This window comes from Pinus tabuliformis, chromosome 9 (assembly GCF_031772625.1).
Source record: "Pinus tabuliformis cultivar Carrire ecotype Pingquan chromosome 9, CPIR1, whole genome shotgun sequence".
NCBI lineage: Eukaryota > Viridiplantae > Streptophyta > Pinopsida > Pinales > Pinaceae > Pinus > Pinus tabuliformis.
This window is the reverse complement of record NC_142307.1, coordinates 970,476,564-970,548,652: the sequence shown is the minus strand read 5'-3', so window position 1 is coordinate 970,548,652 and position 72,089 is coordinate 970,476,564.

The following is a 72,089-nucleotide window of genomic DNA, read 5'->3' as shown; positions in this document are numbered from 1 at the left end:
CACTTGGGATGATTTCATCTCGTGTGATTTCTTCAGAGCTTCATGGAGAGTAACAGAGGTTAAGCATGAGGGTGAACCTTCTCATCGGTATGAGTGCCATGAGACTGCTAGTGTGCCGGTTTTCATCACATATCAGAAAGGCACCAGACGTTTGTTTGCAGCAGCAAAGTGAGTGTTATCTCTACTCGGGGTGGAAGGGGCATCGCTTCCTCCATTAGCATCACAGGAACAGTACAAAGGCAAGGAGCCAATGTAGGATGAGGGGCCTTCAGGTGAGCCATCAGGTGAACGAGAGACCGAATTCGTTCTCCTTCATGATGATGATACAGATACAGATCCGACAAGTGCACAGCTTAAAGAGATCATCCAGGAGCAACAAGCAGAGATTCAAGCCTTTTCCCTTGATTTGGAAAGAGCCAAATGGAACATGAAATATCTGAAGTAGAGGAACAAACAGCTGTAGGATCAACAAGCGATCATGGAGCTACAAAACATTTGTGAGCATCGCCAAGCTGCACAAAGGAGAAGAGTTGAGCTCACGTCATTGGAGCAAGAGATTAATGAGGATCGGGAGGCCAATCTCGAGAGAGTTAACATGAACTTAGAGAGGCTACTGGACAAGGCCAACAAGGAACATGCATTTCTGAGACACATGGCTTTCCACTACATGGCACGAAACAAAGTGTGCAAGGCCCGAATCAGGGATTTGAAGGCGAAATTGAGGAAGGAAATCAAGAAGAAAAAGAGGCAAAGGGAGCTCGATCGACTTCAGATATTGGCCAAAGCCTCTTTGGCCAAGAATAACATTTGATAAGGAAGCTCTAGCCCAAATTTCAAGAAATTTGGGGCATTTTTGTGCAAAAAACAGGGTTTTTCTCCCTGTGCGCCGATCCACCTGGAGCGCGCTTACAATAGGGACCTCCAAATGACAAATGGTTTGCATTTTTGGATTTTCCATGGAAAATCACGACTGTTGGTGCATGGCCCAGAAGTTTGGGCCAGTTTTGAGTCCTCAGGAGGTCAAAAACACCCAAAAAATGACCTCTCTGCCCCTATTTTGACACACAGGAAGCAGTCTTGGGAGATTGCATTTTTTGAGGGGAAAATGGGTACCAAATTCAGAAATTCCACCTGGGTTGGAGAGTAGACAGGTAGGGATTTTAAACAAGCACACTTGGGCTCAATTTGGACTTCGGAAAGTGCCTCAAAACCAGCTCCAAAGTAGCGCGACGCATAGAGTTTTTCGCGCAGCGCACAGAGACCCAAAGGCCAAAATCGCTCCCGCTTTGCGAAATTTCAATTCGCAATTTTCTCCAAGTTGGCCCGCTCCTTTAAAATACATTTTTCCCGACATTAAAGGTAAAGTTTAAAAAGCATTTTTGGCTTCTATCCAAGTGGCCAAATGAAGGCAAACAACCACCCACAAAATCTATGCTCATATTTGCTTTTTTCTAATTGGTCTTCATAGAAAATTGAATGTAAGTGCTGATGGTTGGCTCTTCATTGCCTGAGTTGATCGACCTTCCATGGCAAAGCTTATTTATTGTATTGAGAGTCATTTTGTAAAGGGTTGGAATTCCTGGGAAACTGTGGGAGATAAACCCAGTCACTCACTGTACATTTTGACAGAGAATTAATGAAAGATTGCAGCTCTGGCTCATGAGATTCCTGTGGTGTGAGTTTAGAAAATGTATCTTCTTTATGTTTCATATGTATTTTGTTATGTTTCGTATTTTTATTCATATTCATTTCCAATGAAAGCTTTCTGAGTAAAAAGGTAGAATTCAGTGTGCTGCTCTGCCTTGGGATAGTTTTCACGTTCTATGTTTTCTTCTGTTGAAAAGGATTCATGTATTTATGCCCTTTTCACACTCTTAAACAATCTCTCCACTTCGTGTTATTTCGAATCTAATTGCTAGACTTTCCACCTATCTTGCCTCATGAAATAATCTGCGTCTTTGAGTTAAATTCTCTGCTCATGCTCTTCCTTGGTCCCACACATCCCAGAAAACTCAGTCATTCTTCAAAATACCTCCATCATACTTGTTTACCTAACCTAAAATCAGTATCCATTTTTTGTGTCATCTCAAACCCTATTGTTTATTTTCTTGAGCGTGACCCGGAGAGAGCCCTCTCCTGTTCTGGTAGGGCTAGCTACCAGACTGAGCGTGATTTGTGGTTACCCTGAATTTTGCCTTCCTTCAGCCTAAGGCAGATTTAGGTGCTAACATAGTGGCGACTCCACTGGGGACGAAATTCTTTGTTTGTTAGCCTTCTCCGTTGCGTAAATGGCAGGCTTAACCTACAAACACCCCATACTTCTGATAATTCTAAGCTTCTGGATGATAAGTTTAGGATTTGATAGGCTGAGTAAGTTGTTCATGTCCTTCTGATTTTTTTGAAAATAGCACGCTGGCTTCGAGACGATATACCAGAGCCAACCCAGATCCGAATCCTCCTCATATCTACGAAAACCGCAATTTGATTCCAAGCCTCCTTCGTCAAGAGAGCTCTATAACTCCCGTGTTCAAATCCCATTCATATCCTGACATTCTTGAGTATCTTGAAGAGCTTGAGTTTGATGAGCGGTTTGAAATATCATTGTTCGAGACCAAATCCGAAAGGGTTGTTGACTATACTGTCCCCAATCCACAATTTCTTGTAGACCTAGAAACTGAAAGGGCTAACCGGTCAATTGATAATTATATTGTGACACAACTTCAAACTCAAATTGTTAATTCCCTACAAACTGCACACATTCATACAACACCTCCAAGACCAAATCCACCAAGAGTGATGGCTGCCCATTTTGCACCTCTTGTGCTACCTCAAGTTCTAGATGATATGCCCGCAGATTATCAAAGCAAAATCCCTTTGTTTGATGGTGCTCCTCATAGCATTACTGCTCAGCAACATGTGGACAGAATGGCAGATTTCTATGACCTTCATGAGATCGATGCAGAAAATGTAGCAATGAGACTCTTTGTATAGACATTTGCAAGTGAAGTTAGGAAATGGTTCAGAGGTTTGCTGGTTTCACGTATCGCTACCTTGGCCGAACTGCAAAGACAATTTTCAGACCACTGGGAAGTGAAAAAGAATCCTCTTCAAATTCTTGTTGAGTATGAGCAGATAAAACGAAACTTTGGTGAGTCGGTCCAAGACTACTGCATTAGATTCAATTCCGTTTATAATGAAATTCCTGATCATCTAAGGCCACCTGTGGGACTAGCCATGATGAAATTTCTGGATGGTTTTGATGCTGACATATCTTATCAACTAAGAGAGAGAGCCGGCCACAATGGAAGACATGCAGAAAATTGCGGTCAGCATGGAAGCAAATCTGTTGTCCAAGAGAGCTAGAGAAAAAGCAGAAAAGAAGGTCACAGTCAAGGAAGAGTCTTCCTCGATGGATCAATTACTCAAGAAGGTAGATCAGATGCTTAAAAGGGTGAAACTCGACAAACCTGAGCCTCAAGTTAGAAATCCTAACTTTCGTGGCCAACAGCAACCACAATATAGGATAAGATAGAGAGATCAGCGAGCCCAAGATCAAATAGCACAGCAGCCAGTACAAACACCTCTTCAGCAAAATTTTGTGAATGGACCGGACTCTAATGAGGAAGGGAAGGTAATAGGGGAAGAGAACCACTTCTTTACTCCTGATGATTTGCCTACTTACATTACTGAAGAGGAGTATGCGGAAAGTTCAGCTGCACACAAAGACACAGATTTCATTCTAGCAAGTGACGCAGTTTTAGAAGAAGAATCAAAGGAGTATCAAAGAGGCTATATGAATGCTCTGTCCGCTCAACAACGACAATATTCACTTAGAAATAGAGATGTGCAAGTTAACCCAATTCAGAAGAAGAAGGAAGTTTCGACATCAAAGAATGATTCTTCAGTTGCACAAAAGAAAGGCAAAGAGGCACTTGGACCTGACAGCAGCAATTCACCATCAACAGAAAAATCAAATCAGCAAATTGTATCGAGAGAAAAGGAAAGGAAAGAAGTCCTAGTCAAAGAGGTAGAAAAGACTTCCGCTTTTAGTTTAGAGAATGAAATTTCTAAATTGAAGGTATCCATTCCCTTGACTGAAATAATTAAGAACGGCAGTTATAGAGGGCAAGTTTTAAGATTTTGAATTGTGATCCAATGTCTGATATGGTGAATGTCGAAGATGATCAACCCGAAATGATTTTTGGACCAGCATTGAATGGTGAGTCTCCAGACAATGATGTGCCACATTTTTATATCAGTTTAAGATTGCATGATTTTGTGTTGCACAATGCCATGTTCGATTCTGGAGCTTCTCACAATCTCATGCCCAAGGCTATCATGGATAAGCTGGGTTTGGACATCACCCGGAAATATCATGATCTCTATTCATTTGATTTCAGCAGAGTAAGATGTATCAGGCTCATCAAAGACTTAGTTGTAAGTCTGGATCAAATCCCAGTGAAGAATGTTTTGATGGATATTGTGGTAGTGGATATTCCTCCCAGGTTCGGCATGCTTCTTTCTAGGTCTTAGGCAGCAAAATTGAAAGGGACACTACAACTAGATTTCTCCTATGCAACAATTCTGATGTTTGGCCATATGAGAAAACTGTATCGGGAACAAAAAATGAAATACATGATTACAAGCAAGGAGAAGCCCATTAATCATCCAATTAATTATGTACATACAGATCTAGAGTCTTTTGTTTTGTATTCAGATAGTTTTAATGATGTAGATAGTCAGTTAGTTGAAGCAGAAAGCATTCCAGAAATAGTAGAAAATTTCAGAGAAGTTTTGAAGAAAGAAGGACGAGAACAGCAAAACACCATTGAGAAATCAGGTGAAGATAATGGACAGCAAGCAGGAAAAACAGAGCCAACAGAATTTCGGCACTTGGAAGAAGAGGAAGAAGGTTTGTGTACCATGGATTTTGACGGTGCAATGGGAAATGATGGTGCTGGAATTGGTATTTGGGTACGCAGTCCTTTCTCCGCCTCGAACAAGGTGCCTAGTAATGTGCGTGTATGCTCTTACAAATTAGCTTTCGATTGTTCAAACAATGAGGCTGAGTATGAAGCTTTGATTGCTGGCCTAAAGATTCTAAGAAATCTGAATGCTAAGAGGATTGTAGTATATGGCAACTCCGAGTTGGTGATTAAGCAGGTCAGAAGCGAATATCAAGCAAAGCATCCTCGGATGCGGGCTTACCAGAATGCAATCCTAGACATCCTTAAATTATTTTCAGAATATACCTTGACATGTGTGCCTCGTGTTCAAAACAGCATTTTTGATGCTCTTGCTAAGGCAGCCAGTAGTTTGAATATTCCAATGAACTCCAATAATAAATTTGAAATCCATGTCAAGCATCGTCCGACTGTCCTCGAAAATCAGAGGTATTAGCAAGTCTTCCAAGATGATGAGGAGATTGATGATTTTCATCAAGACAAAGGTAAGGTCAAAGAGACCTCAATTGATGAAGAAAATGATGATGGCAAAGATGAGGTGCAGATCAATCAAATGGACGTATTACAGCTGAAGGATAACATCATCCCTAAAGGCTTGATACCTTTAGAAGAACTCTTTGATCAAGATGACGTAGCCCGCAAACCAACATTGCAACCAACAGAGAAGGGTGTTGAAGAGGTCAATATCAGAACAACTGCTAATCCTAAAATGGTAAAACTGTCTAAAGCATTGCCACAAAAGATGAAAGCCAAATATATCATTTTGTTGTCTTCATTTGCTGATGTGTTTTCTTGGGATTATTCTGACTTGAAGACATACAATACTAATATCATTCAGCACACTATACCCATTAAGCCTAATCAGAAACCTTTTAGATAGAAGTAGAGAAGGCTAAATCCAAAACTGTTGCCATCAATTGAAAAGGAGATAAACAGGTTGTACAAATTAGGAATCATCGTTCCCATCAGATTTTCGAATTAGATCTCCAATTTGGTGCCCGTGCGGAAGAAGACAGGTGAGATTCGCTTGTGCATCAATTTGTAGGAATCTCAATAAAGTTTCATTGAAAGATAACTATCCACTACCCAAAATGGATCATATACTTCAGTGAGTAGTTGGGGCATCACGTATGTCACTACTTGATGGTTATTCTATATATAACCAAATTTCAATCCATGAAGATGACCGAGACAAGACAACATTCACTACTCCATGGGGAACTTTTCATTACACTAAAATGCCTTTCGGTTTGAAGAACGCGGGTGCCACCTTTCAACGGGAAATGGACTTGGCTTTCGTAAATGAGAAGGATGTCTTTTTGGTTGTATACCTTGATGATCTGATGGTGTTTTCCAAATCTGATGAAGAACACATGTATCATCTAAAAACTATCTTTCAAAAGTGCAAAAAATATGGTCTATCGCTGAATCCGAAAAAGAGCTTGTTTGCCATGGAGGAGGGCAAACTACTTGGGCACATTATCTCAAAAGATGGCATTCGTATCGATCCTACACATCTACAAGCTGTTCAGAAAATCGATCTACCCTGGAATAAGAAGGAGATTCAGTCTTTCAATGGTAAAATGAATTTTTTACGTCACTTTGTACCTAATCTTGTTGAGCACCTAAGAGAGATCACAAACATGCTTAAGAAGGAAAGCCAAGTGAAGTGGACGGAAGAGGCTGTAAAATCTTTCAATTTAGTAAAATTGGCTCTTTCCTCAGCTCCAGTTTTAATCAGCCCGAAATATACTCAGGATTTTATATTGTTTTCATTCGCTTCGGAGCATACTATGGTCGCGGTGTTGATGCAGAAAAGAGATGATCACGAAAGACCAATTGCTTTCTTCAGCTAGACTATAAGAGATGCAGCCCTAAAGTACAACATCAATGAGAAGCAAGCCCTCGCACTTGTGAAAGCATTGAAAGATTTTCGGGTATACATTCTGCATTCTCATATTTCGGCTTATGTTCCTAACACTGTTGTCAAAGATGTTTTAGTGCAGACCGATCCGGAAGAAAGACGAGGCAAGTGGATCGCAGCTTTGTTGGAATATGATGTGGAGATAAAGCCACAAAGCTAGTTAAAGGACAGGGATTAGCAAAGTTAATGGCCGAATCAAACTTGCACGTCTTAGACATAAATCTAATTGCCGCTATGTCCGATGAGAATGAGGAAGGTTCATCAATTCAGGTATCTGAAATGTTTGCTCTTTCTTCGTGGTATTCAGACAGCATATATGTGCTTCAAAATTTGTCACCACCACCCGGCATGACTAGAAACAAAGCTAGAACTCTCAAATTAAAGGGTGCCAAGTTTTTCATTCTAAATTCTGCACTTTATTAGAAAGATCTCGGTGGTGTTCTTTTGAATTGTTTGGTGGAAGAAGAAGCAAAGCAGGTCATGGAGGATTTCCACGAAGGGGATTGTGGTGGTCACCTTTTTTGGAAAACAACCACAAATAAATTTCTGAGAGCGGGATACTATTGGCCAACATTGTTTGCTGATGTGTATAAGGTTGTCAAGAGCTGTCATAAATGCCAGATTTTTGAAGGCAGAAATTACAGACTTTGCCGCTTAAGCCCATTGAGGTGAGTGCCCCTTTTCAGCAATGGGGGTTGGATTTCATTGGTGAAATTCATCCCGCTTCTTCCGGTCAGCATCGATGGATTCTCACGGCAACAAATTACTTCACGAAATGGATTGAAGAAATTACCACTAGACAAGCTACAGATGCTGTAATTATTTCATTCCTTGAAAATAATATCTTGTCTCGCTTTGGTTGCCCGAATAAATTAATCATTGATAACGCAGCAGCTTTCAAATTGAAAAGGATGGTAGAGTTTTATGATAAATATCACATCATTTTGGGTCACTCAACTGCCTATCATCCGCAAGGCAATGGATTGGCGGAGTCCTCTAACAAATCTTTGGTCAACATCCTTAAGAAGCTGCTGGAAATCAAAAAGAAGAGTTGGCAGAAGAAGTTGGTCAATGCACTTTGGGAAAATCGGGTCAGTCAGAAGAAATCCATTGGTATGTCCCCCGTTGAGCTTGTGTATGGAGTTGATTCCTTGTTTCCTACCTCTCTCGCAGCCCCTGTAGTCAAAATTCTTCAGGAAGCCGGCAGTGAATATGATCCTATGCAGAGAAGATTGAATCAAATGATCCATTTACAGCAAACCAGAGAAGAAGTTTTCCAAAACACATCTAAGTTGCAGGAGAAAATTAAGAAAATTTATGACAGAAAAGCAAAGGCAAACAAATTTCAGCTAGATGATGTAGTACTGAGGTGGGATGCAAGGAATGAGGACAAGGGTAAGCACGATAAATTTGAGAATCTCGAGAAAGGTCCCTTCAAGATTGCAGCATATCGGGGTTAAAATGCCTTTCTTCTTAAGGAAATGAATGAGGAAGATTGTCCAGGAGGGCCGATCAATGGTCGGCTGCTCAAGCGGTACCACTTCTGAGTTGTTTCTATTGTTTCCATCATCACTGTAAATACCATTTTATTTGAGTTTTGGTTTGAGTTTGTCCAGTCAGTTTTTGAGTCATTTTAAGTCCAAATTTGAGTCAGTCTGAGTCAAGTTTCAGTCAATAAATGAGTCAAGAGTTGTATGTCATTTGTTAAAATGATGACTCCATAGCCCAATGGACAAAGGCACTGTCTGCTCTCCCAAAGATTTTTCGTTCTTGGCACCTCCAAGGAGCTACCATCCCCCATTGGAGCCAATGTTAGAGTCGGTCTTGTCAGTCCTCCATCAGAGATCAAAACTCTTTCTGCATTTCATTTTTAGGTGTCTCGCTCCATTCACTCAGCTACATTCCGCTAGGGGCATGCCATAACCTAAAGAAAGGGCCTATCATTCATTCCCCTCATGTCTTGTACCTGTTGGCTCAGGTATTTTCATCAATGTGTATTAAAATCCATGACAGTCAATGTTTGATCTTTTAGTGGACGAGAGTAATTTTAGTCATTAAGTCTAGGGATTAGTCATTAGGTCTCCAAAAAATGTCCAATAAAGCCAGCAAGGTCAGAGGGAGGCTCTTATGAAGTTGTGATTCAAATATTTTCATCGTCATATCGATAGATTACGACTGTTCTTCAAAACTCTATTTTGAAGAAAAGTCAACATTTTGTCATTTGTAAAAATTTTCAAAAGTTTCTCAGTGGATTTCTCCAAGCGCAGCCCTGGTCTCCTTAGCCAAATTCCATGTCAGCTACCCTTGCAAAAAATCACCAAAAAATTTCATCATTTTAGTCAAAGAAATAAAAAAGAAGTGTTAAAAGCAGAATTGTATTAATTGTGAAAAAGTGTCAAAGTGAAAACATTACAAAATGGGTTTTGGAAGAAGAAAAAATCAAATCCAACTCTTGCAACATATTTCTCCAAGTTATATAAATCATTTGGGTCAAGTTACATTCATAAATCTCATAGCAAAGTCGAGTTTGGAGGTTGAAGAGCAAACAACAGTTCGAAAAGGCCGTGGCTGTGTTAAGAATTGGAGCGTGGCACACAGGTGGAGGGGCATGACGCACTGGGGATTTCCACCCAGTGTTAAATTGAATGGGTGCGACGCACACAGAGAGCGTGGCGCATTGGGTTCTTTGCGTGGCGCATATACACAGAAGCTCGATTTTTCTCAGAACTTGCAACCAATCGCCTTCAATCCCTTGAACTTGCTAGGTGGGGTCAATATCTCAATGTTTCATCCATTTTTATGTTAGCATGATGATAGTAAATGGTGGCTTATGGTTGCACCAATACTCTTAAACCCTACCACTTAAAATCATCAAAGCAAATGTTGTTAGGGTTACAAAGTCATTGTGTTGGTGCCAAGGTTCTTCCTCCATTTCATTTTTCCTTCTTACCCTCATTCCCTTCTTCCCTATTCCATTTTTTCCATTTCTCCCTATCCTAAAATGCTACTAAAATCCTATTCCCTATCCCCTCCTCACATTTGTCAAAAGTAAAACCCCAAACCCTACTCCATATAAAAATCTCCTAAACTCCCTACTCCCTAAATAAAATTCCTCCTCATAGTCCCTAATCCCTTCATATTATTCCCTTTCCTAACAATCCCTTGTTGTATTTTCCTCTTGGTGACAGATTTTAACACATCAAAAGAGCAGTTCAAGCACAGTTCATACACAATAGTCATCTTGTCTTCAGGGTATTTGGTATAGCAATCATGGCATCTGAGCATTCATCGGACTATGAGGTGGAAACCCAAAGTGACTCTCCCTTGGAAGAACAGGCACCCTGGAAGCCTCATAAAAGTGGTAGACATGTGAGAGAGGAACCGACCACCCTTACAGAATTGCAGGCCTGTCCTCTTGCTATGTTATGTTTTCAGCATAAGTCATGCTATGAGTTCTGTCAAAAGGTGGAAAGTGTACAATTTCATCATGAGTTGGCTCATCCTTTTGTGCTGCACTTGCATGGAGATCAAGCTATCTTGGTGTTGAAGCCCCAAAAATCGGGTCGAAAACAAGGGGGATACCCGCCAGGTCCGGACCTTGGTTGGCAGCTCCTTGTCCATTTGGTATAGCAGGTCCAACTGGGGATAATGGGAGCAGTTTCCCAATCTATGGGTGTGTGTGTGTAGAATTGGATGTTGCTGATCTAACAGTTCCTATCTAAGCTATTCTAATTCAAACTTTAATATAATTCTATGCTATTGTAATCTAATAAAAACATCACATCTAATCTATGCTAACCCGGGATGTAATTCTTCTATTATGCGATCTAAAGAGATTTCAAATAACAACTGGTAATAAAGATCATTCAGTGATTATAAGAAAGGAAATCAATGAAGATGAACCACTTCGCATAAAAAGTTAGGCAAAACAGTTGTGAACAGCATATCGCATAATAAGCTATTCATACATTAAACATAAATAAATAGCTACCACCATACAAAAGTGCCAAATGATAACTCAAGCATTCATGCAATAACATATAAACAACTAAAAACTGTATATCACTTTAACATATAAGCAGAAATGGTCAAGAGATAAAAGTACCATTTATGACTGGTCCTACTCATAAGCTTCAAGCAACAATGATTTATCTCTCCTTGCTCTAACATCTACTAAGAGTACATAAGTGCAACATCAGTAGCAGATATCAAATGCAAACATCAACAAATCTTGATCTATTCATTCACCAAAACCTTCGCTGAGGGTGAAAAAGTGCATGTTCTGAGGACAATTCTTTGATAAATTTCTGGACCCTTCTCTAAATGCATGAGAAGGGTTTAAATACTACTAACTAAATAACTTAATTACACAGATTCAGGATATGGTTTAAATGACCACCCTTTTTCTAAGCAAAATTATTTCTAAAAATTAAATCTAATATCTAACTGTTTCTGCATTTGCTCCTTAATGTTGCGAGCATTCAATATTTGCCTGGGTAGAGTCGGCTGACTGTCTTCCGCTTTTGGTTAAGCTAAGCAAACAGAAATGGCAAGAGCTGGCAACATCTTTTCAGCAAAATAGAAGATATACTTGAGAATCATCTTTTGGCTATGTGGATTTACTGTGTATGCTCAGTAATAATCCAAATTCCACTTGGTTAACCCTCAGATTCCCTCTGCCTTTGCTTCCTTGCATTTTCTGGGCTTACGAGTGACTGAGCAATTAGGGACTTTTCTTTTTGAGCAATTTTCTCAGCGATGCGTGATTAGCGCTAGGCGCTAATCGCGCATCGGAAACTGCCTCTGTTCTTTGATCCGGGCCTTTCTGGTGCGTTTTTCGCCTTTAGCACCTTTTCCTTCACCGGGTATAAGCTTCAAAATTTTGTGAACATACTGCTTTCGTGAGCTTCTGACCTTGAGCATTAAATCGCCTGTTGATATCAGCATTGTTCAACTATTCATTCAACCATGGCTCTGACTGAAAGATCTGTAATGGATAGCTCAGCAGCGCTCTGGAATTTGCGGCTCTGTTGCATGCGGTATCCGTTCATGAGGGCATTTCTTCTCTATTTCTGAGTATTGGAGCTTTACCCTTTTCCTTAATTGCTTCCTGCACATTGCTTCATGTTGTTCCTGTTTTTCGTTCCTGCAATTCACACATGAGGAGAGAGTAATGATAATAAAAATTGACAAGAAAGCTCTGAGTTCTACGGATGTACAAAAACATGCCACCTTACGTGAACTAACTCTTCAAAAAACACAAAACTATCTTTCATTAACACTTGGAGTATCATTCATTAATTTCCATTAAAGCGCGTATCCAATTTTTGGTTTATGGACATCTTTTCTTGAATGCTGAGCCGGGGAAAATTTGCGATGGTCAATTTTTGCGATTCGCATCATAGTATCGTGTTATCGCATTTTCATCAAGATGTGTTATCGCAGGGTTGCTCGATCACGTTTATCGCGCGATCGCAAGATCGCAGATCGCAGTATCGCGTTATAGAATGATCGCAGATTGTTACAATCATTAAATGGTTGTGTGTGTTTTTTTCATGCGATATTGTGATATGTGATATCGCATATCGGCCATCGACGATTTTTTAAGGTTTTCGAATATGATCATTTCTTAATGCATGCGATGCGATGGAATTCGCGTCGCACTCTCGCAGTTTATCATTTTACTCACAAGGAAATGTCCTATTTTCTTCGCGCGATGCGATGTTTCCTTAAGGAGTAGAATACATAAGCCTTAATTGAATTTTTTGAATTTTTTACTAAGGGTCCCCACTTACCTAGTGTTATTGCTAATACTAAATAAGGAGGGGGGTTGTTGGTGGCCACAACAATTGGCGATTCACTTGGAAGAATCAGTTATCTTTGTTTTTCTATTGAATTTTCCAAATTTCCAAAACAGAAAAATTTTCAGAAAATTAAACTTTGTTATGGAAAGATAGAGTACATTATGCTTTAAACTGTCAATGATATTTTGTTTCAACCTCTTTCTATTCTAATTATTTGCTTCCTCAGGCCAGTCCTTGTATTTACATCAGCCATTACTTGGTCTTGTAAAGATAAAATAAAGTCTCCTCTGTAAAGCAATTTTAAATATGCTCATTTGTCGTAGGTAGAGCCTCTACTGCCAACAGACATTTATAGCCTCGACAGGGTTACCTGTTACCCAACAATGATCCTGTATCCTACTTATGGTGACCTACAACTTTTAAAGAAAAATCCATATCCACACTTATTGCTTTGATTTTCTTTTTATTCTTAAAGAACAATGTCTTGGTTTGGTAGCCAAATTATGACACAGTCACTCACTTGATTCATAACTTTGCTGAACAAGCTGGCTCGTGATGAGACCCCTTGTCTTTTGATTGCGAAAATCTTGAGTCATTGCCCTATTGTGGTGGACAATATTGGAAAAGTCAGCAAGTTATAATATCTGTGATCATGATAATCTGGCTCACGATGAGACCTCTTATTCTTCAAGATATAGTGTATCCTTGGATTATTCCTCTGAAAGCTGGGATTTCCTTAGCAGGGAGGAAGTCATTGTTTCCTTAAGATAGCTTTGGACGACAATAATAGAGTTTTTTGGAAACAGCTGTTCTACAGAGAATCTTTATTTTGTTATTGATACCTTTCATTGTACTGAGATAAAACAATTTCTTCACTAAAGGTTGCTTTCATCAAATTTTTTGAAGTTGAAACTAGTATCATATCTAGGCTAAAGTTTTTAACTGTATCTGTCAATAATAAAGATCAATTTTCCAAAATATTTGTTATTTATACAAGCGAAAAGTTCAAAATCTGAAAGAGAATTGGTGTCTTTTTCGTAAATACCTAATGTAACCACTTACAACTGGTTTTATTATGAAAAGAAAAACTATTCTACAAAAATAGAAGAATGATCTTCTATGGAAAATATTTCTTGAGAATTTGTCCATTAACGGGCAAAGGATCCCTCTTACCTGCTAAATCCTGTAACACAAATGTTGATGGACCTATGACTTCAACAATCTGAAAAGGACCAAGCCACATCCTTTGAAATTTTGAATGTTTTCCCTTTTCTTCATGAGCCTTGTCCCACTTTAAAACTAAATCTCCCATCAGAAAATCTTTTCTGGTCATTATGTTTGAATCAAAAGACGATTTTACTAGCGCTTGATGATGAGCATGCGTTTTCTTAGCTTGTTCTCATTGTTCTTCTAATTTAATTATTTCCATTTGTCTTAGCTGTAAGGAGGAAGTGGGTACTTCATCAATGTATTGTACTAAAGACAAAGAGGGAATGGCTAAGTGAGTCAGAAGAACCACTTCTTTCCCATAAACTAAATTAAAGGGAGAAGTGCCAATTGAAGCTTTTTGCGTTATCCTATCTGCCCATAAAGCATATATCAAAGCCTTGTGCCAATTCTTTTGATTCTGGTCAACTGTTCTTTTAATAATCCTAATTAGGTTTTTATTTGTTGACTAAGCTAACCCATTACCTTGTAGATAGTAATTGGCTAAATATTTAAGTTTGAATCCTCTTTTAAGTGCAAATTCAGTCATTGCATTTCCAGAAAAGTATGATGCATTATCAAACATTAAAGCGGATGGCAATCCAAACCTAGTGATTATAAATTGATCTATGAACTCAATAATATTTTCAGAATTATCCGTCTTGAGCGGAACTGCTTCTACCCATTTAGTAAAATAATCTATTGCCGTGAGAATGCATCTATGCTGCTTAGAAGAGTGAGGAACGATCTCACCTATTATGTCCAAGCCCCACTGACTGAAAGGTTGCTCGATGTTTACCAGTTGTAGTGGCAGGGACGGCTTCTTCTGTCTTCCAGCAGTAGTTTGGTAGACTTGACATCTTCTCACGTAACTGTGCGAGTCTTTGAAAAACGTGGGCCAGTAATATCCTGCACGTAAGATTTTATGTGCAGTAGCATCTCCAGCATAGTGTCCGCCTACTGGCCCATCGTGGAGTTCCTGCAAAACTTTTTCAGCTTCAACTTTCTCAAGACACCTAAGAAGAACAGAATCATAATTTTTTCTAAAAAGAATATCATTTATGAGCTGATATTGTTTAGCTTTCAACCTTAGGGCTCTTTTCTTAGTATGATCAAGGTGTGAAGGAGTTCTTAAGATAATAAATGACATCAGCATATAATGATTCTGCATCATTTAGGCTTACCTCACACATTTGTACCTCTTCAGATGGAATTTCAGAAATTTGTGATGCTCCGGCCAGCATTTTGCAGAAGCCTTGACCTCTTACAATGTTTGTTGGTTTGATCTCAAGGTCATATTCTTGTAAGGCAGTAACCTAATTGACCCTTTTCTCACCCACATCCTCCTGTACTAGAAAATTCCTTATTGCTAGGAATGGTACTATGATCTTAGTATGGGTTTTAAGTAAGAAAGGTCTGAAGTATTTGACCGCTTTGAAAAAAGCATAAGCTTGTTTCTCCACGTCTGAATAATTGAGTTCAGCACCCTGTAAATTTGAGCTAAAAAACGCAATTGGAGCTTCCGCTTTTTCTTGATTTGCTTGAGTTAGAATCGTAGCATATGACTTATCTGAGGCAAATGTGTATAAAATAAAAGGCTCTGAAAAATTCGGGGTTGCTAAATATGGAGCATTAATAATAGCTTGCTTGATCAGATTGAATGCTTCATGTTCATCTTGACCCCATTTAAAATTTGAATTCTTTTTAATCATGGTTTGCAAATGAGACACGATTTGTGAAAAATCTGGAACGAATCTCTTTACAAAATTGATTTGACCAAGGAAAGATTGCATGGCTTTTTTGTTATGAGGTAGGGATATTTCAGAAATTTCTTTGATTCTGTCGGGATCAATGTGAATACCGGATTTTGACACTATGAATCCTAGAAGTTTCCCTTCACTTAGTGCGAAAAAATATTTCTTTGGGTTAAGTGAAATTCCATACCTTAAACACCGTTGAAAGATTTGTTTCAGGTCTTTGAGATGGTCGCTTCGCTTCTTGGAGTACATTGTTATATCATCCAAATAAGTTACTACAGATTTATTGACTAAACCTTTGAATGTGATGTCCATGGCTCTCTGAAATGTGGCACCAACATTAATCAAACCAAATGGCATCTTCCGATATGTGTATGTGCCCCATTTAGTTCTGAATGTGGTTTTCAACTGATCATCAGGATGTACCAACACTTGATTGTATCCTGAAAATCCATCCAAGAAAGACATTAATTCTGAGTCTGCCACTGCCTGCAATATCTGCTCCATAGGTGGAAGAAGAAAATTGTCTTTTTGACAGGCTTTGTTAAGGTTCCGAAAGTCAATGCAAATCCTAATATCTCCGTTTTTCTTTCTAACGGGTACCATATTGGAGACCCATTTGGAATGTCTGACGGGAAATATTATCCTGGCTTTCAGTAACTTATTGAGCTCAGTTTTTATCTAATTTTCTAAATTGGGGTGGATCTTTCTCAGCTTTTTTTGGACAGGTTTTTCATTATCGATCATGGGAATAGTATGCTAGATGATAGAAGTGTCGTATGTTTTCAGCTCATCATAATTCCAGGAAAAAACATTTTTATATTGTCTCAAAAGACGAATATACGCTAGTTTCTCTTCAGGGGCTAGGCTGAGGCCTAGATTAATGTTTTGTGGTTTAGCATCAGTTCCTAGGTTTACTAATTCGTAGTTCAAGGTTGAACTGTAGAGTTTTGAATTGGTAGACCTCTTAAATCGATATATCAAATCGTATAAGTCTTCTAACTTGACCACCGACTTAGGTATAGCATTATTAGTGCTATTTTGTTGCAATTGTCGATCGTGCTGGTCTTCGTCAATTATTTGATTGGAGTAGGATCCTTCAGACGTGAGGAAATTTACGATGTCAGGATCGTCATTGAATACTCTCCAATTTGTGATATTGTCAGGAATGGACGATCTAAAGATTAATTCTATTGAGAATCTATCTGGACTAAAATCTTCGGAGGGAATAAGCTTAGAAGCTACGTTAGCCAAAAGGTCCGCACTTGCATTTTAGAGTCTGGGGATTGAAGAAATATTAAACGCTATGAAATGCTCAGTCAGATCTTGTACTAAAGATTGATAGTGTTTTAAATGACTTGATAAGCAATTTATAGTGTTACGTACCTGTTTAACCACAATCTCAGAGTCTCCAAAAACTTGAAGATACTTGACATCTAACCCGATTGCTTTGTACAGGCCTTGAACCAAAGCCTCGTATTCTGCTGTATTGTTTGTGCAATTGAATTCGAGTCTGCATGTGAGCATGATTTTATCTCCTTCTGGACTAATCAGAACGCATCCTGCTCCTGCTCCTTCGTTAGATCTAGAGCCATCAAAACATAATTTCCAAAACACAGATTTATTTACAGGTTTATCTAAAAAATTAATACATTTCGAACTATCAGTTTGAGAAAAAATTTCGACTTGGGACAAAATAGAGTGTTCTAAATAGGGTGACGCATGAGCATTGAAATTTCCGAGGAAAGAATCTACGAAGTAATTTCCAATGATGCTGTTGTTATACACTACTGGTTCATTTTCTCCCTCTAACTCCGTTACTATGTACTTCTGGTGTAGCTCTCATTCAACTTTTATTTGATTCGGTTTACCATTGTAGGGCAGCCACATGTGCGACCAATCGGTTGCGAAGTATCCATGGAGTTTTTTTGACCAATCCCTGCTAAGAATTAAGCCATAGAATTCTGGGATATCAACAACTAGAATGTCAATAACTTGACATACCTTCAGGTTGGATGACAATCTTATGGTTACTTGATTTAGTTCGCCTATCACTTCGACTTGAGATCGATCTAGCTGAACTATGCACACTGCGGATTTCTGTGGTTGAACATTTAACCTGGCACATATAGATTTGGGAAAATATTCGATGAAGCACCGAAATCTACCAAACAATTGTGCACATTTTTATTGAAGATTTCATAAGTAAGGAGAAACGGGGGAGTGTGAGATCTTGATCTTCCTCCAATCAAGGTGATGTCATTTGGATCAATCTTATTGATCGCGTTAGTTGGAGGTCTTCCCATGTTGTGGGAAGCTTGAGAAAGTATAGTAGTAGGCAAAGGTGCAACTGGCACGGCATGTAATTCTTTCATCATTATCTTTTGTTGATGTTTCAACTTGTTTAGTTTGTAAAGGGTGATATTAGCCCTAGTCTTCTTCATGTCATCAATAATATTGTACTCCATTTCATTCGACACTATCAGTGTTTTCGATGGAGTCGTTTCATCAGCTTGGCCTGGGCTAGTTTGGGTCGCTTTAGATGTCGTTTTCTTTGTTGCGACTTTATCCTTTGTTGCAAAGCTTGCACTCTTCGGCTTGGGGGTAGTTTGGGGAGGATCAAGCTGATTTTTGCTTCGTGTGCTAACTGGAAATACTTCTTGATCTTCTTCATGTGGGAGGATGAAATCCCACATTCCTTGTAATTCCACAAATTCTTCGTCATCGGTCTTCCCTTCAGTGGCAATTTCCTCTTCCTCTTCCTCGGATTCAGCATTTGAAATGGCATTGGGTGGCTTTGCATCCATTGAAGGACCTCTTTTAAAAGCTCTATAGGGCTTTTTCGAAGAAGTTTCTGCTACTTGCTTTTTTATGTCGACCATCTCATTGGACATGGTCTTTAGAACTTTCTATAATCCTTCCAAATCAAAAGGATCTTTTGCTTGTTTCTTCTTGGAGTCTTCCTTAAAGGTGACTTTTTTGGACTTACGTTCCTCTATCGCGGATCTCTTTTCATTCGTTTCTCTACTGCTATCGCCTCTTTCATGTTATCAGCTAAGGTTATTTTATTTGCCTTGTCCACGAAGATTGTTATGTTCGATGGTAGAGCAGTAATATACCATTCACATCGTACTTCTTCGTTGGGCTGGGAAGCAGTAGGAATTTTGTTGAAAATTTTGTTGAACCGTAAATTGAAATCCTTAATAGGCTCTCTAGCTTCGGCTTTAAGATTGGATAGGTCATTGATTAACGTTGTCGTTGATCTGTCATCACCAAACTTGGTTAGGAATTGGTCCTGGAAGATGTCCCAACTTGTGATGGATCCGGAGGGTAATGAAAAGTACCATGACCCAGCTGTCCCTTGCAGTGTATAGGGAAAAAACCAAACAACAACATCTTCATTAGTAACTCCATTGAGATTAATGGAAAGCATGAAGTTGTTTATGTGCTCTTATGCTAGCATGCCTGCCTCGGGATTGAATTTAGGCAGCCATTTCTCAGGATGGGCCGGTATTTGACTCAAGGGTGCAGACATTAAGACTGCCCTAGGGTTGTTCCATGGAGACTAGGCCATTGTTGAACTGCTAACAAAGGAAAGTGCAGAAGATGATCCCTGTGGCTGGGAGGATGAGGATACTACGATTGTAGATGATTGAAGAGGGGTTGTGGGGGTTCCAGTGGACGGATGGATGATGATCTGGAGTGGAGGTGTGGATGGTTGACTTCGCGGTGAAGTAGTTGAGATGGATGATGCAGACGAAAGAGCCTCACTGTCAGACTCTTGCGGTGATTTCCTTGCTCTTTTCCTGGTGGGAAGAGGTAATTCGGTTGGCTGGACACCAAACTTTTCACTCTTTAGCCTGGTCAGGGGATGAGCATGATTGTACTGCGAAGTCACGCTGCCTTGAGATTTATCAGGCCTCTGAGGAGATATGGAAAATCGCTGAAGTTTGTAAATCAGGGATTCGACTCAGGAAGTTCAATGATAGATTGGTCTGAAATATCCGGGTGTGTAGCAATGGTTGATACTCGAGCGACTTCTGACTCTGGATTTAAATGTAATGGGGAAGTCGGGGGAGATGATGAGGGAAATTTACTCTCAGAATGGTATTCAGATTTTGATTTACTTTCCATTCATAGTTTAGGTCCTCCTTCTAGCGCAAAATATGTTGAAGCCTCAAAAATCGGGTCGACAACAAGGGGGATACCCGCCCGGTCCGGACCTTGGTTGGAAGCTCCTTATCCGTTTGGTATAGTGAGTCCGACTAGGGATAATGGAACCAGTTTCCCAATCTATGGGTGTGTGTGTGTAGAATTGGATGTTGCTGATCTAAAAGTTCCTATCTAAGCTATTCTAATTCAAACTTTAATATAATTCTATGCTATTGTAATCTAATAAAAACAGCACATCTAATCTATGCTAACCCGGGATGTAATTCTTCTATTATGCGTTCTAAAGAGATTTCAAATAACAACTGGTAATAAAGATCATTCAGTGATTATAAGAAAGGAAATCAATGAAGATGAACCACTTCGCATAAAAAGTTAGGAAAAACAGTTGTGAACAGCATATCGCATAGTAAGCTATTCATACAATAAACATAAATAGATAGCTACCACCATAAAAAAGTGCCAAATGATAACTCAAGCATTCATGCAATAACATATAAACAACTAAAAACTGTATATCACTTTAACATATAAGCAGAAATGGTCAAGAGATAAATGTACCATTTATGATTGGTCCTACTCATAAGCTTCAAGCAACAATGATTTATCTCTCCTTGCTCTAACATCTACTAAGAGTACATAAGTGCAACATCAGTAGCAGATATCAAATGCAAACATCAACAAATCTTGATCCATTCATTCACCAAAACCTCCTCTGAGGGTGCAAAAGTGCATGTTTTGAGGACAAGTTTTTGATAAATTTCTGGACCCTTCTCTAAATGCATGAGAAGGGTTTAAATACTACTAACTAAATAACTTAATTAAACAGATTCAGGATACGGTTTAAATGACTGCCCTTTTTCTAAGAAAAATTATTTCTAAAAATTAAATCTAATATCTAACTATTTCTGCATTTGCTCCTTAATGTTGCGAGCATTCAATATTTGCCTGGGTAGAGTCGGCTGGCTGTCTTCCGCTTTTGGTTGAGCTAAGCAAATAGAAATGGCAAGAGCCAGCACCATCTTTTCAGCAAAATAGAAGATATACTTGAGAATCATCTTTTGGCTATGTGGATTTACTGTGTATGCTCAATAATAATCCAAATTCCACTTGGTTAACCCTCAGATTGCCTCTACCTTTGCTTCCTTGCGTTTTCTGGGCTTACGAGTGACTGAGCAGTTAGGGACTTTTCTTTTTGAGCAATTTTCTCAGCGATGCGCGATTAGCGCTAGGCGCTAATCGCGCATCGAAAACTGCCTCTGTTCTTTGATCCGGGCCTTTCTGGTGCGCTTTTCGCCTTTAGCACCTTTTCCTTCACCGGGTATAAGCTTCAAAATTTTGTAAACATACTGCTTTCGTGAGCTTCTGACCTTGAGCGTTAAATCACCTGTTGATATCAGCATTGTTCAACTATTCATTCAACCATGGCTCTAACTAAAAGATCTGTAATGGATAGCTCAGCAGCGCTCTGGAATTTGCGGCTCTGTTGCATGTGGTATCCGTTCATGAGGGCATTTCTTCTCTGTTTCTGAGTATTGGAGCTTTACCCTTTTCCTTAATTGCTTCCTACACATTGCTTCATGTTGTTCCTGTTTTTCGTTCCTGCAGTTCACACATGAGGAGAGAGTAATGATAATAAAAATTGACAAGAAAGCTCTGAGTTCTATGGATGTACAAAAACATGCCACCTGACGTGAACTAACTCTTCGAAAAACACAAAATTGTTTTTCATTAACACTTGGCGTATCATTCATTAATTTCCATTAAAGCGGGTATCCAATTTTTGGTTTATGGACAACTTTTCTTGAATGTTGAGCCGGGGAAAATTTGCGATGGACAATTTTTGCGATTCGCATCGCAGTATCGCATCATCACAGTATCGTGTTATCGCATTTTCATAAAGATGTGTTATCGCAGGGTTGCCCGATCACGTTTAAGATCGCAGTATTGCGTTATCGCAAGATCACAGATTGTTACAATCGTTAAATGGTTATGTGTTTTTTTTCATGCGATTTTGCGATATGCGATATCATATCGGTCATCGGTGATTTTTTAAGGTTTTCGAATATGAGCGTTTCTTAATGCATGCGATGCGATGGAATTCATGTCGCACTCTCGCAGTTTATCATTTTACTCACAAGGAAATGTCCTATTTTCTTCACGCGATGCGATGTTTTCTTAAGGAGTAGAATACATAAGCCTTAATTGAATTTTTTGAATTTTTTACTAAGGGTCCCCACTTACCTAGTGTTATTGCTAATACTAAATAAGGAGGGGGGTTGTTGGTGGTGACAACACTTGGCTGGTGTCACCTTCACACTTACACCAGAATCCGTCTCATTGCCAACCGGTATACCGAACATTGGTGAACCATGGCACAAGAAAAAGAAGATTGATCGACAGCATTATGAGCCATACATCAAAACCAGTTTCTTAAGGCATCTCAAGAGAGTGTTCCCATTCCAGTATCTGAAAGACGAATATGCTCCACTAATGAGATTGATTATGAAATATTTCAGCTGTGAGGGGAGATTCTCTTGTCTTTATGCTTATCACATCAGGTTTCTCATGCATTTCACCAGGGTATGGATGATGAACATTCTGTATTTCATTTGTCGGAACATAGAGAGGATGACCACCTTTATACAGCGCAAAACACCTCAGCAGCAACTTAACAGTGTCTATCATTTTGCTCTTATTAAGATTTTGGTGGTTCATCAGCTTGGATTGCAGGGCATCACTTGGGATGATTTCATCTCGCGTGATTTCTTCAGAGCTTCATGGAGAGTAATAGAGGTTAAGCATGAGGGTGAACCTTCTCATCGGTATGAGCACCATGAGACTGCTAGTGTGCTGGTTTTCATCACATATCAGAAAGGCACCAGACTTTTGTTTGCAGCGGCAAAGTGAGTGTTATCTCCACCCGAGGTGGAAGGGTCCTCGCTTCCTCCATCAGCATCACAGGAATAGTACAAAGGCAAGGAGCCAATGCAGGATGAGGGGCCTTCAGGTGAGCCATCAGGTGAACGAGAGACCGAATTCGTTCTCCTTCATGATGACGATACATATACAGATCCGACAAGTGCACAGCTTAAAGAGATCATCCAGGAGCAGCAAGCAGAGATTCAAGCCTTGTCCCTTGATTTGGAAAGAGCCAAATGGAACATGAAATATCTAGAGCAGAGGAAAAAATAGCTGGAGGATCAGCAAGTGATCATGGAGCTACAAAACATTCATGAGCATCACCAAGCTGCACAAAGGAGAAGAGTTGAGCTCACGTCATTGGAGCAAGAGATTAATGAGGATCGGGAGGCCAATCTCGAGAGAGTTAACATGCACTAGAGAGGCTGCTGGACAAGGCTGACAAGGACCATTCACTATTGAGACACATGGCTTTCCACTACATGGCGCGAAACAAAGTGTGCAAGGCCCAAATTAGGAATTTGAAGGCGAAATTGAGGAAAGCAATCAAGAAGAAAAAGAGGCAAAGGGAGCTCGATCGACTTCAGATATTGGCTTAAGAATTTTTGGCCCAGCATAACACTTGATAAGGAAGCTCCAGCCCAAATTTCAAGAAATTTGGGGCATTTTTGGTGTTTTTGGAAATTTATGTGCAAAAAACAGGGTTTTTCTCCCTGTGCGCCGCGCCACCTGGCGCGCGCTTACAATAGGGAGCTCCAAATGACAAATGGTTTGCATTTTTGGATTTTCCATGGAAAATCACGAATGTTGGTGCATGGCCCAGAAGTTTGGGCCAGTTTTGAGTCCTCAGGAGGTCAAAAACACCCAAAAAATGACCTCTCTGCCCCTATTTTGACACACAGGAAGTAGTCTTGGGAGGTTGCAGTTTTGGAGGGGAAAATGGGTACCAAATTCAGAAATTCAACTTGGGTTGGAGAGTAGACAGGTAGGGATTTCCAAAAAGAACACTTGGGCTCAATTTGGACTTTGGAAAGTGCCTTAAAACTAGCTCCAAAGTAGCGCGATGCATATAGTTTTTGGTGCAGCGCACAGAGACCCCAAGGCCAAAATCGCTCCCACTTCGCGAAATTTCGATTCCAAATTTTCTCCAAGTGGGCCCACTCATTTACAATACATTTTTCCTGGCATTAAATGAAAAGTTTAAAAATAATTTTTGGCTTCTATCCAAGTGGCCAAATGAAGGCGAACAGCCACCCACAAAATCTATGCTCATATTTGCTCTTTTCTAATTGGTCTTCATAGAAAATTGAATGTAACTGCTGATGGTTGGCTCTTCATTGCCTGAGTTGATCGACCTTCCCATGGAAAAGCTTATTTATTGTATTGATAGTCATTTTGTAAAGGGTTGGAATTTCTGGGAAACTGTGGGAGATAAACCCAGTCACTCACTGTACATTTTGACAGAGAATTAATGAAAGATTGCAGCTCTGGTTCATGAGATTCCTGTGGCATGAGTTTAGAAAATGTATCTTCTTTATGTTTCATATGTATTTCGTTATGTTTTGTATTATCATTCATATTCATTTCCACTGAAAGCTTTCTGAGTAAAAAGGTAGAATTCAGTGTGCTACTCTGCCTTGGGATAGTTTTCACGTTATATGTTTTCTTCTGTTGAAAAGGATTCATGTATTTATGCCCTTTTCACACTCTTAAACAATCTCTCGACTTCATGTTATTTCGAATCTAATTGCTAGACTTTCCACCTGTCTTGCCTCACAAAATAATCTGCGTCTTTGAGTTAAATTCTCTGCTCATGCTGTTCCTTGGTCCCACACATCCCAGAAAACTCAGTCATTCTTCAAAATACCTCAATCATACTTTTTTACCTAGCCTAAAATCAGTGTCAATTTTTTGTGTCATCTCAGACCCTATTGTTTATTTTCCTAAGCATGACCCAAAGAGAGCCCTCTCCTGTTCTGGTAGGGCTAGCTACCAAACTGAGCGTGGTTTGTGGTTACCGTGAATTTTGCCTTCCTTCAGCCTAAGGTAGATTTAGGTGCTAACACAAGGAAGCTTACCACTCACAACTATAAAAATAGAAGTGTTGTTGCTCCTAGCCTTCCACAACCTATAAGGTTGACACCACAACAATTGGAAGAGAAAAAGAGAAAAAGGGCTTTGTTACAGTTGTGATAGCAAATACACTATAGGTCATAAGTGTGCTGAGAAGAAATTAATTTACGTAGATTGTGAAGAGGAGGAAGAAAAGGAACAAGAAACATCAAAATAAGAGGATATACACTAGGAACCAACCCCAAATAAAGAATAAATGAATCTGACCATATATTTTAAAGCATTAGTAGGAATTACCACTCCTCAAACTCTCAATTTAGAAGGACATATCAAGAAGAAAAAGGTAATAGTGTTGATTGATTCAAGTAGTACCCATAATTTTATTCATTATAAGATAGCCAAGGAAATGAATTTCTTACTATATCTAGCACTAGAGCATCAAGTGTTGGTTGCAAATGGGGGAACCATAAATTTATCTGGAAAATTCCATAATATCAAGCTATCCATGGGAGAATATGTATTGAATAGTCCAATGTTTTCCATTCCAATGGGTGGTGCTAATGTTGTACTAGGAGTCCAATGGTTATAATATTTGGGTACGATAGCTTTTAATTTTCAAGAACTTTTCTTGATTTTTTTTTGGGAAGGAAAGGAAGTTGAATTAAGGGGTATTGCAGGGAAACTAGGAAAGATAATTAGCTCTAATGGCATGAAAAATATTCTAAAGAAAGAAAAACGTGGCGTAATTACACAATTATGTTCACTAGAGGTTCAAACATCAAAATCATCTATTTCTCCAAATCTCCAAAAAGTTGTGTACAATCATTCCAAGTTATTTGAGACTCCCAAAGGCCTCCCACCTATTCATGATCATGATCATGCTATTCATTTGATTCCAAGAAGTGTTCCTCCAAACATCAGGCCTTACAGATATTTCTATGCCTAAAAGAGTGAAATTGAACATATGGTTATAGAAATGCTAGAGGTTGGTATAATTTAACCTAGTCAAAGTTCTTTCTCTGCTCCGGTATCATTGGTGCATAAGAAGGATCATGGTTAGTTTTCCTGTATTATAGGGAGCTCGACAAGCTCACTATTAAAGATAAATTTCCCATTCCTATCATTGATGAATTATTGGATGAATTACATGGAGCAATTTACTTCACGAAGTTGGATATTCATTCAAGTTGTCATCCACCATCCATCACATCATCTTTAAGAGAAAATTCTAAGGTTCAAGCAGTGGAAGATCACATCAATCATCAACAACAAGTTCTCCAACTCTTAAAGGATAACCTCACTTTGGCATAGAATAGAATGAAACAATAGGAAGATCAACATCACAGCGAAAGAAGTTTTGATGTAGGTGACTGGGTATTTTTACGACTACAACCATACAAACAATTTCCCCTCAAGCAATCTAAGAAGGATAATGAATTATCACCAAAGTATTATGGTCCTTACAAGGTGTTGAAAAAGATTGGTACTATGTCATACAAATTGGAGTTTCTTGCATCTTCCTGAGTGAACCCAGTTTTCCATGTTTCATGTTTAAATAAGGTTATAGGTGACAAGCCCCCAGTTCAAACAATATTTCCAGAACTTGACGAGGAAGGAAAAATCATATTGAAACCTAAATTAGTCACGGAAACAAGATTTTGATAGCTACAAAATAGATAAATTTCAAAGTATATCATCAAGTGGAAGAACTTACCCATTGAAGATTCCACATGGGAGGATGATAATTTTATACGAAAGCATATATAACTACTTAAGCATTGATGGCAACACTTTTTTGAAGGAGAGGAGCATGTTAGGTCCCTATAATACTAGTGTATTCTCTCATTGTTATTATCAATGTATCCCCCTTATTGTTATTTTTGTCCCCATGTAGTCCCCATATTGTTATTATTGTGCCCCATAGAAGCCCACTATTGTTATTGTTGTGCCCTTACATTACTATTGTTATGTCAGCTCTGATTATATTGTGGCCCTTTAGACTCCTATATATAGAAAGGATGTTTTGTCATTTGAATCATCCAAGAGTTGTTCATTTGTGTAATTTAAAGGAGGTTTCCACCTTGAAGAGGCTAATTTTGAAGTCCTTGATCTATCTCTTCCTCTATTTAGTGAGATGGTTGCATAAAAGTTTGAGCTCCCAGGTGCAAAATGGAGCTGGTGGGATCCTAGGGATGAGAGACCTCTAACCGATAAGGCGTATGGAGATCTAGGATCTCCCCTAGTCAGAGTATGCCCCAGTTAGCATCCTGCCCACTTTTGTAGTTCCCTGCTCTAGTTGACTGACAGTGATATGACATTAACATTTATTTAGCCCTAAGGCCCGCACTTTATTCTTTGAGAACCTTAGGTTGAGGATCCAAACACATGACTCTATTATTAGTGGTTGCAATATTAGTGGTTGTGATGCTTGTGTATGTTCTCCATTGATATTATGATGATGATAGAACTAATGGTTATGCATGTTCTCTATTGATATTATGATATCTGTAGCATAAATGGTTATGTTTGTTCTCTATTGGTATTGTGATGATTGTAGCATTAATGGTTATGCATGTTCTCTATTGATATTATGATAACTGTAGCATAAATGGTTATGTTTGTTCTCTATTAAATGATGATAATAGCAATAAAGGATATTAATGCTCTCTATTGATATCATGATGATGATAGCTTTGATGGATAGGTATGTTTTCTATTGATGTTACGAGGATGATAGCTTTGATGGATATGTATGTTCCATTGATGTTATGATGATGATAGCCATGATGGATGTGTCCTCTATGTTAGCTACTTACATTAGTTCTGGTTCACAATGAACAATGATGTGAATGACTAGGTGATGTTGATGATGCTATTACGGAATGACTAACAATGAGAAACTTTGTTACTGATGATTATTGAGTATGATAGGAAACCACCAGAGGCACTTGCATATGATGAGTTGATGACACCTGGTTTGATGAAAATTAATATTTTGTCTTTGAAATTCTAAGTCAATTTTGAAACCTGCTATATATATATATATATATATATATATATATATATATTCTAATGATATGTTAGTGGTTTCTGACACAGATTAGTTTCTTGGCTGAATGACTCACATATGGGTGATGGGGTTGTACAATTGGATGGAATTGCATGGGATCGGTGGGACAGTGTCCCTGATCGCATCTGCTAGCACTCCCACCGTGACTTTGGCTAGAAATGTTGAAACACCTTCGCCTTGAAGACCACGATGTCGTGAGGGCAGGTCCCAAATTTGGGTCGCTCATGAGGATTTCACTAGGGGGTGCGCAACAAGGCGGATTCCTTGATCCCCAACACCATGAGTCTCACTATGGTAGGCAACATAAGAGAAGATAGTGGTCTGCATCGTTGCACCTATACTTCCCCTCATAGCCATTATATGCATATAGGGAAAGTGGCATGGCACCCTTAGAACTTCAAGGGAATTTCTTGAAGGGCATGACCAACTTGGAACCCTTGGAATCACAAATAAACTGTTAGGCGTGGCACCATTGGAACTTCAAGGGAAGTTCTTGAAGAGCACGACCAACTTGGCACCCTTGGAATCATTAAAAAAAATTAATTGATAAATATAATCAATATATGAAAACCATGTAAATTCACATCAAGCGGTAATTGATGTAAGAACCAAGGTAATTAAATCAAGAATAAAATTTGGGTAAGGGGATCATAGGAAGAAAAATATTTTACCTTAAAAACTCTACCCTTCCCATGTTGGAAAGTATTAGGTAGATATTGTAACTTAATTAGGTAAAAGGGGGAAAGAGGGACATAAATGTAAGTATAAATATTAATCCTAAAATAGTTAAAACCTAATTAAGAGAAGAGGGTGCTGAATTAAAATAATATTAATAAATTAAATTTTAGAGAAATTTAGAGAACCTTCATGTGGCAACAACCAACATAAGAATATCCATCTAAGAGGAAAATTGAGTTAAATTAGGGAGTAGATAGGGGATCAAATTTGTGACTTATCAGTTGAATTTAGTAATGAACACAATATAAGGAGTATAAAATGGGGATCAAGAGACAACTAGTAGAAGAAATAGGAAGTCTTGTTGGGGGGAGGAAAAATATGATCCTAAACTAAAATTTAAGTAAATAATTTGGGAGATTCTTAGTGAGAGAGTTACACATGGGTGGGCGAATAACCAAACTACGGGATTAAAAAAAATAATTAATTATGCATGAAATTCCAAGTGTCACCTATGAAGACTCCTATAAAGAAGGGGCAGGCCATGGGAGAAAGGACCTTTTCTTTTACCCTATTGTTGGATGGATGAGACTATGTTAGAGTAGTGACTACGAGCTATAGTGAGTTTGGTGAGGTAGAGGAATTTAGAGAGGGGACTCTTGAGCCAAAGAGTTCACTCCTTTACCAACTAATACAGTTCCTCCATTGTACAACCCCATTGCAGCTCGGGGGTCCGCGGGGAAGGAGAGTACCCAAGGAGTAGGCTAGGAGGTCAACCGATGAGTCACTGCATTCAGATTAATCACGTCAACATTCACACTTGGAGACGACTGACAACAAAGGAGTGCAAATAGCGGCAAGTCAAGATTGAATCTCATCTCCTGGTGAACAGTACCTATGTTATTATAATGTTCTTTTATATGACTTCATTATGGCTTTAGTTAATAACATGTTAAATAGATGATATGTTCAATGCAGTGAAATTCAGGGATGTTGTATATAAGTTCTTAATATTTTTGAGTTCCCAATGTTAGTTTCTTATGGTTGTATTCTTAGTTTTTTAAAATAAAATTAAAAAAGATAAAATCTATAGGGTTGGTCTCTACAACTTTGTGGGATAACCTCCCCATCTGGCCAATGGGATGAGGGACTTGGGATAGAGTGTGATCCCTACCCCTTGTAGTAGGTGGATCGCACCTAAGTTAGTGGATGCAGGTGTTCTACCATCTAACTCTCAAGGTTCAAGATGGGAAGGTCAGGGACAATAGGGTAGAGTGTGATCCTTACCTCTGGTAAGTTGATCTCACCTATTGTCAAGGACTTTAGGATAGAGTGTGATCCCTACGCATTGGGGTAGGTCTGATCTCACCCATTGTCTTTGGATATATGGTGGTATTTGGATGCTCCCCTATATGAGATGACTTTGGGGTGAGAGTGTCCCATAGGACCTTCCTCATTATAAGTGGATTATGGGTTGAGCTGGGCTCCCCAATGTGGTTCCAAGTTTAGCAGGGCTCCCTGATGTTGTTATGGATTGAGCTAGGCTCTTTGGTATTGATGTTGTTTTAGTTGGAACTCCCCAATGATGAGTGTCCTCGGTAGTAGCATTGGGATCCCCATTGGTAGTGATTCCGGGTGGTCATGGTGGATCCTTGATGGATAGAGGGTGGTAGCTTGGGCTCCCCTCTGATGTCAAAGTCTTCTTCTTTTAGATTCAAGAGTGTTCAATATATCATTAAAGATAAGAAAAGATAATTAAGGATAACTAGAGATAAGTAGAGATGAGTTGAGAAGAAAGAAAACAACATTTGTTGACGAGATATTTGTTATGGAACATATGTTACAATCATTAATTTCTCCCTAACTGAGAGGGAGTGTTAATTTGGCAGCTCATGGACAATCCTCCATTGGATAATCTTCCTTGTTAAGGAAAACCACTTCTATCCTTGGAATATTTTAATTTGGTTAAGGAAAAATATATTTTTAATACGGAAACCCACATGTGCTCAAAAGGATAGGTCGGACCAAAAGATAAATTGGACACCCATAGGTGGCTATAAATACAAGTCAAGTGACCCTCATTTGGACATCATCAATCATTATTCTTTATTTGGTTTGGCTCACACATGTATGAAGTTGGTTTGAGGGACATTGGTTCGCACAAGTTTGAAATTGTATGATCTGAGCTCACATGTGTGAATTAGGGTTTTTAGTTTCTAGTTGTAGGTTTGACACAGGAATTTTTTAGCTGAAATCACACGCACACAAGCCTATTGTGCAACCAAAAAGCTCCAGTTGCAAGCATGACTCTTCCTCTATGTGGTTGGGACCTAGGGTTTCATTTTGTCAGTTTATCGCAGATTTTGATAGTTGATTGTAGGCCTCTGAATCATGATTTTGTCTAGTATTATTGTTGGGTTCATCTCTAGGATATGGTTTGGTTATTCTTGTTGGATATTCTTATGAATGAAGAAATGGATTATTGTACTCTCTCTTTGCTGAACATTTTATGACAATCTAATAAGAAGAATAATTTGAAAGGGTTTTCCCCTTGTGGGGTTTTTCCCTGGTCTTTGACCAATCCTGGTGTCTCTATGTGTGAATGCTTTTATTCTATTGTTCCCTTATGTTCCATTTCTTTGTTGATTATATTGTTATTTCTACATAATTTCATATGGTGTAATGATGTTATAATGTTGTGGGGTGAATTAAATGTGTAAATAATGAAATGCAATTATCTAGAGCGAAGAAAAATATAGTCCTAAGAAAAATTAACAAAGAGTGTAATTTTGAAAGGACCTTCTATATGAGTTGATAATTCTTACGTAAGTATAAGCAATCTTGATATCATAACAAATCATTTATCCACCTAAAATTTTCTACTGCATTGTGGTCCTCCTATAGTTTTTGAATGATCTTTGCATATATTCTCATATTGCTTTCATTATATCATTTTTTCTTCCACCCAGTCAGACTGTTTAATGGAAATGGTGCATAGTAAACCATTTGTGTCTTTATCATTCCTTGAGTGTGCATATGCCACAATATTTAGTTTTCCCTTCTTTTAAAAAATTTCAAAGTAATAACCCAACATATTTGTAACCCATTTGTATTTCTCTTATGAAGATTATCTTTGCTCCAAGAAGTAATTCAGACTATCATGATATGTTTTTTACTTTGAAGTGTTTTCCTATTAGGTATGGAATCATTTCTTAACTAGATGTAATATGGCCAACATTTCCTTTTCAATGATGGGTCTGAATAAGTTCTTTCCTTTAAGTTCAATATTTTCAAAGGCAAGGGTCCTGGGCCTTCTTGCATCAAAATTGCACCAAATCCATAGCCTGAGGCATCACACTCCACAAATGAAGGTTTTGTGAAGTCAGATTTCAACAAGAAAAGAGTTGTACACACAAATCTTTAAGTTCTTCAAAATATTTTATTTCTTCTTTAGTCCAATAAAATGCTTCCTTCTTCAATAATTTTGTCAAAAATGCTACTAACTGACCATAATATTGACAAACTTGTGTTAATATCCCATTAATCCTAAGAATCCCCTGATTTTCTTCAAGGTATTTGGGATTTTCCATTCCCTCATAGCTTTGATTTTTTTAGGATCCACCTTGATACCCTCATGTGATACAATATGACCCAAATAATTCACTTTTTGAACCCCAAAGGAACACTTGGAAGGATTTTCATATGGTTGTTTCTCTTCCAATAATGTCAAGACATTATCACATGTAGTACATGCTCTTCCCAAGAATTGTTGTAGATTAGTATGTTATCAAAAAATACTAACATAAATTTTCTAAGGGTGGGTTTGAAAATAGAATTCATCAAGCTTTGAAATGTTGAAGGTGCATTTGTAAGTGTAAATGGCATAACCAAAAAGTCATAATGACCTTCATGTATTCTAAAAGATACTTTGGGAATGTATTCTTGCCTTATTCTGATTTGTTGATGTCTAGAAAGAAGATCCAACTTAGTAAAGAAAATTTCCCAATAGAGTTCATCTAGTAATTCATCAATGAAAATAATAGGAAAATTATCTTTGATGGTCATTTTTTTGAGTTGTCTATAATCTAGAGACATACGCCATGAACCATCCTTTTTTATAACCATCACCACTAGTGAGAGAAAGCACTCTTGCTAGGTTGAATATGCCCGCCTATAACATTTCTTGAACGATATGCTCAATCTCACACTTTTGTGGATGTGGATACTTGTAAGGATTAATGTTAGGTTGTACACTCCCAAGTTTCAAATGAATAGCATGGTCATGATATCAAGTAGGTGGAAGACCCTTAGGCATTTCTCCAAATACCTTAGAATGATTGTTGATAACTTTTTGGAAATCCACTAGAGCAAAGGGTATAGATTTTTTAACATATAATGAACACAAATGTGAAATTATACCTTGGTGTTGCCTTTTTAGAAAAACAAATATGCTAGCAGAGCTTATCCCTTTACTAGGTTTTCACTAGATACTTATAAGCTCAATTTCCTTTCCTTCTGAGAAAGCATCTTGTGAAAATATATTGAAAATTAAGGGTCATTGTTCCAAATTATTGTAACCATTGGACTAATACAACATCAACACCACTCATCAAAATTGAAATCATGGGACTAACCAAAAAATACTCTCCCATATTCAAATTAATATTGTGGCACTTCCATGAACAATTTATGGTACCTCCATCTGCAATCATTACTTGAAATTATAGTGTTGGATATATAGAGAAATTAAGAAGTTTTACCAATTTGTAATTGATGAAGTTATGGGTACTACCTAAATCAATCAATATTCTTAGCTTTTGCTTTTTTATTTATTCTTCTATTTTGAGGGATTATGGAGTACTGATGTTATACAATGCATGACATGAGATTATTGGAGTAGTCTCTTCTAGATCTAGATCTTATGAAGTTTCCATTTCTTGGTCTTCTTCATCTTCACAGTTTATGTACAATAAGTTCTTCTCATTGCATTTGTACCCCTTATTATACCTTTTGTCACAATTGAAACATATTCTCTTTTCTCTTCTTTCTTCCATTTGTTAAAGAGTCTACCGGGTCGATTTAGGAGAGGGAGAATGCTTTTCTCTATAATTATTAGTGACCAATTTTATAGTGGCCATATTTTTAATTTCAAATTTCCTTTCCAGACTAAAAGCATTCTCTAGAGATTTAGGTTTAAAGACACACACCTCATGTTGGATGCTTTCCTTTAAAGTTCCTATAAATAGGTCTAACAAATGATCCTCTGAAATATTCTTTACTCTGAGGATTAAATTTTGAAATTGATTAATTTTCTAATTAATTGAAGAATATACTACTCTTAGTATTAGCATGATGTGTTATCAATTCCTCTATAAAAATAGACCAAGATATCACATAATCATTTTTCCTTTCATAAAGCTATTAATACCATACATGTTGGTCTTGTTCTATAAACATGGATGCAATATTTACCTTTTTTAAGTATGCCACTTGATGTATATCAAAGTATTGCTCCATATGAAATATCCATGGTATGGAATGATAACCATCAAACTTTCTCATATTGATCTTTAGAATGTAGTAGCTCACTAGTGCTGACTTGAATCCATGATGATGTGGATATTAGATTGAAAATTCATGATTATGGTTCTACAATTCAATATTTTTTTTCTCCAATTGTGATAGCATACTCCCCCCATATGAGATTGAGCTTCAATGCCATGCTTCTCTTTATCTTCCTGGTTTCCTTGGATCTCCACATCCCTTTCAGGGAGATATTTTAATAAAATGTTTTGTAATTCTGTTATTTCTTCCTTGATGGATTGTTATATATCTTTCTTGAAAATTTGCATTTCTTCCTTATTTTCATTCATCTTCTTTTATATTCCTTCCTTATTTTCATTCATCTTATTTTCCATTTATCTTTTAAGATTTCCTTGAGAACCTAATAAATTTACCTTTCTCAACATACTACCATCAGTTTCATTAACTTTCTTCTCTAATTGAGATAACCTAAATTCTAAGTATTTGCTTTCTTCATGAGCCAAGGATGAGATTGTAGTAGGTTTAAATGGTGTATTAGCTTTCTTTGGAGACATGTTGGAAAATAATATTAGTACTCCCCTTTATCAAAATTTTCATTCATAAAAAAAACAATGGATATTCTAATCAACAGTTAGGTCACTTGTAAATTTTAAGCCCTTAAAACTTTAATTTGGAGAATATCAGAATGAATGAAGTTTTTCTTGATATATCTCTTAGATTTGAGTCCTTATGGATTTGAAACTTTGGTTTGTAATACTATAACATGTTTTCTTATGCAATTCAATAGGTGTGACCATAATTGGATGTGCTAAGGCAAAGTTATGGTAACTTTCCCAAAACTTGTTGTTTTTTGGCCTATTCTCATGAGAAAACTTGTATAATGTTCCACGTGTCCAATTATTTGAATATAATTATGAAACTTGTATTTGAGGTACTTATGTATGTCCCTTGTGATCCTTGAATATTTCACAGTTTGAAAGTCCCAAAAAAGAAGATATAACCAAAATGGGCCAAGTTGGTCTATTTAAAATTTATTTCAAGATTATTAACAAACCCTAAGTTCCATAGTATATAACTGTAAAATTATAGTGAACTAAATTCTTAAATTTGAACTTGATGTTTGTTGAGAATTATCCTCAATATGATTCAACTTTCACCCCCTAAAACCTCCCAAGAAAAAAGTTATTGTGAAAATGTCAAATTGACCTATTTGAAATTGACTTCAAGAGCATTCAAGAACCCTAACTTACTTACAACATATATCCAAAATTATAGTGAACCAATCTCTGTAATTTGAACTAGATGTTTGCCAATATTTATCCTCAATATCATTCAATTTTCATGGTTTGAAACCTCCCAAGAAAAAAATTATGGTGAAAAGTATGAACTAACTTATTGAGACTTATTTCAAAAGCATTCAGGAAGCCTAAATTCCCTAGAGCATATCTCCAAAAATATAGCTAACCAAGATTTGAAATTTGAACAAAATTTTAATTAGTATTTCTCCTCAATACTCTCCAAGTTTCTCCTTTTGAAAATTCCACACACACACACACACAAACATATACATATATATATATATATATATATATATATATATATATATATATATATATATATATATATATATATATATATATATATATATATATATATAGTAAAAATGCCACGATGACATGTTTGAAACAACAAAACCCTAGGATCATAAGCTTTGATACCAAATGTTATGAATCTTGCGTCTTAAAAATGATAAGAAACCAATAGCTATAGTATTATTTGAGGGGGAAACCTCTTTTTACAATGAATATAGTGTACAAGACAATATTTGATGATCCTAAGACTAGGCCACCTTAGTATATATATATAGGAGACTAAGGGTACAATTATAATCAAATGAGACAATGAGGGATTCTAGCCTATAGAACAATATAACAATAGAAATGCAATCACTCAATATATATGACTTAATAACGGGTTTTAGGTTTAACATGGAGCTTATATAGATCTTAACAATATTCCACTGGAAAAATTCATCGCAATATCTTATAATATTAAGAAATCTTAGACTATGCAAATTAATTTTCCTTAGTTCCTAGACTAATTAACTATTGGATTTACTCAAATTGATGAAACAACTGAAATGAGAATTGGCAAGAACATGCATATCAACACACCTTCCACACAAATGAACACTAGATTTATCATGGGAAACCTAATAAGGGAGAAAATCGAGCTAGAAGATGAGGCCTATCCTCTTCTCTCTTTGCTTCAATTATAAAAATGCATATATAAAGGAATGGGAACTCACAATGGAGCTATGTTTTGACGTTATGGCCTAAAAAACTACTACAAATCCTCTTCCTCCTCTATTATGCTCACAAAATACCATTCATGTATTTTTTTCATAGTTATGGAAAAATGTCAATGCAAAATAATGGAACCCCTTATCTCTTAGTAGCTTGACATATAATGTAGACCAATTTCCATCTAGGGGTAGGGTTTTGACTTCCTCAACCTTCAAGTGTCATTAGATTTTGGACCCTCTAGAATCTTCTCAAAATTCCAGATGTTTCTAGCCCCACATGTTTGAGTGATGGGGGGTTAACATAGAATCCACTCATACCATGGTGGTAAACAAGGTAGGTCAAATTGTAGGAGGCACAACTTTGGGAAACAAGCTCTAATTAAGATGATTTTCACTTTGTTGGAAATGTCTTGTTGTGTAGATCAACATCAACAATTTGTGCATAAATTTTGGACACTACAACAAAAAAAATGTTGTTTGATGCATCAAAACGACTCATGAAGGTTATGAACCCCAAATTTCCAAACTACGACTTGCCACTAAAATGGGCCCTGCATGCCAATTTCTCCCATTTTTACACCCATAAAGTACCAAGATAGATGAAAAATTTCAAGCCCTATATAAGCTCCATGTTAACCCTAAAACCCATTATTAATCCCTAGATATATATTTATTACATTCTATTATTATATTTCTATGTATATTAGAACCTTTCTTAGCTCCATTCTATTATAAGTGTACCCTTTGTCTCTTATATACATACTAGGGAGACCTAGTCTTTGGATCATTAAATCTTGATTTGTATCTTGTATTCATTGTAAATGAAAGCTTACCCTCAAATAGGTACGTAATTATTGGTCTCTTATAATTTCTAAGGTGTAAGGTTCATAACATTTGGTATCAGAGCATACAAACCTAGCATTTTGTTGCTTCAAATAGATCATCTTGGAATTTTCACTATAATTTTTTTTGGGGAGCTTTTAAATGGTGAAATTTGGGTTGTGTTGTAAAGAAATATTAGGGAACTTATAACTAACTTGAACTCAACCAAAAGAACCACAAGAAGGATGTGAAGAAGAAAAATACCATGGCCACATATTTAGCAATCAGGCAGAAAACAACTCAAACATGGATGAGAAAATGGTTTGAAAATTAGTGTAGAAGGGTGTGAATTTAAGTAGCCTTCAGTAACAGGAAGAGAAGGAGAGGAAAAAACTCTTCTTTATAAAGATAAAATTTAAGAAGACAAAAATTGATGTTTTGTTCGAATCAAGATCAAGGATGAATCTCATTGCAGTAGAGCTGGTAAACAAATTGGGATTGGAAGTTAATGATCATCTAATCCCATATCCATTGGGGATGGACAAATAAGGATCAGGGAATATTTTAACCCCCACTCCCTCCCCCAAATTTATATGTGTAATAAATAGGTGAATCCCCATTGCATGTAGAAAAATGTATAGGCAAATTTTTCAATAATATAAAATACATATTATAATTTTTTGGCGAATCTTTCATTAAATTATAAAATTTTGTTAAAATATTTGCAAATTTTTCACTGGGTTATAAAGGACTGCAAATTCTCGACTAATCTTCTAAAAAATTACAAAACATTGTAAAATATTGGAGATTCCTTGATAATGTATAGAAATATAAATAATAATAAGATAAATATTTATTTAAACTATAATATACTAATTTTCCATCTTTGGGAAAAGAAAAATCATGGGTAATGTTGCTCTAGGTTCTTATTATACACTATTGCAAATCGTTTTGCATGTTTTATCATGTTTTACCACAAAGGTCATATTAGATCTCAAGGGGAAACTAGTTGGAGAGGCACCCTACCACAAAGTTCTTATTACATCCCAAGGGGAAACTACTTGGAGAGGCACCCCCAAAGATGTGTGATGTTGAATTAAAGAAATTTAAATATAAATTAAGTATGAGAAGATACAAATCTAAATATAAATTTATTTAGTTAAAAAATTATTACTAACCAAATATATTTACTAACCAATTAACCATTTATTATTGACCAAATACATTTACTAACCAATTAACATAAATATTAGCATCGGTAAGTTTTCATAATATAAAATTGTGTTTATTAGTCGAGAGTTGGACTTATGTATATATATAAAGCAAATGAATGTTTCAAATTTGAATCTAAGCGTATGAAATGAGAAAAGTAAGTTAAGTATGAAAAGATACTAATATGTATATATATGTGTCTGTGTGTGTGTTAAAAAAAATATTACTAACCAAATATATTTACTAACCAATTAACCATTTATTAATAATCAAATATATTTACTAATTAATTAACATAACTAGTAGCATTAACATGTTTTCATAATATAAAACTATGTTTATTAGTTGAGAGTTGGACTTATGTATATATACAAAGCAAATGAATGTTTTAAGATTTGAATATGAGCGTATGCAGTAAGAAAAATAAATTAAGTATGAGAAGATACAAATCTAAATCTAAATATATTTAGTAAAAAAATTATTACTAACCAAATATATTTACTAATCAATTAACCATTTATTACTAACCAAATATATTTACTAATCTAAATATATGTACTAACCAATTAACATAACTATTAGCATTTACAATCTTTCATAATATAAAATTGTGTTTATTAGTTGTGAGTTGGACTTATGTATATATATATAAATAAATTAATGTTTCAAGATTTGAATCTGAGCATATGCAGTAAGAAAAATAAATTAAGTATGAGAAAATACAAATCTAAATCTAAATATATTTACTAAAATTTTTATTACTAACCAATTTACCATTTATTACTAACCAAATGGCAAATATATTTACTAATATAAATACATTGACTAACTAGTTAACATAATTATTAGCATTGGCAAGTTTTCATAATATAAAATTGTGTTTGTTAATCGAGAGTTGGACTTACCTATATATATAAAGCAAATTAATATTTCAATATTTGAATCTAAGTGTATGCAGTAAGAAAACTAAATTAAGTATGAGAAGGTACAAATCTAAATTTAAATATATTTAGTAAAAATCTTATTACTAACCAATTAACAATTTCTTATTTTTATTTTTTTTAACAAAGTCGGATATTGGATTTTATATTCAGAAAAAGGGGAGGGAGCAAGCTCCCATTACATGATTTTTTGGATCTAGCCAGACTGAGAGGGAGGGAAAGAAGAAGGCACCAACCTAATCAGTTATGGTCCTAATTTCATAAGTTCCAAGCTTTCCTACTACTGATTTCTTATAGATTCTTACAAACTGCTGCAGAAATACCTTAAATTTACATTTCATAGTGCTAGAGACTACTTAGTTACAAAACTTGAGTTGTTAAAGCTAATGTTGGGTACAAACTACAAAAAGATCCATAAAATACTAAACATTGGTTCATCCTATTTCTGATTTACATAGGGCTCTTCTTTTGGCTTGTTGTTGTTGCTTTTGTCCCCGGAGACTGAGTTTTCTCCAGTCTAATTGGTGAGGATTCCTTTCAGGAATGTTATGGAGTTCTCCAAATGTGTGCACTTGTTTTCCAAAGCTTCAATTTTTGCATTCTGGTTGGCAAATCTTCCCATTAAAAATGCATTTCTGACTTTGACTGGCGTTGAATTTCTTTTACTATTTCCCTCAACTGATCAATCATAAACTTGTTGGTTCTACAATAAGCACATTTCTCGTTCTTGGATGCTCAATCAAGGGAATCCATTTTCCTTTTTCTACGCTTGGAAGCCTTTGCAGAATTTTGACTGTAGTTATGAGGATAGAGAGGCTTGGATAGAGAGAAACTCAAATCTTATGGCCTAAACAAAGACAAGATCAACACAACAGGTCTTGGTAGAGAAGGACGAGGTTGTAAAGAACTGGGGCCTAACAAAAGGAGCTTCAACTTATATTGAAAGATAGAGGGGCATCGAGAAGCAAAGAGACCCGGTATAATGATCGTTGCTTGCCCTTGTCTTGCAGAAAGAGAAGAGGGGAAAGGAATACTCTCTGTGGGCATGTAGCAGGGAAATAGAGCAAAGGGAGGGCCGAAGAGACAGAGCGAAGGGAGACAATGTGAATAGAAGAAGTGTGAATGAAGGGAGGGGATAGAACTACGGGGGAGGGAGAAAATAAATAGAAGAACAAAAGGGAGGGAAGCAACATGTAGGAGAAGGACATGAGGAGGTCATGGGAAGAAGGAGAGGAGCGATCATACAGGATGATCAAAATTAGGCAAAGAGCAACAACAAGGAAGATTTGGAGGAGATTATGCTCCATTTCTGAAAAGAAAGGTGCAGAGATTAATCAAGGAAAATTTTAAGGATGGAAAATTTTCTTGAAGTTTAAAAACATTGGCGAATCTCACTACTCTCTAATATGCAAACTATAAAATGTTTATTGATATATTTCTAAAATTATTCAAATTTATAATGATTTTATATATAGTCTCTATATAATGTTGGTGATTTTTAAGGTAAAATAATTTTATATTCTAAAATTTGGGCGAATCGCCTTTTATAAAAATTGGAAATTGGCAAATCTGTTTTGTGGAAAAATCATGGAAAATTAGCCCACTAGGTGAACATTGGCCCCTAAATTTTTCCATGAGATTAATGAGAGACAATACAGATTATGAAGTGACTGTGATTGGATTGTCAGGGGGAACCAATGATTATGGAATTGGAAGAAAAAAATATTTTTCAATCCACACTTCTCTTGGGGATCATGCCACTACTTTATTTGCTTGATTGTCTGAATTTTTGTTGTTTTCCCTCAAGATATGCAAGAAGGTGATTTGTGCTAGATCTTTTAGTTGTTGACTGATCTTGGTTGTGATTCGGCCTAGTGTTGTGTTATTCGGTTTGGTCTTCTTGAACATTTCTTGGATGAGGATGGAGGAGTCTCCCAAAATAACTGGGTTCATTAGATTTTTTTTTTTTTTTTTGCTCCCAAAAGGAATCCATATGCCTTTGCCTTGTTATTTGAGACCGTGCTCAGTCCCCATTCAAAAGTGATAGTATTTTTCTTGCCTTAGTCTGACGAGAATAATGCCTCCTGCACCTACTTTTCCTGGATTAGACTTTGATGCACCATCAAATAAAAGACAAGGTATATTAAGAGCGTTCAACCATAGTATGAATTCTTCTTCCTTTAAGCAGATTTTCCAGCTCTTATAATCTTTTTCCTTTTGGTTATGCTTAGCAATTTTGGCCTGTTGTTTGCATAGTTGATCCATGCTTTTTCTTCTTTTTGTAGCTGGTTGAAGTCTATTTTTCTTGTTCCTTTGGATGATAGGAATTTTGTGGCTAGCCCCCATGTTTATGAGAGCACCTTTCCAAATTTTGCCTTAGAGTTCTAAAATATTTGATTGTTCCTTGCAAGCAATATTTTCCAGTAGAGGAAAGAGGGTAAGCTTGTTCAAAATATTTTAATGGTATTATTATTTTTGAGAGAGTAAGGGTACTCGTTTTTCCATGCTACATAGAATTCAGTGATGGACCGAGAGAGGTTGACAGCTAATTCCAAGGGGCATACAAGAAGATTCCAACATTCTTTTGTAAAATTGCATTCAAGGAAGAGGTGTTGGATGCTATCTTCTACCATGAGACACATAGGGCATCGAGAAGGCCCGAATAAACCTTTTTTCCTGAGATTTTTAGCTGTGAGGATTTTCCCTTTTAAAAGTGTCCATGTAACTTCTTCTTTTTTTGGAGACTTTCAGTTTTCCATATTGATTTCCATGGAGACCAGTCCTGGTGCCCTTGATGTTATTGAATTTTAATATATCTTGATTTCATTGAGTAATCTCCTCCATATGGGTCACATATGAAGGAGTCTCAAATTCCTTTATTGATTGGGGTTTCTCCTTTGAGGAGAGATATTAAAGAGTCCCACTGATGTTTGAGAGCTTGAGGTAAATCATGTTCCTTCCATTCTTTCCATGAGCTGCCATATTGATACCATTATGATATTGACTCCAATGTACATAAACCTTTTGAATTCATCCATCTTCTTATCCTTTTAACTTCTAGGTGGGTGGATAGAGGAGGCTTTCCCATTATACTATCGTTCCATATATTTATTTCTTGACCATCACCTGAAAGTATTGATGTATTATCCTTAATGAGATGTAGGACCTTTTTCATGAGTTTTCATATTTGGGTGCAAGGCCTAATTGGTGTTTTCCCTAAAAGAAATGAGAAGTCAGAGCAATTCAGATATTCATATATTTGGATTCCAGCACCTGCTTCCACTAGTAGTTGTCCCTAGTGATTAATATTCAAGCTATTTTTGTTCCTAAGGCCAATTTCATTAAACGCGGAAGTCTAATTGAGAGTCCTCCTTTCTCATAAGGGGATGTAACTTGTTCTCATTTTATGAGACTGAATTTTTTTGTCTCTGATTTACCTCCTTGCCAAAGGAAGCTTCTTATGATTAATTCAATTTGCTTATGTACACTTGCCGGGGCTAGAATTGTTGCAAATTGGTATAGGGGAAGAGTTGTCATGATTGACTTGATTAGTGTAACTCTACCAGCTAGATTAAGCCAGATCATTCCCCAAGTTTGTATTTTCTTTTTCATGGTTTCTATATATTTTTTCCACAATTATGCTCTCATATTTTCTTTTGACATTGGTAATCCCAAATATAGGAAGCAATTCCATTGTGCTTGGAGGGGGATCTCAAGGATTTGTGAAATTCTTTGGAGGGTGTTGGAGGGTGCATTCCATCCATATATTCTACTCTTTTTGTTATTGAGTTAACATCCTGATGCTTCCATAAAATTGTCGAGCACTTTTTTGAATCTTCGAGCCACTATACAAGAAGCTACTCCCATTAGAAGAGTGTCATCTGCAAAGAGGGAGTGATTTATACTTTTAATTCTAGAGCTTATTGAGAGGCGTGTTAGGGTATGATTTCTTTTGCAATGCTCAAGGTTTCTGCTCAGCGAGTCTTCCATTAATATATAGAGGAAGGGAGACAATGAGTAGCCTTGTCTCAATCCCCAAGAGATTTTAAAATACTCACTCAGCCTTCCATTGATGAGAGGGGTTATACACGGGCTGACAATGCATGCATTTATAATTTCTATAAGCTTGATAGAGAAGCCAAATTTATTAAGAACAACTAATAAGAAAGACAAGTTGACTCTGTTGAAAGCATTTTCCATGTCAAGTTTTAGAATGAAGCCCTGCTCTTTTCTTGCTAAACTAGATTGCAGTGCCTCTTGAACAATCATGATGTTATCCATGATCTATCTGTTAGGAAAAGAACCACCTTGGTTTTCTAAGATTAAGTTGGTTAGGAGAGGTTTTATGTGATTGGCTAAGATTTTGGTGATGATTATATAAGGTGAATTGCATAAAGAGATAGGCTGAAAGTGATTGAAAGTTGAGGGTCTTACTTCTTTTGGGATGAGGGCTAGGAAGGTTGGATTTTTGTAACCTCCCAGCTTCTTTTTCCGGAAGACATTTTTTATCATTCTTATTAGATCTTTTTTTATGATGGCCCAATAGAAGCGGTAGAAATCCATTGAAAAATCATCCGGTCCTCGAGCTTTATCAGGCTAGAGGCTCCACACACTTGCTTGAACCTCACTTTATTCAACCTCTTTCAAGAGTTCTGAGTTTGTTTCTTCATTTACCCTCTTAGGAATGTGCTTTGTGAAGCTCTCAAAATGTGGATTTTCTAGCTCAACTGTTAATAGATTTTTGAAATGGTTCTATGATTCTTTTTTGAGTACCTCTTGCCCTTTGATCTCTTGATCTCATTCACATTTTATTGTGTCAATATGATTTATGATTCTTCTCATATTTGTTGTGTTATGGAAGAATGCAGTGTTTTTATCCCAGGACTGAATCCAAAGATTTTTGGATTTAAGCCTCCATTCTTCTTCCTCTTTCCTATTGTTTCTATAGATTTCCCAGTGTATCTCTTTCTCCTTCAATTGATTCTCTTTTGTGTCTTCCCTGCCTTATGTATTTTCCTAAACTTATTTCCATTTCTTTCTGTAATTATTTCTTTATTTTCTATGGTTCCTTGTGATTATTTTTTGCCCAAATTTTTAGACCATTTTTAACACTTTTTAATTTTGTTTCCCACATGTAGTTTGGCAAGCCCGTGATCTTTTGAGTCTAAGTTGTTGCTATAATTTGATTAACTTCTTCTTTGTTGTTCCATAAAGGGTTATATCGAAATGGGAGGGTGCCCGAGTTTTCTATTGTCCCTAAGATGATGGACACTAGTTTATGATTAGAGGTTGTTGAAGGAATGATTTTTGAAGATACAGAATTGAATTCTGTTATGAAATTGTCTTGTATTAAAATTCGATCTAGTGTCTCTTTTATATTACTTTTACCAATCCTTTTAGTGTTCCAAGTATATTTCCCATTCTTTTGGGGAATGTCCATTAGATTGTGACATTTTATTATACTTTCAAGGGACTCTCGAGAAGAGTCTGCATGAAAAATACCTCTTGATTTCTCCTCAGCATTCAATACCAAGTTTAAATCACCTCCTACTATAATTCTTTTGTTTTGATCCTACTGTAGGTTTTCTTTGAGGGATCTCCAACATGACTCTTTATCTCTGTAGTGATTTGGTGCATACACATTGTAGAGGCAAATTTTCATATCAGGTAATTTATTTCTTAATTCTTTTTTAATCCAATGTTAGTTTATTTGTTGGTTCTACAATTCGCATTTTCCCTTCCTCCACATTTTACAGATTCCTCTCGATGCCCCAGTTGCTTGGAGTATTGATCCATCGTAGTTCCTTAGTTTTTGAATCATTTTTCCCATTTCCTGTTCATTAATTTTGGTCTCCTAGATCATGAATATATCAGGTTTTTCCATTGTTAGGAGGTCTTTTGCTACATTGAATTTCATAGGGTGTCCCAGGCCTCTACAATTCCAGGAGACCAAATTCATTACTTGCTTTGGCTTGGTGCAGAGGGACCTTTCCCTCGGTTAGGTTGATGGATTTTCTCCTTATTTGTTGTGATTTTTTCAAGGAAAGATTCCATTGGTTGTTGTGTTCCCATTGCCATTTCCTTCATTGTTGCTTCATCCTTGTTTTCCTTATTGTTTTTTCTTCCTTATCTTTTTTGGAGGTAAGAAGAGAGAATGGAATCTCTAAATTGGTTTCTTGTGAGGATTCTTTTAAAGGAGGGGGGGGGGGGGGGGGGGGGGTTTGAGAGGGAGGTTGGGGGAAGAGGATAGGGAAAAGAGAGGAAGGGAGGAGGGGCCAAGGGGGGGTGAAGAAGGATTAGCAAGATCTTGGGAAGCAAGAGGAGGATCGAGGGAAGAATCGAGAGGTCTAAATGGATTAGAGTCGAGGAGGGGGATAGATGAGAGGGATTATAGAATGGATGAATGACTTAAAGGGGAAATCGAAGGGAGAGGAGCTGACAAGGAGGGGGCTGGAGGGGAAAATGTTTTATTCATGATCTCCTATTTTTTACTGGTTCCCATTTTGTTTCTTGAGTTTCTACTTCTTCATGTTTTTTTTTAGAAATCTATTAGAAAAATGACCATACTCGTGACATACCTTGCATTTGAATGGTATCTGCTCGTAGTCCAGTTGTTGAATGTGCGTCCAACTATCCACCTTCATCTTTAATGCTTGTGGGAGTCCTTTGCCTAGGTCGAATTTGACGCAGATCCTTGAGAAAGCATACATATTCTCCTTTGGTTCTCTTTTGTCTATGTATTTTCCCACTGCATTTCCTATTTCTTTTACTAACTCATCTCCCCAGCAATGGAGGGGAAGATGAGGAAGACATACCCAAACTGGAACAACACTTAGGACATCTAGCTCAGGGTTGAAATCTGGCATCCACCTATTTAGATATAGACCCCTTGTATCCATGAAATAAGGCCCATTCCTGAATATTAGATCTATGTCCTCTTTAGTTTCAAAATGGAAGGTGAAAAATCCTCTGCCACAAAATTAAATGGAGATTTTCCCATGGGTTGAATGTGACCAGTTCCTTTCAACCCATTTTTTCACATATTTTGGAGAGGGCCAAATGTCAATAAACTAACCCACCAAGCCTCTTTCCTATAATGAGAGAGCGGCTCGTTGAGGCAAGGAAGGAGGTAGAATGATTTTGGGAATATCTTCAAGTTTTTTTATGAATTTGGAGACCGCAGGTCTAGTTCAAGGAGGTCCTAATGAAGAAATGAGACTGGTGAAGGTTGAATCAAACTCTTCTGGAGGGTGTTGAGCTGAAGGATGAGATTTAGGAGGAGGAAACCCTACAGGAGTAGACTCCGGAGAGGCCATGGCAGTGGCAAGAGGCCAAGGCTGTGAGGAGCGAAGCAGTTTGACTCAGGAAGCAGAGCGTGGGTCTAAGTTTTTTAACCAATTAACCATTTATTACTAACCAAATGGAAAATATATTTACTAATTTAAATATATTTACTAACCAATTAACATAATTATTAGCATCAGTAAGTTTTCATAATATAAAACTGTGTTTATTAGTCGAGGGTTGGACTTATGTATACATATAAAGCAAATGAATGTTTCAATATTTGAATCTGAGTGTATGCAAAAAAAAAAAAAATTAAGTATGAGAAGATACAAATCTAAATCTAAATATATTTAGTAAAAAAATTATTACAAAACAAATATATTTATTAACCAATTAACATATCTATTAGCATCAACAAGTTTTCATAATATAAAATTAAGTTTATTAGTTGAGAGTTGGACTTTATATAGATATATATAGCAAATAAATGCTTCAATATTTGAATATGAGCATATACAATAAGAAAAAAAAGATTAAACATGAGAAGATACAATCTAAATCTAAATATATTTAGTAAAAAAATTATTACTAACCAATTAACCATAAATTACTAATCAAATATATTTACTAACCAATTAACATAAATATTAGCATCGCAAAGTTTTCATAATATAAATTGTGTTTATTAGTCAAGAGTTGGACGTATGTATATATAAGAAGCAAATGAATGTTTCAAGTATCGAATATGAGTGTATGCAGTAAGAAAAATAAATAAGTATGAGAAAATACAAACTAAATCTAAATATATTTAGCAAAAAATTTATTACTAACCAAATATTTTTAGTAACCAATTAACTATTTATTACAAGCCAAATATATTTATTAATCTAAATATATTTTCTAACCAATACGTAACTATAAGCATCGACAAGTTTTCATAATATAAAACTATGTTTACTACTCAAGAGTTGGACTTATATATAGCAAATGAATATTTCAATATTTGAATCTAAAAATATCTAGTGAGAAAAATAAATTAAATATGAGAAGATACAAATCTAAATCTAAATATATTTAGTAAAAAATTTATTACTAATCAAACATATTTACTAACAAAACGTATTTACTAATCTAAATATATTTACCAACCAATTAACATAACTATTAGCAATGCTAAGTTTTCATGATATAAAATTTTGTTTATTAGTCGAGAATTGGACTTAACCATGTATTACTAACCAAAAATATTTACTAATCTAAATATGTTTACTAACTAATTACCCATTTATAACTAACTATATATATTTACTAATCAATTAACAAAACTATTAGCATCACCAAGTTTTCATGATATAAAACTAAGTTTATTAGTCAAGAGTTGGCCTTGTGTATATATAAAGCAAATGAATGTAACAATGTAAACTATAAAACGGGAACAGTGAAACCAAAACAATAACTCTAGCAAAAAAAACCCAAAAAACATGAAAAACAACCCGAAAACAAAAATGTTGATGCTAGAATAATGTTTTTTTAAGGTAAATTTTCAACATTTTTTAAAAACGATAGTAAAAGCCAATAAAAACCAAATTTTTTTCTGCAAAAAACACCATGAAAACAAAAGGTGTTGATGTTGTAATAACGTCTTCTTTTTTTCAAGGTATATTTTCAATATTTTTTAGCAATGGCGTTAAGGATAAAATATCATGACTCCAAAAAATCTTAAAATTCCAATGATTTTTAGACATGACATTGAAGATAAAACATCACGTCTCTGAAAAGCCTTGAAATTCCAACAATATTCACCCATGGTGTTAAATATCAAATATCATGACTCAAAAGCCTTTAAAATTTTGAAAATTTTTCAACCATGAAATTAAAAACAAAGATCATGACTAAAGAAAACCTTAAGTTTTCAACATATTTCAACCATAGCATTTATGAAAATTTTCTATGAATAAAAAAACTTTAAAAATGAATACCTGAATGAAAGAGTCATTATACCAAGAGTAATTTTTTTTCCAAATGCTAAAAGTATAACAACTTTAAAATTTTAGCTTAAGACAATTTGACACATTGCAACAAAAAAATAAAATTCAACCATCAAATTGACACACAATGCAGGCAAACTAATCCATTGTAATGAAAGCTTAAAGGTCAACCATGAAATTGACACATTGTGGGGTCGGACTAGATCCGTTATAATAAATACTTTAAAATCAACTATCAAATTAACACATAATGCGATCGGGTTGCTAGTTGAGGATCGACATGGACCCTGCAAAAAAAAGAATAAAGAAAAATGAAAAATACAAAAGAAAATAAAAATTAAAACATTGAAAAAAAATACAAAAAGTTTAAAAAATAATGACAAGTAAATAAAAATATATATTTAAAAAAAACATGACTAAAAAAAATTAAAACATTGAGAAAAATAAAAACTAAAACACAAAAAAAATAAAAAAAATAAAATATTAACAAGTAAATAAAAATATATATTAAAATACAAAAAGTTTAAAAACATATCAAAAAATAAACAAATATAAAAATGACAAAAAAAAAATGTAAAAAAACAAAATTAACTTATAAATGAAAAAAAAAAAAAAAAAAATATATATATATATATATATATATATATATATATATATATATATATATATATAGGTAGAAGCAAATATTTCCAAAATAAACATAATTTAAGAAATACAACAATATTAAGAAAAAAAAGAAAAGAGGAAGAAAGAAATTAAGAAATTAAAAAACATTTAAAAAATCATCAAAAGTAATAAAAACATCAAAAATAAATAAATAAATTGAAAACAATTAAAAATAAATAAAAACAAAAACATTTAAAAAACATAAAATAAAAAAATAAAATAAAAATAAAAATCGCTCACCTTGCTACTCGACGAGCCCTGGGGGTGTGAGGGTTGATTCTCGAAAATGGCCCTGCCACCCCAAGGCCCATTCAGCCGCGGCAGTGGGTGGGGAAGGAGCAGTTGCATGCAACTCCCTCCCTGCTTACCCCCGCGTCCCAATGGGGCCTGGGGTGACAAGGCCAATTCCCATAATCGTCCCTGCCAGCCCAAGGCCCATTGGGCCGCGTTGTGGGTTGATTCTCGAGATCGACTTGCCACCCCCAGGGCTTGTTGAGCATTAGCTGGGTGTTTTATTTTAATGTTTATTTATTTATTTTTTAATTGCTTTTAATGATTTTTTTTAATGTTTTTTTTTAAGTTTTTTTTTTAATGTTTTTTTATTACTTTTTATTTTTTCATTTTTTATATATGTTTTTTTAATTTAATATATATAATCTTTTTTTGGTTAATTTTTTAATTTTTTTCTTAAATTATGTTTTTTTCAATATTTTCTTGTATTTTTATTTATTTTATTTTTTATCATTTATAAATTAAATTTATCTTTTTTACATTTTAATCTTTGATTTTATTTATTTGTCCTTTTTTATATTTTTTTTGCCATGTTTTTAATTTTGTTATGTTTTAATATATATTTTTATTTACTTATTATTATTATTATTATTTAATTTGTGTTTTTTTCCTCCTCCTTTTCCTCCTCCTCCTTCTTCTTCTTCTTTTTTTTTTCCAAGAATTAGACAACTTGAAAAATGGTAAAATAATCAACATTTAAAAAAAAACTATGCATACTTAGGACAGAAAAATATGCCTTAAGAAAATTATTGATGTTTTCCAAAATCCACATGAAAAAAAAAAAAAAAAAAAAATTATCCACACTTAATACATTATAAAATTTAAAGTGTCAAAAATAAGCCCTCTAAAAAAAGGGACGATACATGAAGAAAATCATTAACATTTTTTTTTAAATGTTCATACTTGATACATAATAAAGTTTAAAGTGTCAAAAATATGTTCCAAAAAAAGGTGTATTTTGAATAAACACTTTTCAAAATCAGATGATTTTTTGCTACCTCAAAAAAATGGGTGCTTGGTATAGTTCTCATTTGATAGTTTACATTGTTCTATTTCAATATTTGAATCTAGCATATGCAAGAAGAAAAAACCTCAAGGGCATGGGAAAACCCTTTTCATGTTCCCTTATTCATCACATTCCACATTAATCATACAAGCTACAATATGGTGAAATTAGGCAGTAGTAGTAACCACTTTAGTTTCGATGAATGTTACTACAACACAAATGGAATTCACTCCTTTGAGTATGTTATTCAACTGAATTATTAGTATTAAAACATGATATTATAGTTAGTTTTATTTTTCCATGGTTATCATGTAAAATTTTCCAATAAACTTGGATTTGTGTGTACATCTCAAAGCAGGGTATGTATTTCATTTTATTTTTCTTTATAAATAGAAGTTCTTCTTCATCTATCTTTTTTATCTAGGTTTTCTTCCTCTCTATTTCTTTTCAATGTAGATTTTTCTTCTCTCTTGTTGTTTCTTTAGTTAAATATTGAATGGCTTTGAATTTTTTGGATCTTGTAAACATTACAACTAAGTAGACCATCCCTTCAATCTATACGTATCTAACCTCTTTATTGAATTGTGGTGAACGGAAAAAGGGATCGAAGCCACTAGATCTAAGAATCATTACTCATTAGATGCACTTGATGATAAAAAACCTTTTTTTTTTTACATTATGGATTTTAATCATTAATATGTAGAGATAATCAACCATAGTTATTTTATTACCAAAAGCCAATATTTTTCCAAGCAAAAATTGTTAGTGTTCCCAAAAATGAAAAAAAAAAGGCAAAAGGAGAGCATGCAAGAGGAATTAGAATGTAGAAAAACTATACTTACCTGTACCATTGTGTGTTGAGTCTTGACTTTTTAATTCAAATTCCACTACTTTGAGAACAACCTTGCACCACTTTGTGTTGAGCCTTGACTTCTTAATTCGAATTCCACAACTCTAGGAACAACCCTCGTGCATTAGATATGACTATGACTAAATAGATGCAAACTTCGAAGATGGAAAAAACATTATTGAATCTTTAAATAGACATGGAAATAAGACTCTTGAATTTTTGAATAAAGATTAATTATTTATGTTTGAAGATTTTTGTGGTAGGGTTTTAATAGGTGAGGGTTCAAAGAAATATTCACAGTAGTCATTTTTATATCTACATTTTGAGTCTCAAACAAGACTCATCATCTCGATATGATGTGAGAGAAGGACAAAAAGGAGAAAGAAACAAGAAATACAAATTAAAATTAAAAACAAGGCGAAAAGAGTGGAGGCTGACATAACAAATCAAAGAGAAAAACAAAAAAAAACAAAAATTAGTGAAGAATAAGATGAAAGAAATAAAATAAAAAAGAATAAGACAAAAAACAAAATAGAATAAATAATAGAATAAGAAGAAGGAATGGCATTAGAAAAAATAGAAAATAGGAGAGAATAAAGAGAAGGAAGAAAAATGAAGAATAACAAACAAAAGGAATGATGAAATTAAAAACAAAACAAAGAGACAATAAAAATAAATTATATAATAGAATAGGAAAATTATAAAAGGAAAGCATAATAAAAGAAAAAATTAGAATAATGATAGAGATAAAGGAAAAAGAAAAATGATAAGAGAAAAAAAAACAAGAAGAAAGGCAAGCCTATGAAAGGCAAGCCTATAAAGATAAAAGAACCCTAAGAAAAGAATAAATGAGTAAAATAAGAAAGGAAATGAATGAAATAAAAGGAAGGGATGGAGGAGGGAAAAAAAATAAAATAAAATAAAGGGAGAAAGAAAAGTAATAATATAAAATAAAATAATACAATAAATAATAATAAAAGAATAAAATAAAATAAGATAGAAATAAACAAACAAAATAAAATAAAGAACAATTTTTTTTACAATAAAGTAAAACAAAGGAGAGAGTGAGGGAAGAAAGGAGAGTAAAGAGACAATCATTGGATATATGAGATTAAAGGGATATATTTAGTGCTTACCTTAGTACCACCATCTCTGTTTAGATTGTTAGGGTGTTTGATGATCTCCAATGCTTCTCTAATTTTGTGTTTGAAATAATGATCTTCTTTAGTGATGATGTTAGAATCTTCAAGGCATAGGTGGTGCTTAGTTTTGGATGAATGATCAAAAAGATATGATGAGCGTATTCTTTCATTGTTAATGTCAGCTCCATGTTCTTTGAATCTAATCTTAAATGATTGACCAGTCTCCCCAATGTAGCACTTTCCGCAGGAACAATTGATCTTGTAGACCCCCTTGAACTGAAGTTGATCAACCTTATCTTTAACTGATCTCATTTTGTGTCTTATGGTCTCTTTTGTGACCATGTACCCAAAAAATGGGGGTCATTTCCTCCAAATTAATTCCAATACCATGAAATAGGGGTGAATGAAGACAAGAAACTTATTTTACACCAAATGGGGAGGGCAAAATATCTATCATAAATATGTATTCTTGAAAATTGGGGTGAATGGAAGGTTGTAACTCCTAATTCAAGGGATAAATTTACTTCTTTTCTCCTCTCCCTTAAAATAAGGTGGGAAAAACTCCATACCTAATTTTTTTATAAAATAAATTTGGGGTGATTTCTAATAATATACTATGATACAAATATTTCACCCAATAAAAATTTAAAACCCCTTAATTTCGCTTAAGGGCGAAAATTCACCCCTAAAATTTTCTAAGATCAGGATGTTGAGATAAAGGTAACCAAATAGTGAAAAATCAAATTTGTTGTCAATTTTGATTTTATTGATGACGTAGAAGTGGATGTGGCATTAGAGGAAATTTTAGCCTAAAAGTGTCTATAAATTTTTTACGTAATTTCCATGTCATAATATGTAAACGAATAAAAATCCTTTAAATTTAAAAAGAGGTACATGTAAATATTTTGGAAAAAAAAAATAAAACTATTTTTTGATTGTAATTTTGGCTCATCTCCTTATAGGTTTATTCATATTTCAAGTGTAGGCACTCGTTGGATGCGAAATTTAATTCCACATTCAACGAGTACCCATTATGCAAACTTTTGAGAAGACCCATGTTGATAAAAATTGAAGATACATTAAAAAACGTGTCAACATGCTTTTTTAATGTATCTTCAATTTTTATCAATGTGGGTCTTCTCAAAAGTATGCATAACGGATACTCGTTTGATGTGGAATTTAGTTCCACATCCAACAAGTACCTACACTTGAAATTTGAGTACAACTATAAGGAGAAAAACTAAAAGTACAATTAAAAAAAAAAATTCTTCTTTTCCCTCCAAAATTCATAACTTTGATTTTATTATTTTGACCATTATTTTATTATTTTTCCTTAGAAGACCACTTTTAGGCTGAAATTTCCTTTAATGTCCACTTGATATATGAGAGGTGGTGTTTAGAAGTCCCTATATGTACATGTGGGATGCAATCTTCTTGTGAAGATCCAACTGGTCATGAATCATTAAAGGTGGAAAATCCTTCAACATCATCATGCACAAGAGGAAGTCCAAAATTTTGTTGGTAAGTTCGTTGATATAGTCAAACCACCCTTGCCTCGCCCTTCCCCCCTTAATCCCTTAAATTCATCCCTTCCCCCCTAATTCTCTCCACATTATTATATATTTTATTTTTAATGTTTTTATGTTTAATTAAATTAAATTCCTTTCTATGTTTAATTATTTTAGTTCCTTAGTTTTTTATTTAATCACTTTTATTAATTATTTTCCTTCACCCTATTCTTTTAACAGTTATGTTATTAATTTAATATTATTTCTTAGTTGCTAATTGATAAGCTTCCCTCTATTTAAGGTTTGAAAGCTCTTGTTTGTGATCATTTGATTATTTGGTCCTTGATGATAGGTGGAGTATCCACCCAAAATGTTGGAAAGGATCTAAAATCCTACACATAATGATATCCGGAAAAGTCTCTCATGTTCCAACCAAGCTAAGAAACTAATCAATTCTAGCAATAAATATGTTTTACTATTTTTAAGGGAAAATTAGCCTGCAGAATAGTTAGTGAGAGAAAACTTATCCCTAGAGGGGTATACAAAGGAACAAAAACATAAATTAGAAGATTTTATATAGGTATACAGGGGTGTTTTCTAGGATCCTAAAGGGATACCACCCAAGAGATAAGTGGATCATGAGATCCAATCATTGTCAAAGTTTCCATTACCAAACATTGAGCTATACAAGCAGTTTGTTATAGAAGAAAATGAAGTGAAGAAGTAGTTGTAGCAGTTGTTGGATCAAGGTGTGATTAAACCAAGTACTTCACCATGTGGGTCACCCATCATAGTTGTGCCAAAGAAATATGGGACTTAGTGAATGTGTATTGATTAAAAGGTGTTAAAAAAAATTATGATTAAGAATAGGTACCCTCTACCTAGGATAGATGATTTGTTGAACTAATTGAAACAAGCAAAATACTCCACTAAGCTAAACTTAAAGTTAGGGTATCATGATGTTGGAGTCAAAGAAAAAGATACCTAGAAGATCGCCTTGAAAACTAGACAAGGTTTGTATGAGGGATTAGTTATTTCATTTGTTCTATGAAATGCACCAACTACATTCATGAAATTAATTAATGATATAGTGTGCCCTTTTATAATAAAAAAAATTGTTATTATTTATTTGGATGATATATTGATGTACAATGCTACCTCGGAGGAGCACATCTCATATTTCATTCAAATGTTAGAGACATTGAAGAAACACTAATAGTTGGAAAATATCAATAAATGTGAGTTTGCACAATGATATTTAGTGCATTTAGGATATATTCTTGGAGGAGGGATGAAGATAGATCTACCAATATGGAGGCCATCATGAAGTGGTTGGTTCCTATAAATGATTCTAATATCGAGAGTTTCTTTTGGCAATATAGTAGCTAAGGAAATTGACAACCTCATTTATAGCAATACTAACACCACTCCATGCCATAAAAGTAAGTAGCAAGAGTTTATAGTGGGGGAAGGAATAATATAAATCCTTGAGGAGTTAAAGAGAAAAATCAATTGAGCATTAGTTCTTACATTATGAAATTTGTAGCAACCCTTTGAACTACATATGCAAGTGGGTATGTCATAGGAGCATTGTTAATACATGGAGGAAGACTTCTATGCTACCATTTTGAAGTATTTCATGGGGAAACTCTTAACTACCCTACTTATGACAAAGAAATCCATGCTCTGGTGAAACTTGTGAAAAAGTGGAAACACTATCAAATGGAAAATGAGACAATAATCCACAGCCACTACAATACTAGTAGACTTAGTGTTGGAAACCAGGACAATATTGAGACGGGGGGATGAATTAGTATTGTAGGAATTTTAAAATTGTCTTTCACTAGTAAATATTACTAGGACACCAATAAATATTTTAGCAAAAATTCATATGAACATCACAAGAATCAACCATTAGAAGCACAAATAGTACACATAGATTCTTCAAACTTCTCTTCGATTATTTCACAAAGGAAAGCTTCTACCTGTTAAAAAATCTATGGATACAACCAAAAGGAAGCTACTACTCCCTAATTTATCAGCTACAACCCCTAATTTATTAGCTACCACTAAAAGAGGTTCAACCCCTAACTATTTACCAACCACTACTAGAAGGAACTACAACCCCTGATCTACAAGCTACTACTTGGTTGACCTCAATGATTCATGTCCCATTCCATTTTCAAACTCAAATCATGAAGGCCACTTCCTTTCATAAAAAAAATAGTTATTTATCTCAATCACTCACCCCAAACACCATAAAATCACCTTCAGCAATCTCTAGTCACTGATAAAAACACCACACACACTTTTGAACACACACCATCACATACACCATTGTCTTTGTTTTTTCAAATTAGATTATGCTTATATAAAAATTGAATTGATACTTTTAGTTATTAAACTTTTAATTAAGTTCAACTTTTTTGCATGCATGAACTCTTATTTTTTCTCATCTACCACTTTTGTCAAGTTTTCTAAATCTGATATTTAAGTCTTTTAACTCTTCTCTTCTATCTCTGAGAAAAACTAAGTTAATTTGTTCAAATATGCAATTCTTGTATTTTTATAGGTTTTAGTAAAATTTCTGATTTTGGCGCATCACCAAATTTAGAAAAATCACCAAATATAACTCCAATTTTGTCCATGACACTACTAAAAATCCTTCAACTATTGGAGAGCCTATACATTAGCATTTTCCACCATATGCCCCGGTGTTATGAAAAATGTGTTATCATGTTGGGGCTAAATTGTAACAACCCCTGATTGATTTTCCATGTAAATAAAATGAGACCAAGGTCATGGGACATGTATTCCAAGTTGAATGGTGGGAAAAAATTATAGTGGGCATCACTTGTGGTTTATTAATGGCTATGGAAATTGGCAAAGGAAAAGAGGAAATAAATGGCATTTAATTATGAAAATAAAGGAAAATAGGAGAAAAGGAAGGTGAAGAGACACAAATTTGCATGCAAGGGAAATTAAAGGGAAAATGAAGAAAAGGGAGACATCAATTATAAAAATGAATGAAAGAATTAGTTGCTATCTTTTTGACAGTTTTGAGTTTAACTCTTATTCATTCTTTCATACTCTTGCACACTTAGAGCATTCTTGGAGCATCCTTGGAGCACTATAGTATTCACTTGGATTTGGAGAAAGTAAGCAGGGGAAAGAAAGGAAGCAGAAGAGAAGGTTGGATCAGCGGCTACAAAAGGGATACTTTGCAGGTAATAGGTTGCATGTGTGATTTCCTTGTTGGTTTTTGGATGCATGGTATATGCATGTGGTTTCTTGGTTATGTGTTGTCATTGGCATGGAGATTTGTTTGGATTGACAAAGCTTTTAGCCTTCCCTTTCCATTTCTTGGATAGCCATGGTGTAGTAGGTTCCCCTTTTTTATTTTTTGAGTGGTTCTCAGGTTCCCTATTGTTGTGGGTTGGGATAGGATCTCTAGAGCCCTGGAACATCTTAGGTTTCTGAAGGTTGTGGGTTGAGATGGTAGTTCTCTGGAGCCCTGTAACATCTTTGGTTCCTAGAGGTTTTCGGTTGAAATGGAATCCTTGGAGGCCAAGATATCTTGGAAAGAGACCAGTCTAGTTGATATTAACGATTTATTGACTGTATTGACAAGATCAATGTGGTTGAGGGTTGAGGTGGTTTGGCCTCTTGAAGCCTTGATTTGTTTTGTTTTTTTTAACCCATATGATCCCACATTCATGCTAGGAATATGGCAAGGGGGTGATTGGCTGAAAGAGAGATTTGGTTAAGCCCAATCTATGGTCAGGGGTACATGGAAATCCCTGACTTGGTTGGAATTTTCATATGTTAATATGAACTATTTTATTATTGTGATCTATGAGCACTTGTACTAATTTTTATGGTGATCTTATGGTTGATTTGTTATAGTTTTTATTTTGGTTATATGTTGGTTATATGCATGGTTTTATGATGAGCTCTAGCTATGGCTCTTGTTCATGATTTGATAATTTATTAGATGGTTGATGAATCCATAGCATAACAAGTGTTATTGCAGCTAGCTAGAAAGGGCATAGAGCCTTCTTGGTGATTTTCATATGAAGTTCAGAATTTTATGATCATATATGCATTCATGACCTGTATCTTATATGTTTTTCACATGTTTGACAAAATTTATATCTTGCATTAAACTTTCATTGGTCAAGATCTTGCTCAAGCTTTCATAGTTTAGCATTATTATCATCATTTCTATGATTCTGGAAAGTTACAAGAAATTATGGGTAGTGGTCTAGAGGCTAGCCTAAAAAATTGGCATAGATCTCACGACCACATGCACATAACAGGGGATTTTGAGTCGCAACTGCATGTCGGTAGGCTTATGGGTGTGGTTGGAGCCTCATAACTACATGCACAATGTGACAAGTGTTTGAATGGGGTGTAAACTTAGTGAAAAAGAGTTCCATCTCAGAGATTGATCACCTGGGGTGGTTGGTAGGCTCCTAAGTGATCTGTAGTCTTTGAGGGATGTTAGTTTACTTCCAGTTTGTAGGCCCCACTTCCATAACTGGAACTTGGAGATTGGGTCATATCATAGTGACACTCAACTCATGTTTACCTTGGAGGGCTTGTCAAAGTGGGTAAATGTCGGATGGGTGGTTACAGATTTGTATTAGAGCTTCCAGGTTCAGACACTTAGACTAGATGGGCTAAATGCATATTGTTATGCATGCATGTTAATTGTATATGTGTCTACTATGCATGCATTGTGATGGTTATGGTTATCATGCATGTGGTCATTATTGTAGTTTTGTGTTATCATGCATGATGTTGATATGTTGATGTCATTATATATCTATATCATGCTAATCTAGATTGATTGTGCAAATGAGATAGCCTCCCCTAAAATACACTAAGGTATGATTTTGATTATGTCTCTATTTGGTTTATCTAACATGACATGTTTGTAGGAGATAGAAGATCAGAGATGAAGAGTAGAATGGTGGACTACAGTTCACATGACTCCCCTTACAGGCCTGATGTGAATTCTATGGAATGGGAAAGGTCAGTTAGATAGAAAGGAGAAGAGTAATGTCCTGAATTAGAAGATACACTAAGGAGTCTGAGAGTAGAGATTCAAAGTTGCAAGGAAAATAATAACAAGCTAATTGAGGCATAGGAAAAGCTTGCCAAAACTCAGGAAAATCAAGCAAAATTTAATGCAGGCATCCTTCAAGCCTTTCAAATTTGCAAAAGCAGGGACAATTGGGGATCAGTAAGGGACATGAAGAAAAGACAAATGGGGCATATGACAATAGGTATCATAGAGGACACAAGTTGGACAGGGATGACACAGTCAGAGGTGGCATATATTTTGATACACTTGATAGGTGGGCTAGCACTCATTGATTTTATTCCAACTCTGGTTATGAGAGATATCATCATTATTACCACAAACATCCTTATAGGAGGAGTGAGAGGGGGTACTTTCCAGAATATTTAAAGAAATCCAATCCTCCTACATTTGATGGGGATGTGAAAAAATCAAAAGATGCAGAAGCATGGATACTTGGCATGAAGAAGTTATTCAGATTGCATGATTATTCAGTGAACATGAAAGCCAAGATAGCTATATTCATTCTCAAGGGACAAGAAAATATCTAGTGAGAAGATGTGAAGTGTGTCAAAGGCATCAAGGAAGAAGATTTGAGTTGGCATGAGTTTAAAAGACTCTTTGGGAAGAATTACTTGCCTAAGATATATTATGATGGAAAGGCCAAGGAATTCTATGAGTTGAATTTGGGTTTCATGACAGAAGAAGAGTATGTGACCAAGTTTCTAGAGTTGTTGAGGTATGTGCCCTACCTCAAGGATGAGAAGGTAAAGGTCCAATGGTTCATTAGTGGATTTCCTTTAGCATTTAAAGATCAAATTAAGTATGATGAGATTTGGTCATTGGAGGAATTCATCGGGAAGTTGAAGCATTATTATGAGCAGTCTAAACACAAGTCTAAAACTAGGCGGGATTGGAAAGGTAATGAGAATGCTAAAGGGAAGTGGCCTTCGATGTGAGGAAAACCTCAAGATGTAGGTGATAAGGATAATGTGCGACCTCATAAGAAGTTCAATGAAGTTGATAAGGGACATGGATCTCAGACTAAGGAGTAGAATAAGGGCGGTGACAGAAAGCCTTTGAGGTGTTGGACTTGTGGTGGACATCATCACAAGAGTGAGTACCCATCACACTAGGGTGGAAGGTCTCATATTTATAGTGATCAAGAGGCACAAATAGTTGGAGATGTTGGTCGAAGTATTCCTCGGGTTTATGCAGCAGTGGATAACAAGTAGGTAGATCATTAGACATCCATTTTTGAAATGGCAGGTAAGCTCCATGATTAAGTTGTTTCCATTTTGATTGATCCTAGATCTAATTATAGTTATATCAATTCTAACCTAATGGATAAGTGCTGCTTGAATAAACAAGTGCATGCAGAATCTTGGTTGGTGAAGTTGGCTAAAGGGATTAAGAGAAGAGTTCATCATTGGGTGAGATCTTGTGCATTTGAGTTGAATGGTGTGCCTACATCATCACATCTAAATGTTCTTCCTTTAGGATCATATAACATTCTTTTGTGCATGGATTGGTTGTTCATTCATAGGAATAAGGTAGACTGCTATGACAAGGCTATTGAGTGCTTGGATGATGATGAGGAAAGGAGAATCTTGCAAGGAAAGAATAAGCATATATCAATGATGATGGCTACAACTATGAAGGTAGAGCGTAGTTACATGAAGGGATGTGTATTGTTTGCAATTTATAGTTTCAGTGACAAAGGGAAAGGATGTTTAGGATGATGAAGTCCTGAAGAAGTATCATTTTCTGCAGTAGTTCAAGGATGTGTTTCCTACAAAGATTCCAGAGTTGCCTCCTCATAGAGAGGTGGAATTTTCTATTAAGTTGATGTTGGTGGTGAGCTCCAGTATTGTAGCAATAATGCTACAACTCCTGGGGCTTCCTGTCTCTTAATTTTATCAACCCGGTAGTTCGTACAAACTTGGAAGCGACGGTGCTGTATGCACAAGTACTAGCTCTTGTCGCAGCTGTCACTTGGTCAGCTAGCACAAGTCCACTAGGGCTCAAGCCAACTTCTATAGGCTCTCAAAAGAAGCTTGCTAAATGATGGACGAAAGCTATCTCAAAGAAAACTAATCTACTTGACAAAAATGAACTGAAAGCAAATCAAATCATAGAAACCCTAGGAAACCCTAATTTGACTAGTCTAACCTCTATGATGCAAAGAATGTGAATGAAACTTCTACCAATGCTGTCATGACCTCTAATAAGTGAAAATGCATGAATCTAATCTACTTGCATCTTAAAAGACATGTTTTTGTATTTTTTCTTTAAGTGGATGGAGTGATTGTGATTTTGTGCTTATTAGGGTTTGGTTGTGCAGATGTGATGCGGAAGGAAGGAAAGCTTGGGAAAGGTTGGGGAGGCTAGGAGAGGTCCCTAGAGATCCTTAGCATCAGTCCACAGAGGTTCCTCACGTTCAGAGGCTCAGCAACCGAGTGAGTGGCCTCCTACAGGATGTCTGCAGGGGATTCTACAGGAAACGCAGGGGTTTCTACAGGAAGTCTACAAATTGCTACAGGATGGCCTACCGTGGGTGTTTGAAGTGATGGTGGAGTGATGGAATGGTAGGGGGAGATGTGCAAGGTAGGAATAAAGCTGGTGATGGCTCAGGAGTGGAGAAGTAGGATGGAGAACGAGTGTATGAAGTTGGAAGGCTATAACAACGAAAGGTCTAGAGAATGAAGTTACGTGAGGAGAATGGAGATGCTGGAAGGTAGATGGGCTAAACAGGGGTTAAGGATGTGGTTTTATGCGTGATCAAGACGAAGAAGAAGGTAATGGAATTAGGAAGAGCAGTGTAAATAAAACAAATGGCTTATGACTGTCACCAAGAAGAAAATTCATTAACCTATGCTACCTATGCTATGAACTCAATGAACAGCAATATAAAGCGTGTAGAGGAACGTGCATGAAGCTGTGATGAAGGTGTATGGTGCAAGAGTGAAGTGCACGGAAAGATCTATCATAAACGAGACTATGTTGCAGCATGTATAAAGTGAAGAACTGCGTATTTTTGTGGTTGGTATAGGCTGCACTCCAATCTCCAAACAGAGATGGCAGTGGAGACTTCCTCAACCTTTTTCCTTGGAGCTCCAATGTATTATCAACCTGCTAGTCTAACTAAACAACCGAAAGCAATTCAACCATAAGCTAAACTCATTCAATCTCATAAAACCTAACTCAGCAAACCTGTAATTTCGAATTGCATGGTAAAGCAATGAACTAAAGTGCTGAAACAAAAAGAAATTAACATTACAACACAGAGGAGGTCTGTTGCTCTCTTAAAAACTCAGAATTGGATCAAAAGCTGCCTGTCTTTATTGAATAATCATGAATCTAATGACATGCCAAAACTGGCTTACAAGGGGCAAAAACCGAGCTACAACATGACTAACCAAATTGACTAACTAGCTAACCCCAAATTGACCAACTAGCTACACAAAATGACTACCCACTAGCTAACCAAAATGAGGCCCCAAGCCTTCGTATTTATACAATTTGAGGACCCAACAGTCCTCCTAAAAGTTAGGGACTTGGCTGCCCAAGACTTGTAGTTAACAGCAGTCCAACTTGACTTGCTTGGCTGCCCTTGAGCTGATTGATTCGGTGGCCCTTGAACTCCGAGCTGATGGTGGAGAATTCGAGGTAAGGGTCCATAAATGAGGGGGACACCTTCCTACAAATCCTCTAGCTTGTTCTCCCACGAATTTGGTTGCCAAGTGCTCATTAAGACCTTCCATTTTGTCTCCAAGTTGACCAAAAAGGCTACACAAAGCACCCATTAGACTTGTTGGCATAATGACTAACCAAATTCACTCTATTAACATAAAAATAATCAAAAACATGCAATAAACAAATGAGAATGGTGGACTAAGCCAAATTAGGAGGTTGAATGAGCCCAAATATTTGTCCATTTTTGGGGCTCATCAGTTGGGAACAACCCAACATCTAAGGCACCTTACAGGATGAGTACTCTAGATTTGGTGGAACTGAAGTTGCAACTTAAGGAGATGCTTGATAAGGGAAACATAAGGCCAAGTGTGTTGCCTTGGGACACCAATATTGTTTATAAAGAAGAAGGATGGTACTCTCAAGTTGTGCATTGATTACCAACAATTGAATAAGGTGAATATCAAGAAAAGGTATTCATTGTCACAGACTGATGATTTATTTGATCAATTGAAAGGAGTTGCAATGTTTTCAAAGATTGATTTGACATCAAGATATCATCAAGTACGCATAAAAGAAGAAGACAACTACAAGACCACATTTCGTACGAGGTATGGAAATTATGAGTTTGTGGTGGTTCATTTTGGTCTTACCAATGCTCCATCCACCTTCATGTGTTTGATGTACAATGTTTTGCGTCCTTACATGGACAAGTTTGTGATAGTGTTTATTGATGATATATTAATATACTCCAACAATGAGGAAGAGCATGTAGAGAATTAGTGTTGAGATTATTGAGAAGGCATCAGTTATATTCCAAGCTCAACAAGTTCATTTTATTTCAGCCTCAAATTCGTTACTTGGGTCATGTTGTTTCCAAGGAAGGGATAGCAGTGGACCTGGAAAATATTAAAGCTATCATGGAGTAGCCAACTCCTACGAAAGTTCATTTTATTTCAGCCTCAGATTCGTTACTTGGGTCATGTTGTTTCCAAGGAAGGGATAGCAGTGGACCTGGAAAATATTAAAGCTATCATGGAGTAGCCAACTCCTACGAATGTGGATGAGATAAAATCATTAATGGGACTAGAAAGTTATTACAAGAGATTCATTAGGAACTTCTCAAGGATTGGTTATCCTATTACATCTTTGTAGAGGAGAGGGAAGAATTTTGAATGGACTAAGGAGTGTGTAGCTAGCTTTGAGTAGTTGAAGCATTTGCTTACAAATGCTTCAGTCGAAGATTGCAGATCCTAATAAGGAGTTTTCGGTATATGCATATTCTTCCAAGGAAGGACTTAGTAGAGTATTGATGCAGGAAGGGCAAGTGGTATGCTATGAGTAAAGTTGAATAAGCATGAGAGAAACTATGTGACTCATGATCTTAAGTTGGCAGCTATCATTCATGCGTTGAAGATGTGGAGACATTATCTCCTTGGTAGGAAGTTTGTTTTTTTGAGTGATCATATTGGATTGATGTACTTTTTGACCAACCCAATCTGAATGTTAGGCAAGCTAGATGGTTGGATACCCTTAGTGAGTTTGAATTTGAGATCATGTACATCAAGGGCAAGGAGAATATAGTTGCAGATGCTCTTAGTAGGAGAGTGCATGTGAATCACATTTCAGTTGTGAGTTCGTATGGGAAATATTTATAGTAGAAGATCTTGCACACAGGGCAACATGATGAGAGGTACCAGTAGCTGAAGTAGAGATTGTTGCAAGAGGGTGAAGGTGATAGGGATGAGGAGTATCACCTCATGGCATATGGCTTGGTGAGATTCAGGAATAGGATTTATGTTCCAGATAGCAGTGAGCTCGAGAAGCTTATCTTGTGGGAGTTTCATTTCAAACCATATTCAACCCACCTGGGATACTAAAAGACTTTGATAATTGTTAAGAAGTTCTATCATTGGCCAAATTTGAATAAAGAGGTGGTTGTGTTTGTTGCAAGATTTTCCATGGGAAACATGTTTTGATGTTTATAAGTGTCATTGAAAACCAAGGATGGTGTTCCCCTAGGGGGGGGGGGGGGGGTGTTGTAATAGCCCCTAGTTGAATTTCCATGTAAATAAAATATGATCAAGGTCATGGAACATGTGTTCCAAGTTGAATGGCGGGAAAACATTATAGTGGGTATCAATTGTGGTTTATTAATGGATATGGAAATCAACGAAGGAAAATAAGCATTAAATTGCATTTAATTATGAAAATAAAGGAAAATAGGAGAAAAGGAAGGTGAAGAGACACAAATTTGCATGCAAGGGAAATTAGAGGGAAAATGAAGGAAAATGAAGAAAAAGGAGACATCAATGACAAAAAGGAATCAGAGAATCAATTGCTAGTTTTTTGACAGTTTTGGTTTTAGCTCTTGTTCATTCTCTCATACTCTTGCACACTTAGATCATTCTTGGAGCCTCCTTGGAGCACTCTAGTATTCACTCGGATTTGGATAAAACAAGCAGAGAAAAGCAAGGAAGTGAAAGAAAAGGTTGGATCAATAGCAACAACCGGGATACTTTGCAAGTAACATGCTTCATATGTGATTTTCTTGCTAGTTTTTGATGCATGGTATATCAATCTGGTTCCTTGGTTCTGTGTTGTCATTGTGTAATAGCCCTAGTTAAAAATTCATGTAAAAATATATATAAGGCCATGTCATGGGACACGTATTCCAAGATGAATGGTGGGAAAAATATCCTAGTGGGTGTTGATTTGGTTTATTATGCCTAAGGAAATTGGAAAAGGCAATGGCAAAGGTTTTGGAAAGGCATGAGACATTTATTGGCGTTGTATTTATGAAAATAAAGGAAATTACAAGAAAAGGAAGGTGAAAGGTCACAAGTTGCATGTGAGGAGGAAATTGAAGGAAAATAATGGAAAATGAAGAAAATAGAGGCCTCATTGATAAAAAGGCTTTTGAGGATCAATACATAAGATTTTGACAGGTTTTGGTGGATCTCTCTTGTATTCTCTCTCTCTCTCTCTCATACTCTTGGACACTTAGAGTTTTCTTGGAGCACTCTTGGAGGAGTGTGTCATACTTGGGGTTTTAGATCAAGAAGGAAAAGAAAGTTCAGGAAAGTGCAAGAGGACATCGTTATCAATAGCTACAATGGGTTTTTCTTGTAGTTACTGAGATGCATGTATGTTTTCCTCACTAGTTTTGGCATGCATGGAAAATGCATGTGGTTTATTGGTCATGATCTATCACTAGCATGGAGGATTACCTAGATTGACAGTGGATTTGCCTAGCCTTTCCATTTCCTAGATAGCCATGGTGTTGTGGGTTCATTTCTTTATTTTTATGGTTGGTTCTCATGTTTCCTTTAGCTTGGGTTGAGTTACTAGTTCCTAGAAGCTCAGGTCAGAAAAACACTTTGGAAGCCCTATAACAGATTGGGTTGAGTTACTAGTCCTGGAAGTCGTGGTTGGAAAAATGATCTGGAAGCCCTTAGTGGGTTGAGTTACTAGTCCTAGAAGCCCTGGTTGGACAAACTCTATGGAAGCCCGACGACAGTTGTGGGTTGAGTTACTAGTCCCAGAAGCCTTGGTTGGAACGAACACTTTGGAGCCCTGAAGGCTTGGGTAGAGACAAATCTGATAATGGTTTTGTGATGTCCAACCATGAGGTGGAATCATTATTTTATGGGTTGATTTTGTTGGCCTCTAGAAGCCCTAGATGGTTTTGGATTGATTTGTTTTATGAGATCCCATATTCATACTTGGAATATGGCACGGGGGTGACTAGCTAAAGAGAGATTTGGCTCAGCCATGTCTATGGTTAGGTGGTTTGTGGAAGTCCCACAACTAGTTGGCCTTTGCATTGTTAATATGAGGTTATTTCTCCTTATATTTCATGAATATTATATTGGTTTATATGTGGATTATATGGTTGTTTTTTCCTTGGTATTTCTATTGCTATTATGTTGGTTACGAATTTGTATTATGACTGTGGCTATGTATTGATCTCATCATGTTTTTAATTGTAAATGAATGAACAATGTATCTATGGCCTAATGGATGAAACTACAGCTAATGTGTTGAGGCATCAATGTTTCTTAGTGATTCTCAGATGAGTATGAGACCCCTATGCTTAAATCTATTGTTTACACCTATAGATTACATATTTGTGACATGTTTGACGAAATTCTTGTCATGGCTAGTAGGGGTCCAGCCAGGCCCTTGTTCAAGTAATTATATTTGCATCATTATTCCATTGTTATCTTTCTATTCTGAAGGTGTCATTTAGTTCTAGGCAGTGACCTGGGCTTTGGGCCTGAAAAAGTGGCTCAAATCCCAGGGATGCAGGCATAGCACTGGGTAGAAAAGTACTCAGACGTAGGCCTACCCATGATGTGGGATCATACATAGCCTCTTGGACACATGCATTCCCATATCATGGGAGCCTCCAGGGGTTAATTGGTCGAAAAACTCAGTAGGACCCAACGACTGGTTACCTGAGAGGTTAGGATGGTTCATGAGAGTCTTGTTGCTGATGTGGAGGGTTTGTATGGTGTGTTTCCATCGGTTCCACTTCCTAAAGGTGACTGGGGAGGTCAAATAATATCATAGTAACTTCTCGTCATAGGTTTACCCCAGTTGGTTGGTTACTTGGGTAGATGTGGGAGGAGGGTGTTAACATTGGCATTGAGATTTTCTTAGATTGATAGTGATTTCAGCCTTGCCTTTCCATTTCCTGGATAACCATGGCATAGTGGGTTCCTCTTTTTTATTTTCTGATTGGTTCTCAGGTTCCCTATGGTTGTGGGTTAGGATAGGATCTCTGCAGGCCTGGAACAACTTGGGTCCCTGGAGGTTGTGGGTTAACATGAAAGTTCTCTAGATCCTTGTAACATATTGGGTCCCTAGAGGCTATAGGTTGAGATTGAATCCCTGGAGCCCTTGACAGCTTGGGAAGAGACCATTTTAGTTGATGTTAGTGATTTCTAGATCATATTGGTGAGATCATTATGGTTGAGGGTTGAGGTGGTTTGGCCTCTAAAAGCCCTATATGTTTTTGTTTTGGCTCAACCCATATGATCCCACATTCATGCTTGGAATATGGCATGGGTGTGATTGGTTGAAAGAGATATTTGGTTCAGCCCATTCTATTGTCGAGTGGTATGTGGAATTCTCTAACTTGGTTGGAATTTTCATATGTTAATATGAGTTATTTTCCTATTTTGATTGTTAGAAAATTATATATTACATAGCAATGGAACACATAAAATATTTCAGAAACACAAACACAAAAAACGCATAAAACAAGAGAGACACAGATATATGCGGTTCACCCAATTTGAGCTATGCCCACAAAGAAAAAACTAGTACTTCCTTTATATTATCTAGTAAAATGAAGAGATACAACCTACAAAAAATCCTTTGTAATTTCCTCTTCGCTCTCGCACAATCTCCTCTGTCTTTCTCTCTCAGAATACACATATACATAGTTGCAATACAATTCCCTCATATATAGCGATGGGTTGCCTTCTAGGGAAAAAAAACCCTAAATTAAACATAACTTCCACCATCAAATCATCTTCCTAATGAATGGCTTAGATTGACTACAATAATTTACAAGGAAAATTTACGTCTATTTTTAGCCCCCCCCTGACGGCAATCAAACGGGCAGTGTTTCCACCCCATTATGAACTAGGGTCCAACGCAGCGATACCTTTGGATAAAGAAGATAATCAGGCTCCACACCCAACAGTGATCTATGAGAACTTGTACTGACTATTATGGTGATCTTATGGTTGATTTTTCATAGTTTCTATTCTTGTTATATGTTGGTTATATGCATGGCTTTATGATGTTCTCTAACAATGGCTCTTGTTCATGATTTGATAAGTTATTGAATGGTTGATGAACGCATGGGCTAACAAGTGTTATTGTAGCTAGCTATAGAGGGCATAAATCCTTCTTGGTAATTTTCAGATGAAGTTCAAAATTTTATGATCAGATATGCATTCATGACCTGTAGCTTATATGTTTGTCATATGTTTGATGAAATATCTATCTTTCATTAGGCATGTATTGGTCAAGATATTGCTCAATATTTGATTTTCTAGCATTGTTATCATCATTGTCATGATTCTAGAAACTTACAGGCATTTTTGGGTAGTATCCTGGAGGCTAGCCTGAAAAACTGGCATAGATCTTGTGATTGCATGCACAGAACAGGGAATTTTGGGTCACAACTACATGCAAGCAGGCTTATGGGTGTAGTTGGAGCCTCATAACTGCATGCATAGTGTGTCAAGGATGTGCTTGGGGTGTAAACCTAATCAAAAGGAGTTCCAACTCACGGATTGATCACCTAGGGTGGTTGGTAGTATCCTCAGTGATTTGTAGTCTCTTAGGGATGTCAGTTTACTTCCCATTTGTAGGCCCCACTTCCATAACTGGAACTTGGAGTTCTGGTCATATCGTAGTGGCTATTATGTAACCAGCTCACAAAATAGAAGAAAAGATAGATCAACGACTTCAAAATCAGCCTCTTTGAGGGGGAAACCTCCTTTACATTACACAAATGAACAATTCTTGGATGATACAAATAACAAGGCCTCCCTTCTATATATAGGAGTATAAGGGGTCACAATATAATCAGAGACAACTTAACAATAATAATGTAAGGGCACAAAAATAACAATAGTGGGCTTCTATGGGGCACAATAATAACAATATGGGGACATCATGGGCACAACAATAACAATAAGGGGCTACAATCACAATAATAATAAGGGAATACACTAGTATTATAGGGACTTAACATGGCCCTCTCCTTCAAAAAAGTGTTGTCCTCAATGCTTGAGTAGTTCTGGATGATTCCATATAAAATTCTCATCCTCCCATGTGGAATATTCAGCGGGTAAGTTCTTCCACTTGATGAGATACTCTAAAATTGATCGATTTCGTAGCTGTCGAGTTCTTGTTTCAGTGACTGCTTCAAGTTCCAATATGATTTTTCCTTCCTCGTCAAGTTCTGGCAATATTGTTTGAACTGGGAGCTTGTCACCTATAACCTTCTTTAAGCATGAAACATGGAAAACTGGGTGCACTCGGGAAGATGTAGGAAGTTCCAATTTGTATGCCATAGTACCAATCTTTTGCAACACCTTGTATGGACCATAATACTTTGGTGATAATTTATTATCCTTCTTAGCTTGCTTGAGGGACATTTGTTTGTATGGTTGTAGTCGTAGAAATACCCAATCACCTACATCAAAACTTTTTTCATTGTGATGTTGATCTACCTGTTGTTTCATTCTATTATGTGCCAAAGTTAGGTTATCCTTTAAGAGTTGGAGCACTTTTTTTAATGCTCGATGTGATCTTCCACTGCTTGAACCTTCAAATTTTCTCTTAAATATGATGTGATGGATGGTTGATGATATCCATAAAGTGCCGTAAATGGGGTCATTTTTGCTACATTATGGAAGGAAGTGTTATACCACCATTCAGCGAGAGGCAACCATTTGACCCATTGTGTTTGTTTATCAGATACAAAGCAACGAAGATATCCTTCCAAACATTTGTTCACTATCTCAGTTTTCCCATCAGATTGAGGATGATAAGATGAGCTATGAGCTAATTGAGTACCAAGACAAGAAAATAATTCTGTCCAAAAATTTCTAGTGAAAATAGGATCTCTGTCGCTTACAATAATCTTTGGGTTTCCATGTAGCTTTTGAATTGTTTCCATAAATGCCATAGCAATTGTACTGGCTTTAAATGGATGAGATAATGCACAAAAATTTTCATACTTGGTAATTCTATCAACTACCACGATCATGACACTCCTTCCTTCGGACTTGGGTAAACCTGTGATAAAATCCATTGAAACCTCCTCCCAACATTGACTTGGAATGGATAAAGGTTGTAATAGACCTGGGGTCTTAATTGTCTCAACTTTATTTTGTTGCAAAGCCAAACATTCCGCCACAAACTTTTGAATATCATATATAAGGCCATCCCCAAAAAAATCCTTCTTAACCCTATGGTAAGTTTTTAAAAATCTTGAATACCCTCCTAAGGGACAGGTGTGCAATTCCAAAAGAATCTTTTGTTTGAGTTGGGAATTCTTACAGAGGTATAAGTGATCTTTGTACCATAACAAATCATTTTTCCAGTTAAATGTATCAAATGTACTAGGATCTTTCTGCAAATTTTGAATGATTTCCCACACTTTTTTGTCATTCTTCCAGTCATCTCTTGCTTCATTTATCCAATCTAGTTGGATAATATAAATGGCACAAAAAAATGCTTCCACATCCTCATCCTTTCTTGAGAGTGCATCTACAACAACATTTTTCTTCCCTTTTTTGTAGATGATTTCAAAGTCATAACCCAACATATTTGTGACCCATTTTTGCTACTCTTCTGAAGATAATCTTTGTTCTAAAAAGTATTTAAGACTATCATGATCTGTTTTTACCTTGAAGTGTCTTCCCATTAGGTAAGGTCGCCATTTCTTAAGTGCGTGTAGTATTGCCAACATTTCCTTCTCATAAATAGCTTTGTTTAAATACTTTGCTTTGATTGGATGACTTTCAAAAGCAATGGGTCTTTATTCTTGCATTAAAATAGCACCAATTCCATTTCCTGAGGCATCACATTCCACAATAAAGTATTTTGTGAAGTCTGGTGTAGCTAAGACCGGTCCTTGACATATTGCCTCTTTAAGATGTTCAAAGGATTTCGTTGCTTCTGGAGTCCAAGAAAATGCATCTTTCTTCAATAATGTTGTTAGAGGTGCTTCTATTCTCCCATAATTCTTAACAAACTTGTGATAATACACTGTCAACCCGAGAAATCCTCGCAGATTCTTTATGGATGTGGGGATTTTCCATTCCTTAATGGCTTTAATTTTTATAGGGTCTACCTTAACACCTTCATGAGATACAATATGACCCAAATATTCCACCTCTTGTACTCCAAAGAAACGTTTGGAGGTTTTTGCATATAATTGTTTCTCATACAATAGTTTGAGCACTCTATCAAAATGTTGAACATGATCCTTCCAAGACTTGTTGTAGATTAGTATATCATCAAAAAATACTAACACAAATTTTATAAGGAAGGGTTTGAAAATGGAATTCATCAAACCTTTAAATGTATAAGGTGCATTGGTGAGGCCAAAAGGCATGACCAAAAATTCATAATGACCCTCATGTGTTC